Here is a 68167-nt window from a genome sequence, read left to right on the forward strand (position 1 = left end):
CATCTGGCCACATGGCCGGCCTGCTCTTGACCAATTCCTCGACCACATCAATTCTATACACCCAGCCATCAAATTTACCATGGAAGTCGAAAAAGATGGCAAGCTACGCTTTTTGGTTGTCCTAATAAAAAAGAGACCTGATGGTTCAATGAGCCACTCTGTCTACAGGAACGCTACCCATACGGATGCTTACCTAAAACCGGATTCCCACCACCATCCATCCCAGAAGAATTCAAGACTCTACACCATAGAGCCCAATGCATTTCCAACCAGGAACACATTGCCAGTGAACTCAAGCACGTACACCAAGCTCTCAAGGCTAATGATTACTCTGACTACACAATCCGTAAAGCCATCACTCCAACCATGAAGAAGGATCCTCTTGAGGAGCCATTCAAAACCATCACCTTACCCTACATTGCGGGGATCACAAAAAAGATCTCCAAAATCCTGAATAAACACAAGATCCAGGTCTGATTGAACACAGTACATAAAATCCGTGATCTGGTCCCGTCTGTAAAAGATGTGGTTCCAGACATACAGTACCCTGGCGTCTACAAACTAAGTTTCCTCTGTGGTAGCAGTTACATTGGAGAAACCAAACGACATGTCTCGGACCGCATCCGTGAACATAAAGCAGACCTGAAACACGGTAGGACGAACACCTCAGCCGTGGCAGACCATTGTTATAATTCAGTGGGCTCACATGACATTGACTTCTCCAAGACGGAGGTTCTCTGCAAGCCATCCGGCTACCATGAGAGTTTCGTTCATGAGGCCATCCACATATACAAACACAGAGACAATTTCAACCGAGAAGATGTAATCTGGCTCAGCAATCATTGGAAGGACGTGATAAACCATTTCGGGTCTTTATTGATTGTGTTCACGTTTACGGTGACTTTCAGACCGCAGTCCATTCGCTGCAAGTTTCCTGCTACCACTCTCTCATTACATATGTCTTTGCTTCCTCTTAGTACCTTTCATGCGTCGGTCAATGGTATGGTGTACAGCAGATTGTATAATAAATAGCATAATAGTGTAATGTTTAATATGATGTATAAGGTAATATATAGTATCGTAATTGTATAGTGAATATACAGCATTGTGGTATACAGTAGGGTTTGTAGAATAATACATAGTGTAATATTACAATTTATAGTCTAAGGTATAGGGTAGTGTATAGTAACGCAGTGTATTATTCAATGTTGGGGTTTGTCTATGGCAGTGTATAGTCGTGTGATGTAGAAAAAAGTTTAATTGGAGGCATATGAGATTTTTTGCGACATAGAAGTGTAATGTATAATGACTTATTGTTATCTTCCTGGTTCTTTCGGTAAAGTCACGTAGAAGGGAAGTAATAAAATAATACAAATAAAACATAATAAAATATTCTTTGCAGGGAATGGATTCTTTGCTCCGCTGCAAGTTTCCCCTCACTACTCTCCCATTGACATATTTCGTTGCTTCCTCTTAGTATCTTTCACACGACGGTCAATGGTACAGTGTATAATAACAAATAGTATAACATTTATATTCTTAATACAATGTACAAAGTAATATATAGTATCGTAATTGTATAGTGAATATACAGCAGTGTGATATACATTAGGGTGGGTAGAATAATACATAGTGTAATATTACAATGTATAAGGTTTAGGGTGGTTTATAGCAATACAGTATATAATTTAATGTTGGGTTTGTCTATGGCAGTATATAGTACGGTGTAGACTCGTGTGATGTAAGATAATAAAGTTTAGATGGAAGCATATTATATTTTTTACGACGTAGAATTGTAATTTATTACTTACTGTTAGTAACTCAGCTTATTGTAGAGTATATTTAGTATACTGATGATACTATGTAGTTTATACTTTAGTTGTTTACGTGGTGGTTTTAGTTACTGCAGCTACATACTATTAACACTCCTTCCCTTTATTAATGCTACCCCTATCCCCTCCCTTTGATGCTGCTAATCCTACATAATGTACGGGCAAAAGTAGTATTAATCACATACCTGCATTTCCCATATCCCCTCCTTTTGATGCTGCTAATCCTGCATAATGCACGGGCATAAGTAGTACTAATCACATACCTGCATTTCCCATATCCCCTCCCTTTCAGGGGCGGTTTCTTCATTAGGGCGATTGGGCGACGCACCACCAATGTCATTCAACCACAGAGTCACGCTAGCCGTCACTGTCAGCCTCTGGATATAGTCCAATCAGCGTCATGTCACGTTCTGTGGAGTACCGCCTCTTTTTGGGCGATTTCCCTCCAGCTGAGAATCGCCCCGAGTGGCCCCATAGACTTACATTCAAAGATGTTTTTTTTCGAACGGGGGCGCTGCAATGCATTCTCTATGGCTTCCGGAAGGGCTCGCCCTAACGTGCTTACGTCATCATACGTGCTTACGTCATCATACGTGCTTACGTCATCATACTTAAGCACGTTTCATCCAACAATATAATTTGTTGCCACCTAGTGGAATATTTAATAAAATAAACTTGAGTGGTTTGTTTTAATAGTGAGTATAGAAACAAACAAGATGTATTGTAAGAGTCACTTTATTTTTCATTAATATTAAAGAAGTGAAGTTGCCTTTACATGCTTAAGCTGTTAATTTATCCATTGCATGGGTGGACCTTATCCTTATCAATCATCCAGACATTTGCCCCCCTTGAGAGATTTTGCAGGAGCCGCCACTGCTCCCTTTGATGCTGCTATTCCTGCATAATGCACGGGCATAAGTGGTACTGGTCGCATACCTGCATTTCCCATGGGTATGCTAGATTCCTCTTGATATGCGAATTCCTTTGTCGGGGCGCTCTTCCCCTTCCAACCCAGCTTAAATATACGCTGCCAATCCTGGTGGTTTTCATTCAGACGCTGTCTTTCTGACAGACCTGTTATTCACCTGAGGACGGCTGCTTGCGTTGTGGCCGAAACCTCGTGAGAATTATTTTATTATGTTTTATTTTTATTATTTTATTACTTCCCTTCTACGTGACTGTACCGAAAGAACCAAGAAGATGAATCCCTGCAGTCACGAAAGCTTTAAATCGAGACTTATTGTTAGTAGCTCAGCTTATTGGAGTGTATGTTGAGTATATTGATTATATTGATGTAGTTTATATTTTAGTTTTTTTCGGTTCACTATATGGTTGTCATTATATAGTGTAGTGTATACCCAGTTACTTAATGTTAATAGCTCAGCTTATTGGAGAGTATATTGAGTACATTGATTACATTGATGTAGTTTATACTTAGTTTTTTTACATCGGTTTATTGTATGGTAGTAGGGTAGAAGCAGTTCTTTAACCTCAATATGCTAAATTCCTCTGTTGATATGTCAACTCCTTTGCCAAGGCGCTCTGCTCCTCCTACCCAGCTTAAAATATGCTGCCAAGCTTAACAGTGTTCATTAGGACGCTGTCTTTCCGACAGCTATGTTCTTCACCTAAGGACGGCTGCTTGTGTTGTGGCCGAAACGTAGTGAGAATTTTATTACGTTTTATTTTTTTTATTTTATAATTTCCCTTCTATGTGACTTCACCGAAAGATCCAAGAATATGAATATATGCATTGTCCTTGAAACTCATTGGTTCACACCAGAGACAGATTTTCTTAGAGCCTCGTCTCATATGGTGTTCGACCTGATGGCGCCAAAAGGCGCACGTGTGGACCAATGAGTTTCAAGGACAATGCATACATTATCAGAGTATTATTTTATGTTTGCATTTTGACTGCAAGTATTGTGGTTAATGTAAACATGATTCCTTGCAAAAGGTGTCAGTTTTGTTTGCCAGAAAAAAGAGGTAAACCCTATTAGTCTTACTTTCTCCTTAAATTGGTCATTATAAATATACTAATTATTGTGCCACCTCACGTTGATATAAACCTACCTTTAAAATATTCACCTTGCAAACATGACATTAATTATGTTTGTGTGCAGAAAACTTTTGTTTTTATTACTTGCTTCTTTTGATAAACTCACGTACGTAAAAACCTCTGATTTTAATCATCGCCTTGGATATATTCAAATTGTTGTGTTTGTGTGCTTACAACTAAATTTTCTAATAAATATACTTAAATATTATTGTTTGTGTGCTCACAAATACTATTTATATATTTACTTGGTCACTATTAATATATTTTTTGTTGCGCCTAAGTCCTTGTGTGCGTGAGTCCATGTGCGTGTCTGCCATCATTTGTGTGTGCCTACATCCGTGTGCGTGTGTTGTATCAGTCTATGTGTGTGCGCGTCGATGCGTGTGTGCATGAGATGATATGTCTGTGTGCCAGTCGATGTGTGTGTTTGAGTCCATGTGTGTGTGTGTGAGTCCATGTGTGTGTGTGTGTGAGTCGCTGTCCGTGTGTGTAAGTCCATGGGTGTGTGTGACTTCATTAGTGTGTGTGTGTGAGTCGACATGTGTGCGTGTCAGTCGATGTGTGTGTGTGTTGGTCAATGTGTGTGCGTGGTGTGTGTGCGTAGACAACTAAGAAATTACAATTAGGTTAGTAAAATTTTAAAATATTTATGTGCGTGTCTAAGTCCATGTGTGCCTGCAATTTGATGTGCGTGTGCGTCGATGTGTGTGTGTTAGTCTATGTGTCTGTATGTGTGAGTCGATGTGTATGTGTGTGAGTCGATGTGTGTGTGTGTGAGAGTCAATATGTGTGTATCAGTCGATTTGTGTGTGTTAGCCAATGTGTGTGCGTGTTGTGTGTGTGCATACACAACTAAGATTTTAAAAATAAGTTAGCACATTTTTAAATATTTAGGTGCGTGTCTAAGTCCATGTTTGCGTGTGATTTGATGTGCGTGTCTGCGTCGATGTGTGTGTGTGAGTCGCTGTGTCTGTTAGTCGATGTGTGTGTGTGTGAGAATCCATGTGTGTGTGCGTGAGTCGATATGTGTGTGTTTCAGTCGATGTGTGTGCATGGCTCCATGTGAGTGTGTAAGTCCATTTCTTTGTGTGTGTGTAAGTCCATGTGTGTGTGTCAGTCAATGTACGTGCGTGTGTATGTGAAATTATAAAAAAATATTGTGCGCGTCTACATCTATGTGTGTGAGTCCATGTATGTGTGTGTGAAAGTCCATGTGTGTTTGCGAGTCGCTATGTGTGTGTGTAAGTAGATATGTCTGTGTGTACGTCGATTTGTGTGTTTGTGTCCATGTGGGTGTGTGTTAATTCATGTGTTCCTGTCAGACGATATGTGTGTGTGTGTCAGTCGATGTGTGCGTGTTAGTCAATGTGTGTGCGTGGTGTGTGTAGACAACTAATATTTCACAATTAAGTTAGTAAATTTCATAATAATAATGTGTCGACGTATATGCGTGCGTGTGATTCGATGTGCGTGTCTGCGTCGCTGTGTGTGTTTTTATGTCGATGTGTATGTGTGTGTGCGTCGATGTGTGTGTGTGCAGGTATACGTGTGTGTGTGCTGGTCTATGCGTGTGTGTCAGTCGATGTGTGTGTGCAAGTCAATGTGCGCGTGGGTCATTGTATGTGTTTGTGTAAGTCAATATATTTGTGTGTGTGAATCCACATGTGTGTGTAAGTCGCTGTGCGTGTGCTTCCATGTGTGTGTGGTGTAAGTTAATGTGTGTGTGTGTGTACGTCGCTGTGTGCGTGTAACTCCATGTGTGTGTATCTAAAGTCGATGTCTGTGTGTGTTAGTCCATATGTGTGTGTGTAAGTCGATGTCTTTGTGTGTGTGGATCAATTACTTTAAGTGTGTGTAGTTTGATGTGTGTGTCTATCTTTTTCGCCCGGGCAACGCCGGGTACTTCCCTCTAGTAAATTGTTATAACGTGTGATTTTATTAGTTTACGTTTGACGGAGGGGAAAAACAAATTGCGCATTTTCGTCCAGGGGCTTAGCGCGTTGCAAGGCGTGCGCAGACAGACAGAGACAGACAGACAAAAAAAATACTTTTATAGGTAAGATTATTATTGTTGTTAGTCAGAGACAAGTAGCTTCTAAACCATGACCACATACGGACTGAATTGTGTTTATATTCCTTGCATTAATCGACACGAACGCGTGTACACACCGAGTACCGCGTGTGCGACTTCTGTGCAGGGTCCATGCTGGGGCTAAGCCGCGTCGCGTGAGGCACGTGGTCACCTATTAAAGCGCTCGCCACAAATGAAGAACCACTAACTTGGTGATATCGTCTAGGAGCATAAACCACCATCACGCCAACTCCGGCCATCCTCGCAGCGGCCTTTGGCTGGCCATCGAACAAAGACGGTCACCGCATCGCGCGCTTTCAGATGCGCTTCTGCGGCTGTCTGGAACGCTCTTTCTTCCCATATTAGGAAGCACTTGGGGATATCTACTTTTAAATCTGGATTGAAAACTAATTTCTTTAGAACTACTTTTTTTAAGTTTGTTGTCCTTCCCCCTCACCTCGAATTATCACGGTTTGTTACGTACGGTGCGAAAGAAGTTCAACATACACACAAAGACAAAGATCCCTCGTATAGCCTGAACAGACTGTTGGGGCAAGTCCTGCTAGCGAGCACCTATGAAGGCCGGCCCAGTCCACGAGGGGGTGGGTGGCCAGCACCACGCCCGGCCGCCTTTGTCTCCCTAGTGGCGATGTTTACACACCGCACCAGGTACTCATTTTGAGCATGATTCGACCACACACAAATACGAGAGTGATCCCCACGAACTGGGTGACATTGGTTAACAGAGCTGAAGCACTGCCCGAGGAGGGGACACATTGTCCGTGTCGGTGTGCCCAGAGTCAAGCAGCAGGCGCGGCGTGACGTGAGTGGTGCAAGGAGGTTCCACAGAGAGGCGGCTGGGTGGCCGGGTGGCCTGCACCGCGGCAGGGCGCTGCTGGGACCCTGCTGGGCTCTCAGGCGACGCGAGCTGATCACCTCGTTCCAGTCAAACTCCCAGCTCATGACGCCAACAGCACGATTTGAATATGAGGTGGAACCGAAAAAGAATCGATTTAGCGTGAGAGATAATTACTTACTACAAATAATAGTTTCATGGAGGAAGTGAAGTGAGTGGATGAAGTAACATGATTATCGTGCTTATGATGGTCTCATTTGTATGGCGTTTCTTGAAAAACAATCACAATTGGATCATCAGGTAATCCACTCACGTCACGGTGGGTTTAGAAATCCACCAAACATCGCGAGCTATCGAGTTGGACGCGTGAATGCACAAGTGAACTATGTGAACCATTTTAATCGCACACCGACACATTTATGAACATGGCAGCCACATGAGGCAGCCCCGTGTACGGCGCATTTTCAGGCAATTGATGCGCTACCACACTTACCATTGAAACTCGTTAAGCACGTAATAGAGAATTCTAGAAAATTATAAAAAAAGAATTCGAATAGCATCTCCATAAAATATGTGTTGTAATTATTTAGTCAAATGGCCCATTGCGCTTCTATGCTCTATAGCAACATTTGCATCGGGATTTGTCTCCCAGGAATCTGTTTTCTACGCCTAATCTTGTCGGATCTCACAATCTAAGCAGGTAGGAGCCTGGTTAGCGCTCGGAATGGGTGACCCACAGCGTTTGCCTGCAGTTCTGAATTAAGGACTTCAAGGGTTGTGAAGTGGAGCACTAAGAAAACTCCAAATACAAACCTGATCCACGAACTGGATTGAGTCTGTGGATTGATCCATCTGTGCAGAGCTTTGAGATGTTCCCCTCATCTGCGTGGGGTTTCGCCATGTCACATGCAGTGCCCATGGGTACTTACCTGGGTAACTTCTTTATTGTCTGCCAGTACATTCCGCAGGGGGGCATTTATAATGCATGAAATGCGTTGAGTCACTGCAAGGAAACCAAACGCACAGGTAACGTTCGTTGCTTTGAGACAGTCGCGGTGTTTGCTCGTGGGTTCCGCACAAACCAAGCCCACACAGCCACCCTACAGTCTAACCAGACACAGAAGAATTCCTCATATTCGCGGCCCTATTACCCATGGCAACTGTAGGGTCCGCAAAATCTCCTCTTATCCGTTGCGCGATGTCTTACTGTTATCCATGGTTTCAGTGATTGTTCCCATAGTGTACTCATCATACATAGTATGTGGGTTGGTGCGGTTCGCACGCTGCACAACGAACCCGGCGACCCGAGCTAGATTTCTTCTCACGACGAATACCAGTGACAAAATGTGAACCGGTCATGGGCCTGCCAGAGGTTACGCACTACTCATTATCCACATTTTTTTCAAGGATAAGAGGATTAATGTGGAAAATCCGTCCTATTATCCAGGGGTTATTCCGCGAATTGTTACCCCGTGCATAAGAGAGGTAAAATCGCGGATAACCCCGCAGATAATAGAAACTGCAATATGCTTCTTCACATCACCGCGGATGAGAGGTGTTCTCCTGTACATAACAGGAAATAATCCTGTGGTCACCACCATTGATTCAATCCAGCCTACCTGCTGATAAGACACTTTGTCCAGAGTTTGCTTGCATTGGTCAATGTTGCTGAAATTATGTATTCTTAGAAGTCCGTGGGGCCAATGGTTTATGTAAAAATGTTTGTTTTTTTGGAGAGAGGGATCAATCTGAAACAAACAAAAATTTGGATCGACCAACATTTTGTATCGCGGTCAAATTTTCTGATTTTTTTGGATGCATCCAAAATCAGGAACACATCTCTGGGGCGTATGGATAAACGGTGTAGCTGCATGATCTCCCTTATGTACCTGTGTACAGGTGTGTGGGTACAGACACATTGTGCAGCTGCTGATAAGAGGCTACAAACAATTGGGAGCGACGCTCTGATCAGGCCAACATGACTGATTTATTTAATAAAATATTGGTGGGAGTTTGCCAACGCAGGACGTGAACCTATTCAACACGAGGCCGGAGTGCCCACGAGTTTGTGTTCTTTACAACACCACGACTGGGTCTGAGGGTCAAAGTCAGGCGTTACAAACAGTCCTCTTATCGGGAAGCCGGTGCGCAGGTAAGTTAGGGGCTTTCCGACAGTCGCAGTGTTGCTACCTCGCCTGTTCCTGAGAAGCCCGGCCCACACAACCGCCCCGCCAGTCCGAGCAGGTACAGCACAGTTCGTGTGGGCATGGCCACCCCCTTATTAATCTGACTAAACGTGTGTGCAGTAGAGACACACAGCATCGCTCTTTGAACTTCCGTATGTACCTGCATATACTGTAGGTGTATGGGTACTAGAGGGTACAGGAACATAGTGTAGCTCTGTGTACTCTCTAATGGACAAGTTGTTTGTATTTATGACTGCAGGTATTGCGGTCTATGCAAACATGACTCCTTGCAAAAAGGTGTCAGTTTTGTTGCCAGATAGAAGGGTAAAGAACCAATTATCATATTTTTACTGGCAAATGAGGTCCCCATAGTGTAGATGCTTGCCCCGAGCTCTCATACTCTGATGGTGCATTGTCCTTGAGTTGTGCGCCTTTTGGCGTCATCTGGTCCAACCCATATGAGACTAGGCTCGAAGGAAAGCTGTCTCGGGTGTGGACCAATCAACTTCAAGGACAGTGCACATTATCAGAGTTATGTCTTTTGTTTGTATTTATGACTGCAGGTATTGCGGTCTATGCAAACATGACTCCTTGCAAAAAGGTGTCAGTTTTGTTGCCAGATAGAAGGGTAAAGAACCAATTATCATATTTTTACTGGCAAATGAGGTCCCCATAGTGTAGATGCTTGCCCCGAGCTCTCATACTCTGATGGTGCATTGTCCTTGAGTTGTGCGCCTTTTGGCGTCATCTGGTCCAACCCATATGAGACTAGGCTCGAAGGAAAGCTGTCTCGGGTGTGGACCAATCAACTTCAAGGACAGTGCACATTATCAGAGTTATGTCTTTTGTTTGTATTTATGACTGCAGGTATTGCGGTCTATGCAAACATGACTCCTTGCAAAAAGGTGTCAGTTTTGTTGCCAGATAGAAGGGTAAAGAACCAATTATCATATTTTTACTGGCAAATGAGGTCCCCATAGTGTAGATGCTTGCCCCGAGCTCTCATACTCTGATGGTGCATTGTCCTTGAGTTGTGCGCCTTTTGGCGTCATCTGGTCCAACCCATATGAGACTAGGCTCGAAGGAAAGCTGTCTCGGGTGTGGACCAATCAACTTCAAGGACAGTGCACATTATCAGAGTTATGTCTTTTGTTTGTATTTATGACTGCAGGTATTGCGGTCTATGCAAACATGACTCCTTGCAAAAAGGTGTCAGTTTTGTTGCCAGATAGAAGGGTAAAGAACCAATTATCATATTTTTACTGGCAAATGAGGTCCCCATAGTGTAGATGCTTGCCCCGAGCTCTCATACTCTGATGGTGCATTGTCCTTGAGTTGTGCGCCTTTTGGCGTCATCTGGTCCAACCCATATGAGACTAGGCTCGAAGGAAAGCTGTCTCGGGTGTGGACCAATCAACTTCAAGGACAGTGCACATTATCAGAGTTATGTCTTTTGTTTGTATTTATGACTGCAGGTATTGCGGTCTATGCAAACATGACTCCTTGCAAAAAGGTGTCAGTTTTGTTGCCAGATAGAAGGGTAAAGAACCAATTATCATATTTTTACTGGCAAATGAGGTCCCCATAGTGTAGATGCTTGCCCCGAGCTCTCATACTCTGATGGTGCATTGTCCTTGAGTTGTGCGCCTTTTGGCGTCATCTGGTCCAACCCATATGAGACTAGGCTCGAAGGAAAGCTGTCTCGGGTGTGGACCAATCAACTTCAAGGACAGTGCACATTATCAGAGTTATGTCTTTTGTTTGTATTTATGACTGCAGGTATTGCGGTCTATGCAAACATGACTCCTTGCAAAAAGGTGTCAGTTTTGTTGCCAGATAGAAGGGTAAAGAACCAATTATCAAGTGTATGGGTATTAGAACCCAGGCACAGAGGTGAGTTATACACCCTATGCAAATGCATTTTGCCACTGCTGACAGGATTCGTCTTAAAGGTTTTAGGAAAGAAATTCTGCAGTATCTGTCACGGCGAGTCTAACGTTACCTGGTTGTCGACCTCATACCTACGCATGTAATTGCAACTATATCCGTCTAACCTGTGGCGGAGGTGTTTTAAATATTAGAAACATAAAAAAGAGTGAACGTGTCATGTAGCCTGTACATTATGCATGGTGGAAAATTATTTGTTTATTCCCAAAGAATGTTGTGCCGCTCCCCACCCACCCTCCACCCAAGCCACGTATTTCGCGCAAGGCGATAGCAGAGGGAGGTGCGGGAGGGAAATAGAGGAAGAAGAGATGGAGAGGAATGGAGAGGAGTGGGGAGATAGTGAAAGGGCGTGAAACGGAGAGGAGAAAGAGGCAAAGCGACAAGCAGTGGGAGTGAGGATTAGGGAGAGGCAAGAGACATTGAGATGGGAACGGGAGAGGTGGGAAAGACAAGAGCGAGGGTGAGAGGTGAGGAAGAGGGAGAAAGGTAGAGTAGATAGAGAGCGGGGAGGGAAGTGGGTGTAACAGTGGTGGGAGGAAAATTATTTAGGAGAGGTAGAAGAGGGGCAGGAGAAGAGAGAATCTGATTGATGCAGTGACATGAGAAATCTATATACATTGTGAATTACAGTACAGAGAAGGCACGTGAACGGTGGAGAGAGATATGGTTCTATGTAAAAATCTAAGTTTTGCTGGCTAGCTGGCTAGGAGGGACGTACAGATGGTCACCTCCAAAAGACATTGGGGTTGCTATAGGTAAATATGGTTTCTGGGGCCCATGAAGTGAGGACATGTTCTATAATTAATAGGGTAAGTACCAGGTACCGTGTGGACATAGTCATGGATTCATCAGGAAGGAAGCCTTGGTAAGAGAAGTGGCAAGGCTTTTGGAGGGGAAGAGAGAGGCTTGGGATTCTACTTGAGGTTCTTTACGGTGCTCAATTGATCCGGCGGCACAGGGAGAGTTTTGACCTTTGGTGATTGAACAAATATTTGCCATTTTGCGTCTGGATCATAGTCTGGAAGAACATTGTAGAAAAAGATTGTGCTTCTGCGCATTTTATTTACCAATAACATTTTTAATAAATAAAATTTCACCCAATTATTATAATTTGCAATGTTCATTGTCTTATGGATGACAATCCATTTTATATTTTTTTACAATTTGAGCATTTTATAGTAAAAATTAATGGAGTTATGGGAAATGACTATTCTACGATATGGTCTCAACATTAATTGACAACCAGGTAACTTTGAATGTGCTGTGAGAGATATGTTGAGAATTTTTAATATAAGGTCTCTCAGGTTATATCTCCATAATGTGCAAATAGTCAGTCGTGCACTTGCTGCTGGAACACAACTCATTTTCTCAGAACACATCCCTGTTCAGCATATGGTTTATTATAGATACACGTGAGGGGTGAGGATAGGAGCTCACCACAGTCCACATACAACACCAAGGAGACCACTGACATTTCTTCACCCCGTGATGTCGCGTTATTATCTATCCACCTAATGTCCTTGTGACAAATGTGGACTTTGTCAAGTGGGTTTAGTATAATTGAGTTGTTAAATGTTTTACGCGTTTAGGGTATGTGGCAAGTGCACTTTTCACATGAACGTTGTAAAATTTGAGTGGGCATACCGTGCTAAAGAGAATGTATTCATTGCTGTGATGTTGCCGTCTCGAGTTAATCCCTCACGAGGTTTATCTGAAAATCCTTAGGCATCCGCCTTTATGCATTGATGATAGCGTGCCTGTTCAATATGTAATTGGTTATTTTCGATATTCATTTGACTAGAGTTCAATTTTCATAATTTATTTGATTATAAGTAGTCTGTCCCAGAATCTAATTAATAGTATGTATGTGGTCGATGAGAGAGAAACCTTTCCTGAACACAGTTTGTACAATTTAGGTAAACAAAGGAATACATCTGGACAACACATTCGAGTTTGAATACCTAGGGCAGTGATTGAAAATTTGATCTCATGCTGAAAATTGAGAAAGCATGGAGATAGGCATTAAAACAATAAATGAATGAAGAGACAGGAAAAGGGCCATGTATATTAGAGAAAATAAGCACATTGCATGGATTGGGCAGGCCAAATCAAGGGAAGTGATGCTGGCTGGAAAATGCATGGGAAAACGTCCATCGTGGAGATGGAGCAAGGATGTTGGATTGTGTGCAGGACCTAATTGGATTGTTGCATTGGAAGACCATGAGAGATGGTCACGGATTAGGGAGGCCTTTATCCAGCAGTGATCATGCATTACTGATGACCCATCTTGAAATCATAATAATCACTTTAGCTTGGTGACTGTCTCACACGCTACAGCTCTGGTGCTCTAGTTTTGCCTTGTAGCTCTGTTTCCTGTATCCTACCATTGCTTTGTCGTGATACAGGAGCAGGCTAAGACTGTAAAGGTTTATGTGAATAAATAATTGTATATACATTGAGTCATGAAAGCATTCATCACGCAAGCCATCAATCATGTGGCTGTAAAGGACAATGCTGCCACCTGCAGTCTGTTGCCCTAAGTCTGGTCGTACAAGGTGAGAGATCGGATATGGAAGCCGGTAGCATGGACTGAAAAAACGTACTGCAAAGGAAAATAAATCACACAATTAGACATGGTAAATGTGTAATGTGAACCTTGCCACTGGTTTAAACATCTCAAAAGGTCCGCATTACAGCAATGCCCTTTACTCAGTCAATTTTAGCTGGGCAAAGACAGAAATTGATCTGTCTACTGTATCCAAGCTCACTCCGTGGCAAGTGACCTCATATCGCTAAGTTGTGCGGTCACTTGAAATTATTGTTTGGGTCCAACTGAAGCTTCTGTGATAATGCAATAACACGAAAGCACAAATTGATACGAAATAGTCGGGGTCTTCTTGCTGAATCTCAGTGCTGCTCCTCTGCACCAGCAACTGTGAGTAGCAGCAGCGGGAATCCCACATCATTGCCATGGCCAGTCTATCCAAAGACGACCCCTGTTGGCTTTCTACCACGTGATAGCGATTTTATCGACCTTGGAGGGTGATGAGGCAACACCTTGACCCGGATGAGGACTCTCAACCGCCCATTGGTGAGTTGAGGGCTCTAGAAAAAAATCCACCCTGCCAAGCACCACGATGATCACACCCATTACATGTGTTGCACCGTATGCATGCAATCTTATTATTTAATGATAATAATGACACGGGGATTAACCAGGAGTAGACAGCTCGTAAGTAGCAAAGGAGCAAACGCATCTACATAGAAACTCCACAGGGATTAACAAGGCGTACACAGCGATAATCATGCGCGTATACGTAACTACTCAGACACTACACAGCTACAGTATTTAAAAGTACACAGTGACTAGCAAGGAGACACATTCGTCTATATAGACAATACACAGGGATTCTCAACGCGTAGACAGTGACTAGCAAGGGAGTACCCGTGGAGTGGCATGGCGTTGGAAGAAGAGATGGGCCTGTATATGTTTAGCCACTTGTAACGAGTTAATGTCCGCTTAATCGATGGTATGTATGGTAGATCGGAGGTCCATTGCCATCTTCTCCATGACGAGGGTATCAATTCGCTCCTCCCCCATCTTGGGGTACGCTGCCTTCGCCAACTTTAGCAGGGAGCTCTGGTAGGCGAGGGGAGTTTCGTGCTCCCTGCGCCGTCTATCCACGAAGCGGTGGCGGATGGTCGCTGCTGAAGCGCTTGCTGCAGGGTGGCGCGATCTGCAGGCGCCGCAGTGAGGAAGGCCGCCAGCGCTTCGTCGTCGAGTGCCGATGGTAGAGCTTGAAGCGCCACCTCTTCTGACCACCCCGACATTTTAGCGCTTGTGGTGAACCTGCGCTGGAAGGCGGCCCAGTCGCCTTCTGAAGCGGAACACTCCTTGAGTGCCGGCAGCCTCTGCTGTAAAGACTGTGGCTTCGTGGACGAGCCGTAGACGAGCCGCAGTCGGTGTGGTGGGAGCAGCCAGTGCAGTGGCAGTGGCGGCCGCTTGTGGCTGCCGCGCAGGCAATGACGCGGAAATTGACGCCGATTGGCGAGTCGTAACAGCAGCCAATTTTGAATCGTCCGCGGGCGTTGCTGATGGTGAGGCCGTGATGGCGATTTCAGCTGCTGGTCCGCCGAGATGCAGGTTGTTTAAAAAAGATGCTGCAGCCTGCAGGAGGTCGGCGACACGCGCGTGTGTCGTGCGTAACGTCTCCTGCGACGGCGGCGGGGTGTTCGATGGACGGCCGGCGTACTGCGCTGGGGGAGGCATGCCCTCGGTCCTCCCCCGTGAGCTGTCAGAAGGCAGCAGCGCGTCTTCGGCATAATCCTCCTGCGTCCCGGTACGTTGGACTCTGCTTCTTGTTTCCATTTTAAAAAAAGATTATTATTTATTTATGTATTCTTCTTCCAGTTACTTTTTGTAGCACGAATTCGTGGGCACTTCTGACACCAATGTAGTGAATTCCGGAGACACTTGTAGACGCCGCGTTCTTTATTACTTGCAACACACTAACTACTGTAAGCTAACTACTCGTGCAGCCTATCTCACGTATCTCCTCCACACAGCCTATCATACGCCGCCTACGTAGTGTGTCTACCCCGGCTACGCTCCAGGTCCTCCGGCTATAATACCCTACGGGAGGCTGTCTGACCTGACCCAGCCAAGGTACAGATCCAACCACTGGCTCCTCAGACCCGGCCCTTACAAGGATATCAGGTAAGAGAGTCCCAGGGTCCACCACTGGCCTCACAGAGCCCCGGCCCTTAAAAGGATAGCGGAGCTAGGGGTCCAGGGTCATACACCAGCAGGTCTTCAGGCTTCGGTCTTCAACTTCAACTGCCACGAACCTCTCCAGATGTCCGCTTTATACACACTTCTCAGCCGAGGGGCGGGGCTCTGTGGGATCGTAGAACACCCCGCATCCCCCACCCGTTGGGACGGGCTGCCGGGGATCCTAGAACCCCCCACAGTCCCCAACCGCTCCTGGGCTGTCTGCCGTTGCAGGCAACTGCAGCCGCAGCCCCCAGTCGTTGGGAGGGGCTGCGGGGGATCCTAGAACCCCCAAATCATAATTAAATTAAGTTACTGTGCGGTCTTTAGTGTAGGACATGAAACCCCTGTGGTGAGTTTCTGTTTGAAGAGTGCGATGTTCGTGCGTCAACGTCCTCATGTCAAATTCACAAACCATTTGGGGACGTGACCATTTCAAACAAGCAAATAAGAAAACAGCCGTGGGAGAGAGAGAGCTAATTTAGCGTCTAGAGAACGCCCAGTTGCCCACACGCAGTATCGCCTGCTTCGCTTATTCACGAGTGGTAGAGGGCTCAGATATGGGCCACGGTCAGAGGACGTCACTCACAAGTGGAAGCTTGCCAGCTCAAGTCCCAGCTGGGCGGGTCAACACAGTTCAGTTCAGTACCCATAGAATGACCACCACGTTGCGGGAATTGAACAGCAGTAAACGCATTGAGGGGCTGATCCCCCGCTATAGTCAATGTGCTCCATGTGCCGGCTGCCCAGTGGCACCGCTCAGGGCCAACCCGGCGTGATCCTCGCTCCCTCGCAGGGGAGACGCCACTGCTGTCCATAGCCACAGGCACAGCACGTAGTCGTAGCCGTAGCGGTGATCGGCGCACCACCGCGATGTGAACTCTGCAGCCCGAGGTCCATTCCCACGCCACGGCCAACGTCGGCGGCGAGTGGCATCTCAACCGGTCCTGGCACCTTCACGAACCTACAATGACCAGGGTGGTGAAGTATGGTCAAACAACACCCATGACCGACACGGCGTGGGGAGGCCTTTGTTCACAAATTGACTGTAAATTGTTTTGCATTCACTTCAGCTCCCCCTTAATTACAGAGCCTTCCACTGTGAATGTCACAAAATGATGCCCAGTAATGCCTGAATTGTGTCTCCCATAAAATAAAGTCGTTAACTCGCACAGCTACGTAGGGGTCGTCATTAGTACAGTCTTGAAGTTCATTATATAAAGTACTTTAGGAATAAGAAAAGTCTATACAATATGGTGGTTGATAAAATGTGTTTCTTCGCCATTGTGAGATTCAACAAAAAGTGCCACTCCATCTGCTGCTGTGAAATGTAAAACACCACACGGGTTGCATTCATATTCAGTAGCTCCTGTGAACACAATGTGTGTGCTGCGTGAGCTCTGGCGAGGCTTGCAAGGAACTGAGGGGTTTTGAACAATTCCCATACGGCCTGAAGCACCGCTCCCCATGCGTTTCAGGCAAATTGTCAGGCACCGTGCAGTAGAGCGGCACGCACTCCCGGTGTGTGTTCCACTGCCCAAGGAGACACTCGTGTATCGTACTGCATCGCGCTGTGATAGCCTGAGCTGTGTGGGTCAGTGTGAGGAGGGGAGCCCCACCGGACGTGGAAGTGGAGATGGGGTCACAGCGGGGTATGGGTGAGACCGGGGGTGCCTGGCTGTTTGGATGAGTGATAGTGCAGTGGTTAGCGCACCGTGCTCTGAACCTGGTGACCTGAGACTGATGCTCGACCACGGTAGCAATCGGTGGGGAGTAATCTCTGAACCAGTTCTGGGCCTCCGTTGTTCAATGTGTAAACATCAGCACTGGGTAGCCACACGACCCACTCATATGACACGTCAGCCTTCATAGGCGGCTGTACTAGCGGTGCGTGGCTTGTGGTTCTCCCTTCCTCCCAATGCAGCTGAAGCCCTGCTGAAGCGGCCGCACGCCTCCGACGACCTTGTGAGTGAGTATCTCTCCTCCAATCCCACCACGGCTGACCAACCCTCACCCACCCATCCACACCTCCTCTGTCGTGTCTCCAGCGTGACCCATCCGTTGGTGTTCCCATGCCATCTCAACTGCCCAGGCCCGACTTCCACCATAATAAAAAAGCCTTGAGAGGCAACTGGCTCTTGCCACAACTTGGTAAAGGCCACCACTGGCCAACTCGAGTGTATTTTACAGGAGCCAAGAGGACAGTTGGTCTCTTACTGGTAGGAACGAAGTGAACCAGCCTAAAATAGATTATATCGTCCGTCCGTCCGATGTCCGCTTAGGTATAGCAACATCGCCCCCTACTGCAAACACTTGGCAGGACCCTACAAAAACCTTTAGACTCAGTGACGCTTTCCTGGCTAAACAAGTGTAACATTCCCTTATAATTCCCTGAGATAGCTTTTAATTAAAACATTTTTTCTGGCTAAACAAGTGTAACATTCCCTTATAATTCCCTGACATAGCTTTTAATTAAAAAATTTAAATTAAAAATTAACTCACAGCGGCCTAAAGCCTACAGCTAGGCCTAAAGCCTAGAACTAGGCCTCAAACTCTCCCTTCGTATCGTACCCCCGCGTGTGTGAAAGGGAGTTAATGTTTAACAATGTTACATTCCCTGATGTTTTTAAATAGAAACATTTACATTTAAAGCTTTTACATTAATAATTAAAACATTTAAATTAAAAATTAACTCACAGCGGCCTAAAGCCTACAGCTAGGCCTAAAGCCTAGAACTAGGCCTCAAACTCTCCCTTCGTATCGTCCGATTAGGTGTAGCAACATCGCCCCCTACTGCAAACACTTGGCAGGACCCTACAAAAACCTTTAGACTCAGTGAGGCTTTCCTGGCTAAACAAGTGTAATAATACATTATGTTTATATTCTTTGGTTATTCGTTCCTACCAGCCCACCCCGCAGGGACCTGTTTATTTAACCTGAACAAACTCACCACCATCGCCAAAACCATCAAAGCACTTCCCAAACTTCACCTGACCAATAACAACCCCCGTGCTTCAGAGTCACGGACATTTATGTCTGTGAGATATTGTACACAGATATTGGATTATTGTTTTGAAATTAGCTAACATCACAAAGCAGGACCGTCCTAAAGAATAAGCGCCAGACTGAGCAAGGTTTACCTGGGTTGAATAATTGTCACTGTTCTTCGAGAGCGCGCTATCATTGCTGTGAGTGCCTCTGTGTGTGAGCGTTTTTCAGTCGCGTCTCTGTGCGTCCACTGTGCAGAATGCGCGCTCAGCAGCTGCTTCAACAACACGGAGTGCTTCCACAACTACCACCACGAGCTCGCTCAGAACCCCGGTGAGCAGGGAGGGTCCTTCCTTCCCCCCGCTACCCCCCACCCACCCCTCCACAGCTCCCATTCCCCCCACCTACTCCCCCGTGAGCCGAGGCTGGGCCGTGTTGTGAGCGCCCTGGAGACTGAGAGCGCGATTCCCGTGTAGGGCAGGGGGACTGATTAGGGCTGTAGATACACCGCGTCTATCCATCGATTCATTCCGACTCTTAATGCTCACGATACATGCATCGACATGCTTGCATAACAATTCGTGTTTTTATATATTAATATGTCTGTGTGTGGATATATCTCACTGGGTGCCCTGTGTGTGTGTGTGCCTCGTGTGTAGCGTCTCACCGGGTGTTCAACCTCACGCTGTGCGCGTTCGTCTCCACCGACTACCCACTCGGTGAGTCCCGCACCGCGAGCCCCACGCGGGACACACAGACAACACCCAAGTATTTGTTTTTAAAAACTTAAGCCACGTTCCTAAGCATAGCACCCGGGCCAGGATGAAAGCCTGGAGTGAGTGGCTGAGCGGTGGTCGTGCCTCACCGCGTGCTCGTGCTGTCTCCTTCTTGGTGTCGTTGTCCATCGGTGCAGAGTGCGACCATCGCAACTGCACCCTGGACATCGCCGCCTGCAAGCACCTGGACACGGCGAGCATGCCGGGTACGAGTGCGCACACACGCACACGCGACTTGGAGCGCACGCAAGCACGAGTACACACAACACGCGCCGTCAATGCTCTCTGCACACACGTGGAAGCGGTCGCGTGGGAATCGTTGAAGTGTCATATAGCCAAATTATGTGCGTATAGAGGTGGAGTGGCGGTGCAGTGGTTAGCGCACTGCGCGACGTAACCCGGCAAGTTCGATTTCCAGCCACGGCTAACATCGGTGGCGAGCGGCATCTGACCCGTCACTGGGTTTCCCGTCAATTCAACCAGCAGTGGCCAGCGTGGTGAAGTATGGCTAAACAACCCCCGTGACCGACGGCGCAGGGGTCATTTCATCCAACAGTGGACGGACAAAGCGCTGTTCACTGCCATGGTTGATGTGCCACTCCTCGCTTGCATGGAACGGTTTCCCCTGCAGTGGAGAGTGCAGGGCGAGTGTCCCTGCACGGCGCTGAGTGGGGACCGCGCGTGGGGCGGGGCTCACGCCGGGCCCCTCCCCCTTTAAAACGACTCTGGCCGCGACGGTGGTGCGCTCGTGTGAATGCGTGTGTGTTGACACTCTGTGTGTGTGTTGACACTCTGTGTGTGTGTGAATGTACGTGTGTGGGTTGACACTCTGTGTGTGTTGACACTCTGTGTGTGTGTGTTGACACTGTGTGGGTGTTGACACTGTGTGTGTTGACACTCTGTGTGTGTGTGTTGACACTCTGTGTGTGTGAATGTATGTGTGTGTGTTGACACTCTGTGGGTGTTGACACTCTGTGTGTGTGTTGACACTCTGTGTGTGTGTTCGTTCTGGTGGTTCCGGTGGTACTGGTTCTGCTCATCCTCTACTTGCGAAGACGTGAGAACCAGCGCTTCAGATGTATTCACACAAAAAACATAGATTCCCCGTATAGCCTTAACAGACTGTTGGAGCAAGTGCTGTTAGCGAACACCTATGAAGGCTGGGATGGCACACGAATGATGGGTGGGTGGCCAGCACCACACCTTTGTCTCCATAGTGGTGATGTTTACACACCGCACCAGGTACTTCTTTGAGGCTGAGTCGACATAGGGGAGGCCCAGAACCGGTTCAGATCATCACTGGTGTTGGCCGTGAGCAGGAATCGAACTTGAGTCACCTGGTTTGTAGCGCAGATGTTGCTCTGTGTCTTTGTCACAAAGATACACACACTCACACACACGTGCATGTGCACACACACACGTGCATGTGCACACACGAACAGGACAGGCTGTACTGCTCTGAGAGCAGCTCGGGACATTCGGTGCTTCCCCTGCACTTCCAGTGACAACATCACCGAGAAACATGGCTTCAGGAGCAACCTCGCCGAGCGCAGCACCTTCAGAAGCAACCTCACCGAGCACCGCACCTCCAAGAGGAGACAAGAGCTTGGATAAGTTCCCATGGTGGTGATGTCTATCTGAGTCACCGTCCCAGCCACTCGCCTCGGCTGGCAGCACGCTGTGCCTCCTCCCACTGCGGTTTAATGTTGGTGTTGCTTAAATTTAACTTATTTTCAAAGTTTTGTTATGATTCAGTCTTTAGTTTTAGGCTCGAGTTTAACTATTTTATTTGTTAACTTTAGGTTAAGGCACCGGCGTATGTTGTATTTATTGTCGTAAAATTTTACATTTTCATATTATTCGGTCAGCGTTCCCCAAATTTACTAATTTTTATTTTATAAGAAGTCTGAGTTAGAATGTTGCCATCCTCACACAACAGCACTCATTGCTGTTGGTATTCCTGAGCCAGTGTTGTAAATTCCACAGTAACAGGTCAGGGAGCACTTTCTCAATATCACAACCGCGACTGACTTCCTACAAACCAATTTTACAAACTCCAATGGGAATATAGATTCGTTCAGTTCCTGCCCGAACAGGATTTCAACTTGCGGCCTGTCATGGTGAGTTGAGCTCTCAAACCACGATGCCATCGGATGCCTCCATGTCGGATATCGGCACCATCATCGCCACCGGTCCCTTAACCGTGGCACTGTGGGGGCTCCAGTGATGCTTTGGCGTTCAACTCTTTCCACCTCTCGCAGTCAACGTCTGTGACTGACCCCCTAATGGTCATGTCACCTCCACGCGAAGTTATTCACCCGAACAATGGGCGGTGCGTGGCAGTCGTTGGAAGCACCGCATCTCTAAAGATGATTCCAAGACTCACAGCTATAGAATGTAAATTACTACTGTTCATGCAATCGACAACAGTAATATATAAATCATTATATCAACAGCATTATGTTTCAAAAAATATTACAAGCAAACTGAGGCCGTTATGGTAATGTGAGCCGGCACAGGAAGCAGCAGGATCTGATCGTAAAATGAGATCTCAATTCACCACACGTGGCATCTCGTGGCACAAGGCTAATTGTCTCAGACCGTTACAGTTCTGATTAAATACTTCTCGTCCTGCGATTATTGCGGTTGGCTGTGTACGGTGCGAAAAAAGTTAAGCATACGTACGTAGAGAATGCAGCATTAATTGTCGTGAATTAACAGGATTTCTCCAAGTGGAGTTGACTTCAATAACTCTGCCACCTAGCGACCCAACATCCCCTATCAGTTGTCAACCATCGCTCCCTGTGCCCTCTCATCTCGCCCCAACCTCTCTACTCCTCCCCTCTCTCTCACGGGCAGCCGTTTCCCTCCACAAGCACAAATCGTGAGGATGTTGCGAGTTCGACAGCGACATCCCACATGTCACCAAAGCTGTTACACATTACCTGGCACGTGTCACTTTGAGGACATTCATATTGGTCAGCCAATGTCAGATTATTAGTTTGTAATATTTAAGAAAAGTGTGTTTTGCAATGGATATATGAAGTTACATATTTTCTTGGTGGGGGTGTTAATCCCCAGAATAGCACGCGCCGTTCATTGCGTATTAGCAGATGCGTTCATGACGTCTGACCATAAATCATAAAACCGTGAACACTCAGACTGTGGGCTTGCAGAGTCGGTGTTCGGTGCTGCAGTGCGTCCTGTGTAGGGTACCCTGTTTTTCTCCATTAAGGCCAAATGTGCTCATTATTAATTTAAAATGTTATTTATATAGTTTTTAATGTATATACAGTACAACCTTGCATATCTGACCGTCATCTATCCACTGCCCAATTAACCACCCAGCGCTGTGCTTGTGCACGGTGTAGCGGTCATCTTCGATTGATGCTCACATATCTGACCTTTACACAAATCTGACCTTCACACAAATCCACCTGTAGCTCAGTCTGACGCAAGTCAGATATGTGATGCACTAACAGAAAAGAAAACCACATCGGTGCGACCACCACAGCAAACACGAGCACGTTCTGCAGGGTGCGCAGTGGCAATTCAGTGGCTGACTGGGGCTGCCTGATGCATGGCTGCGCAGCGTGGAGATGCAACTCAAGGCGAGGCAGCGTCGTGCCCCGTGATATTTTTGAGCTGCTGGAGCGCCATTATTTCGCCTATTTGGTTCACTTTTAAGGGATCGCGAAACCCCTATTGTATGTGGGACACGGTACATCCACCACGCTATCTCAAGGATACCCTACAGTCACCACAATCACCTCTGGGCATGCATACAATGGTGGGAGCAAGCAAGGCCATGAGGGCTTTGGTCGACAACCCTCCCACGAATGTTAATTCAATGTCAGAATCTCTGTCTTCAAGCGGTGCTTATCTCTGTGGAAAACAAATTCCACGTTTTTGTGGTGGTGGTGGTGGTGGTGGTCAGTACCTCGCTATAACGACGACTGTTGACGTCCCACAATGCGGTACTCATTTTAACCACACTGGAGCAATGATGGGCTGATAGGCCTCGGCAAGGTAAGGTAATTTACCCTTTTTACCGGGTAAAATGGTAAAGATAAAGGTGTCGACACCTTTACCTTTAAGGTAAAGGGTAGGGTAAAGGTAGCGCGGAAGAATTACCCGGTAGGGTAAAGGTAGAGTGAAATATTACCCGGGAAATACCTTGTTTACCGCTCGCTAAAAGCTCTGGCGCAGTCCGTGGCCTCCATATAAAATTGGAATCATCGAGAGTATTCTATATGAATAAAGCGCTCTACCTAGCATTTACCTGTTATAAACCTTTTTAATGTGGAGTACCCCAGTAATTACCCTGTCATCGGGTAATTTGAATGGGGTAAGGGTAAAAGGTAGGGTAAAGGTAACTCGTTGCTTTTGACCTTTTACCTTAGCTTGCTAAAGGGTTAGAGGTAAGGGTAGAGTGATTGTATTGTGGTAAGGTAAAAGGTAGGGTAAGGGTAGGCTCGTTGTTTTTACCTCTTACCTTACCTTGCCGAGGCCTATGGGCTGAGTCAACCATCGGATTGTAGCTCGCGGCGTTCTGCTTGCATGTCGAGCTCTGTGCCACAGCATCACCCTTCCACAGAGCTCCGGTCTGGTGCGAGGCTTTTGAAGGATTTTGTGGCTTTGCTTTGTGTAAAAATCTTACTTAAAAATGCCACGACGTGAAAAGTGAGGCACACTGAACTCAGTGTTTTAGAATAAAACGCAACCTGTATTTGTATACGTGTGCATGTACAGCCACTTTGCCAATCCACGACTCGATGAGGGCCTCTCTACGCCGGTGCGGATTGTGGGGGGTTAGTTGACTCTGCCTAGCAGCATGTTAACGTTATAACCTTTCCCATAGTCATAACCCTAGCCCTGATCCCTAAGCCTCGTTATAACCCTCCATGTCATCTTGGCCTAATCTATAATAGGCTTAATGGTCTAATCACAATCCTGGCCTTAATCAGAATGCTAAACAATGTCCCTTTGTGACTCATCGCCAATGTTGATTCACAGAAAGGGCCTCCAGATTGAGCAGCATCACTTCCTCACGGTGCCACTTATCTACATTGTCGATCAAACGCGTCGGAGCGTGAGGAAGTTCACGCGCGGTGATACTGCAGGGTAATGGCACCGTTAGGAGACGGTGCCGCAGTTCTAGCGGCTGTGTGAGCTGGGGGATGCTCCCTCGCGCTGGGGGCCGCTCCCTCGCGCTGGGGGCCACTCCCTCGCGCTGGGGGCCACTCCCTCGCGCTGGGGCTGCTGGCGCTGGGTGTGGGGAGGGGTCAAGCAGCGCGACCCCAACCTGGCGGAGATTTCAGTGCAGAGCTCGATGAAAACAAACCGGTTTAGTGAGATCAATTTGATTAACAGTCACCTAAAGCCCACATATTCTATTTGTAAATGTGTAAGTCCATACGGTTGTGTTAGATTAACATTATGTCATGCAGCATTAGCTATACTTTAGTTATAATACGCGTTTAAGTAGAGATAATAAACCTTGCTTTACACGAAATGTTATATATGCAAGTCTCTGTGCAGGGTACACGTCGCTGTACATGGTAGGAATGTCACGATTAAAATATCAACATCGATTCTCGAAAATAATAATATCCAGCTCACAATATTTTTGTGCATATATAAAACTGAGCAAATGATATAAGCTGTGTATTTGGTCATGCGTGTGCTGGTGAAGGAAGAGCCTCCACTGGAGGGATCTCCAGAGAGCCCCCTAGAGGGCGCCAGGCCTCCTGCTCCACGTGTCTCGCAGTCAGATCGCACTCTCGCGGCACCAGGAGCCGTTCTCACGCTCGCCGCTTGCTTCACACTCAGAGCTTCGAATCTCACGGACGCGGCGATTCCGTCTCCCCCTCATTGCGGCTGTTCTCACGCTGCCACGAGTCGATCTCAGGAACCCCACAGTGGCCTCGATCGCGCATTTCAACTTGAGGGATCTGCCACAGGTGACATCATCGTGTGTTGTGGGGCTGCCCGGCACCAACAAGCTGACAAACCATGTGTACATCAATAGAGCTTCCACTCTGTTAGGGGCTGTATAATTGTATAAAAGCATTGGAGGTGGGGCTATAATACCTTTTGTTAATGTATTTTGCTGCCAATTTTTTTTACAAAATCTTTCCATCTGGCAAAGTTGGTAAAAGGTGCGTTCATGCTTTGTAGGGATTGCTTCAGGGATTTGTAATTTTGTGAAAATAAATGTCTCTGGACAGAGAGACATCCCCTTGTCTCTTGCCTTAGACATTGGGAAACCGTGATGTGTATTGCATCTGAGCTGCTCGCTATCCAATATAATGTTGCATTGACAAGAACCATGCCCATTCAAACGACCAGTCACAGTCCTGCTCAAGCAAGCATTGGGTGGTGCTCTACTCGGTTAATGGACCTGAGTTCGCAATGAAAATTCCACATCCCTATGACAGGGACCAGCCTATCCACTGGCCAGCATGCTGCTTGGGTTATTGTGACATCAAATCCGAAGCGGAGGCGGTCTCAGCTTGACCCAAACTGTGCACGGCGCTCCCCTTAACGACGGTGCTCAATGAAAGTGAACAATCACCAACGCGCATCACACTTCGTGATATAACAGTTTGTATGGCGCAGGACGAGAAAATGTGAGGCAGCGATTTCCAACGATGTTGATAATCGGGATTAATTGTTTGTGCTCTTTACAAAATGTATATTATATGTTCATTTAATCATTTTAGAACTCGTGAAGTAGACATTTTTTCGTAAGGAATAGCTGTGTTGCTACAGTAACGCAGCCTGCATCACGACCTCTTTGTTTATTTGTTGCAATGCTCGCGGTTTGTGTTTGGGGCCATGCCAGGCTGGCGGTCATTGGCTCAAATCGCCACGTGGCCACGTGCCCGCAGACAGAAACGCTGTCGGCTGTGCCCCAGGGTGCGGTGCGCGGAGTTAAATCCGCGGTGCTCTCGCACAAGCGGACTCCGAGTTGCCCGGCCTCTCGCAGTGTCGCTGCCCCCAGCAGGCACCCTGAAGCTGCGCAGTCTACCTATGCCTCAGCTCTGTCCTTTCACACGAACCCTTCTCTAGTAGCTTCTGCGACTTCTGTGGCTGGTGACACAACAATGAGTGACGTCATTCTTATTTATTTCACATTTGCTGTTGATCGTGACCGTGCCAAACACAGTCGTGTTGTTTGCTCGGAGGGGTGATCTAGAGACTGGTTGAACGCGCGATGAGTTGAGATTTACTGCAGCGATGAATGCGATGCTGTGTGTTGGCTTCCCAAAGCTGCTGCTGGTTAAACGGGTGAGCACCACGAAACCAAAGTGGAGCCGTGCTCACAAGTGTGTCGATCTATGTACAGACAACGCAATGTAATGAGACGGACACTGCCTGGTCTCAGTGGGCTGCGTGAACGCATGGGCTGGGGTCCACGTGCTGAGGGGAGGGGCTGTGATGCCTCCGCTTGGGGAGTCTCCGCATTGATTGCGTTGGAGACAGCGGCTCGCGGTCTCTGCAGAAAGCAGACTCTAATCCATGAGGCGCGCCTTGCTTTGTGCTTCTCAGAAGCCGTGGGGCTCCCTCGAACCCTCGTCGAGAGACTCCCAACAACTATTGAGTCTCAATGTTGATCCGGTGTCCCTCGACTTCGTTGTCGATTTTGAGTCAGTGTCTACTGGTACTAAAAGTATGTACTCCACGTACAGTCCGCGTCATGACAGGTGTTATAGGCAGCGAGGCCACTTTGATCATAAGAGGTCATAGTGTAGTGTATGTCGACTGAGGCGCACACACACCGTTGTAGGAGGCAATGCGTTTATTAAACAATTCAATGTACACCGGATTCTGTTGCTAAGTGGTGCTAACTTGTCAGGCTGCTCACTATGTGCGTGCATGTTAACTCGTGATCCCCGACACGAACCCCAAATCGCTCCCCCTTTAGGGGCCGTCCATAAATGACGTCACGCGATATTGAACGATTTTTGACCCCCCCCTCGTCACACTGCTTCACAAAAAGTCAGACCCCCTTCAAATATGACGTCACAAAGCTCTGCCTCCCCCAAAACCATATTTCCATTTTGAAAATAAAACATGCTTCAAATCGCTTTAAACTATTGTCATTGTAGTGCTAATTTAATGTGGCGCTGCACTCTGATGTAGTAGGAGAAAACACATTAAAAATTAGGCGTTTGGAAGATTAAATTTAGCATAAAATTCACTTGAAAATATTCAACGACTAACTAAAACTGCAGATGTTCAGAATATTATGTTGAAATTATCTTATAATTACAAAATATTAAAATGAATTATAACTGTAAAAAAAACTTGAAACTTTGAAGTAGAACGAAGCAAAGTGGAGAGTACAATTATAACAATCATATATTCATTCCACAGAATGAAAAGCCCTGGTAGAATCATTAGAATCAATATGTTGACTAACAATCATTTAAAAAAATGTTGAAAATGTATGCTTCTCCATTCTCCTATGGAGAAGCAAAATGCTCCTTCATGGAATAAATAAAAGGTGACCTTAGCAAATTTAAATAATCAAATAGTTAATAATGAAAATTAATCAAAATTAGTGTTATAACAATTCTGTTTATTTAAAGTTGCGCATTTTGATGTGACGTCACATTTATCAAACCCCCCCTCGTCGCACATCGTCACAAATGTCTGACCCCCCTCCCCTAGGTGCGTAACGTCATTTATGGACGGCCATTTATCGCTTTGCCCCCGCCCCTCCCTTTGCTGTATCAAGCCGGCGCTCCCCGCTTCCTGTCACGTGTCCTTAACTTCTCCAATCGAGGCACCGCTTCAGGTCACGTGGCTCTTGACTCCTCCAATCGAGGCCCACTTCTGGTCACGTGGCCTCAACTCCTCCAAGCGAGTCTCATTTCCGGTCACGTGCCCTTAGCTCGTCCAATCGAGGCACTGCTTTTGGCCACGTGTCCTTAACTCGTCCAATCGGGCACCACTTCCGGTCTAATGCCCTTAGCTCATCCAATCGAGGCCCTCTCCCGGTCACGTGCCCTTAGCGCGTCCAATTGGGGCACCCGGTGCCTCTCCAGCACTGCAGCTGGCGCGACCCATAGAGACATTTAACTGTCTACACTCACAGTAGAGGCTGTAGTCACGACACTACAAAAGTAACAATATCCCCTGTTGTACAGTACTTCTATCGCCACACGTTTGCACTTCCCACCCTCACCCCACCCACACTCACCAAGGTGAGGCGTGCTCTCGTTCCCCACATCTACACCCCCCACCCTCACCCCACCCTCACCCCACCCACACTCACCGAGGTGTCCAATTCACTTTTTAACTTGAATAACTGCTATTATTTTCGATAAATGTTGCTTAGGAAACCGCATTAACCAGCATGGTGAGGTATGGTCGAATAACTCCACTATTCGCACAGCATGGGAAGGCCCTCATCCAGAAGTGGACAGTTAAAAGGGCTTGAACACAGTAGACGGGGCAAGTCCGGGCCTTTGCCCAGTAACATCTGTGAGTGTTGTTTCAAAGGACATTGTCTGCAGTGATTGAGGACCTGCTGAGGCATTTAAACCAGCGGCAAGGTTCACATAATTTCTATTGCGGTACTTGTTGCCAATCCCTGCTGCGGGCTCCCATACTGGAGCCCTCATCCCACAATGCCGGGACATCTCTTTGGATCATGATGTTGACGACGCGTTCAGCTGTTGATGGCAACACACAGGTGGCAGCATGGCCCTTCGCAGTCGCATGACTGACGGCTTGCGAAATTACGACTGCTGCCCTGACTTGTGATGCGTGCACAATTATTTATCCATAATACACGAACGCGTACAGAGTTAGCCTGGCTCCTCTACCGCGACCAAGCGATGGTGCAGCACGCTGACGGAGTGGCAAACCTGGCAGGAGACAGCGCTACCGGCAGGAGTACAACACCCACGTCGTGCTGTGTGGGACTCTCTCCAAGCTCAAGGATTGTTGTATCAAGATGCACCATCAGCCATGACCTATCCCCTGCAACATACACACCTCCCCAATCCGTCACCATAAGTCATGCTCTTGTGATGCCACAATCTATACAGGTCCCGTACATGACCCAATTCATTGCTCTGTGGTCACGGTGGACATCTTCTCAGGCGTCATTTAGCTGCCATGCCATCATTAGTCTCATCCACTGGCCATAATCCCCTCCAGTAACGTGTCCTGCACAAGTCCACTTCTCTTAAGTCAATGGCTTTCTCTAATTGCCCAATATTGATCTGTTCTCGTGGTGGTCGCATGGAATGTCCTCCTGGTCCTCCGATTTTACCCTCCGCATTTAGAAACACGCATGTACATTATTTATAAACACTCGTGTACATTATTTTAAAAATCCGGCTATACATTATTTAGAAACACGTGTACCTTATGTAGAAACACGTGTACATTATAGAGAAACACGTATGTACAGTATGTAGAAATACGTGTACATTATGTAGAAACACGCATGTAGATTCAGTAGAAACACGTGACATATAGAAACACTCATGCACATTAAGAAGAAACACGTGTATATTATGTAGAAACACACGTGTACATTATGCAGAGACAAACATACATTATTTAGAAACACACGTGTTCATTGTTTAAAATATACGGGTATACATTATTTGGAAACACATGTACATTATGTAGAAACACGGGTACATTGTCGAAACACGCGTGTACATTATGTAGAAACACGTGTACATTATGTCGAAACACACGTGTACATTATTTAGACACGTGTACATTATGTAGAAACACACGTGTACATTATTTGGAAACACGTGTACATTATTTAGAATATACGGGTATACATTATTTGGAAACATGTACATTATGTAGAAACACTCGTGTACATTATGTAGAACCACATGTGTACATTATGTAGAAACACGCATGTACATTATTTTGAAACGTGTGTACATTATTTTGAAACACGTGTACATTATTTGGCAGCTATAGATTGCTATAAAGGGTTTTAAACCACTTCGATGAGCTATCATGTGTAAGGTGGTCGCCTCTAACACGTTCCTTCGGAGTGGGCAGGTAGGAACTTGGTTGGACAGCGCATTCGTGCACGACAGACAAATATGCACGACAGACAGACAAATAATCCCTGGTGGGCAGTGTGGAACCTGATGTTCCTACCTATATAAACAAGCTCCTAGCTCAGTTTAAATTACCTGTTGAATAATATAGATGAGTTGAGTCTCCTTCACAACCCACACTGACCAGTGCAATGAAGTATAGTCAAAATCCCAATGACAACATGGCATATGGGAGGCCTTCATCAAGCAGTGAATTGTATAACACGCGTGGAACACGACTGTGGCTTCTTTCTCACAAACTACACAATTTAGCATGACACCACAGAAGGCATCTCCAGTCCATGTTGATCATGGGGGTTGTTTGACTATACTGTACTTCACCTCGCTGGTCAACGTGGGTTGTTTAAGGAATGATGGAGGGCAGACCAGGGTTAGATATTACACGCTATGGCTACGCACCTGTACACAGGTACATGAGGAAGATCATAAAGCTACAGTGTGTTTGTACTCACACACACACACCTGTATGCAGGTAGATAAGGGAGATCATGCAGCTTCACTGTGTATCTGTACCCACACATCTGTACATAGGTACACAATGTCCCGTTGTGACTCATCGCCAATGTTGATTCACAGAAAGGGCGTCCGAGATTGAGCAGCATCACTTCCTCACGGTGCTACAACTCTACATTGCCGATCAAACGCGTCGGAGCGTGAGGAAGTTCACGCGCGGTGCTACTGCAGGGGTAATGGCACCGCTAGGTAGGAGACGGTGCCGCAGTCCTAGCGGCTGTGTGAGCTGGGGGCCGCTCCCTCGCGCTGGGGGCCGCTCCCTCGTGCTGGGGCTGCTGCTGGCGCTGGGTGAGGGGAGGGGTCAAGCAGCGGGACCCCAACCTGGCGGAGATTTCAGTGCAGAGCTCGAGGAGATTGTTGAGGCCGCTGGCCCCCGAGGTCTCTCCCTGCTGCGCGCCGACTGCAGGGGTCCCGCTGTTTCCCGACCCTTCGCTGTTATGCGAACAGCTGCTGCCGCCGCTGGGCTCATCGCTCGCGGAGTAAGGGCTGTCGCCCGACGGTTCCCCTCCCTGGGTCGCACCTCCGCGGGTTCACGAGAGAGGCATGGCTCGTCGCCGGCTCCCATACGCCTGTAAACACTGCGTTGCCTCTCCGCCAATCAAACGCGACGCCTCCCCTCACACAGCCCCGTGCAGCAATCACACGCTCTGAACGGGGGGTCAGGGGTCGGAGGGCGAATGACGTTGCTCGCACGCGCGGCCGCCGCGAGCGGGTGATAACGCTCGTTTAAAGGGGCCGTGGAACAGGTATTTACGGTGGATGTGAGCCCTCACACAGCACAAGTCTCCACGGTGACAGAACGGAGCGTACAACCTTGGAAACACCGAAAACCCCCATTACGAGCGCACACACACACACAGCACCACGCGCTTTCACCCGCTCGTCCAAACCACACGAGGCTGCGGTGGGTTATTAATGATTTATTCTCGGCCGACTGGGATTCACTGTTGGGTCAGTAGAGATCGGCAAGGCAGGCCTATACTATCGCCCAAGGGTCTGTACCCGATTTATCTAATTTGATAGGCTCTCAGCAGGTTTGGTTTTTCTAGCCTCAATCCCAATACTCTTTTACCTCTTACTCATGGTTAGATGCGCACGGCGCTCCGTTGGTCTCGTCCTCGCCGCTCACCTCGACGCGTCACACGGACGTTTGAGTGGCCGAGCTGGAGACCGTCCCGAGGGCTGACTTTTGGAGCAAGAGAACGCTTTACCCCTCTGTGCCCTCCCTTTATCCTTAACCTACATCAAAGAACTCCGACCCGAGGACCCTCTCGGCCAATCAGGTTGCCGCGTCCGTTCAGCCGCATTCCCAGTTTCCCTAACAATGGGTCCCCCGCCGATTGCGGCGCCGGCGGTGGTCCACGGGCACCTTTGCTATGCTAATCGAATGCGGTTTCCGCAACACAGGCTCGCCGCGGTCTGCTGCACGGCGGCAGTCGCCGCGCACACCTGCCACGCCAATCAGCCACCCCCCTTGGCTTCCACTTCGTTCGTGGCTGTGGACCCCTGCCTGCCTTGCCGATACGTGTGTGGGGGTGCGTTTCAACCGTGGTGGCTGGACAGCCCTCCGCCGTGACCATGCAATCTCAACCCAGGTCACAGCGCCGCGGTGCGAATTAGCATCGGGGGAGGTCACCCAATTCCCTGGCCGCAGGAAACCGTGAAGATTATCCCTTCGAGGGCTTTCGGGTGAAAACCTGCCGGCCAGGTGACTTCCCCTCGGAGCTCTATGGGGGGGGGAAATGTGTGAGGGTGTGTTTATGTGGGGGGCGGTGAGGGGTAAGCGGGGTCGGCCCTGTCGCTTGGTGGTGGCGAGGTCGTAGATGGGGCGCCCGCCGAGCGGCTTCGCGGCGGCGGCATCACACAGTCTCGCTGCATGGCTTACAAGCACCCGCCAGCTGCAGCACATGCTGTGAGCTCACGCTGCAATGTGGCATTAATTGTTGTTCAGTAACTCCTAAAATTAAATATACACGGATTTTGGAGTTTTTCGCCAGGTGACTAAACATGACTAACATCCGTTAAATTTTCACGGATTTTTGGAGTTGTATAGGTTTGGGAACCGTATAAGTTATTCCCACAGTACACCACAGATTCTAGGATGGGCGAAACCCGTCCACCATATCACCCCAGATTAATCATGTTTTATTGTATTTGCATACACATTGAATGGACATTTACATGTAACATCTGCATGTGTCATAATATATTGGAATATCTATTACATAAGTGGCTTCATTCAAATGAAAGCACAATCACGCGGTGGTGATGTTATTTCCCTCGGCTGGTATGCAGGAGCGCATGGATTCGATCCTGATCCTGACAGAAATTGTATGTAGTCCCTGCGGTCATGTGGATAATTATATGAGGACTACGGTATGGCCCTTCATATTTAGAAACGTGCATTGAGATTGTGGCTCCTACGATGCGTGGCTAGATCAACTCTGAAAAGAAGGCAATAGCTCCGCGGGCTTTACCTGGTAAATACAAGTTTAGTTTAAAAACTGAGAGAATTGTGCAAATAAAGCTACATAGCAATGCTTAAGTAATTAATATTAAGCAATGGCTGTTAAGTGATTAATATTAACTAGCCTTTTGCCCGTCAAAGGACGGGTGTATTGCAGTAAATCTGGAACTTGCAAGTGAAAAGCAGACCGCGACGTGATATTCATTCCATAAATTCGTGTGTATTTTGTACGGCCGCGGTGACACAGAATTATTTCATTTAAAGGTTATAAATCCTTGTTCATCATGACGCCCTTTTTACTTCTATGTCTCAACAGCGTTATGGAGATTGCGTGACGTGAGGGTTCTGCCTTTGGAGTGAGGGTTGTAAGTTAACGCTGAGGAGGGGGGAGGAGGTGCCTTGCCCCCCCATATGGAGAGACGTCACCCGCTAATTATTATTAATGGAGGGGTTGTGTCCATTTGGAGGACGTCACCTGTTCATGATTATTAATGAGGGGGGCTGTTCGATGTGGAGTGACGTTAACTGCTCATGATTATTAATGAGGGGGGCTGTTCGATGTGGAGTGACATTAACTGCTCATGATTATTAATGAGGGGGGCTGGTCCATGTGGAGTGACGTCACACGCGGGACACATTCTTGGCTCATTATAGGAGCAAATTGTTATTAAGCGTGGTCAACAAGAATTAGTTTCATTCACTCTTGAGTATGCGTTCCTCCGATAACGCCGTCTGTGCCCGTCCTTGAGGGTGCGCCGCGTTGCCTGTGTCGTAATAGTCTTGGCACTCGGCGGAGAATGTCTTTAAACACATGATGCCATTTCTGAGCTGAAAAACGGAGATATACTTGTTGTTAATGAATTACAGCACATCCAGACGTGTCGTGCATTTGAAGACTGGTTGGAGACAATGGTGTGCACTCGAATGTGTGTTGTGAGCAGGAAGTATCAGCCAAAATGTTTACATTTGATTTCCACTGCATAACTTCAAAATGCTATTATAATAAAAATGATGGCAGTTTTGTTTTGCAGCAAATAACTACAATGTCTTCTTGGTTCTTTCGGTAAAGTCACGTAGAAGGGAAGTAATAAAATAATAAAAAATAAAACATAATAAAACAATTCTCACGACGTTTCGGCCACAACGCAAGCAGCCGTCCTCAGGTGAAAACCAGGTCCGTCGAGGCGACAGAGTCTGAATGAAAGAGCACACGAGCTTGGAGCTGCAGTTACTGCTGCTGTAACTGCAGCTCCCTTTGATGCTGTTAATCCTGCATAATGCACATGCATATGCAGTACTAATCACATTCCTGCATTTCCCATAAATATGCTAAATTCCTTTTGATATGCAAATTCCTTTGTCAATGCGCCCAGCTTATATATATGCTCCAAGCTCGTGTGCTCTTTCATTCAGACTCTGTCGCCTCGACGGACCTGGTTTTCACCTGAGGACGGCTGCTTGCGTTGTGGCCGAAACGTCGTGAGAATTGTTTTATTATGTTTTATTTTTTATTATTTTATTACTTCCCTTCTACGTGACTTTACCGAAAGAACCAAGAAGATGAATCCCTGCAGTCACGAAAGCTTTAAATCGAAATTTAACTACAATGTCCTCCATGCACATAGGAAAAGCTGAGTATTAAGACGTTTTTAGAAAAGTCCTGCATTTGATGTTTAGCCAATTCTGTTAATGGCTGTTTAACATTTGGGAAGAAACCAGAATACCTGCAGATAACCCATACATACAGGGAAGTAATGCCTAAAGCTCTGCACAGATGGATTTAACTGTCTATTGATGTACTGCTATCTCCTAATCACCTTACAACCCAAGTCTACATCATCTGGCATATTTCCAGGTAGTCTCCCACCAGAATACTAACCAGGCTCAAGCCTGTTAAACGTCCGAGATCCGATGAGATTGGGTGCATTGAGGGTGACTTGATCGTAGACATTTAAATCAGATACGGCTGTTACTGCACATGCATGACTTGAAGAGCCTCTGCCACATCACACAGCAGCATTACTGCACGCGGCGTAGGTCAAGGATGCAATGTCGGTGCGGTAAATGCACGCTTAATAATTTGTGAAACGCACAATGTATGACTGCACCACGCTTGCACACCCATGGGAAAGTAAACAGTTACATATATCTACAATGCAGCAATAACTTTCCAGCATAGCCTATACCGTGTTACGTATTTCCACTGCTCTCAATAGGTAATGTGGGCATGCTCTCCAATGGGCACAGCTATCGCTAGCCATGCCTGTCTTGGAAATGGGGTTATACGGTCGCTCATATTCCTTTAGATTGGTGGTTGTCAAACTGTTGTACAGCATGAGTAATATGAGCTATGCACAATTATGCCAATGCTGTGAAAGTCATTATGAAGTACAAGCCATTAAAAAACTTAACCATTTGTTGGAATGAAACATAGAATTCCAGTTATTAAAATACATAATTGGGATGAAATGTGTTAATTTTACAAATGTGAAATTACACAAATGATCCCTTGCACTAGGAAGCTCAGCTGTACACCCTGTAGTCATGACTGATAACTCATTGCCAGAACACAGCAGGGCAGCCCTCATGCCAGCACCTCTGTTGAGAGTGCACTGCTGGTGTCAGCACGGTGCCTTGATGTATCTCATGCTTTGTTGTTCTGTGGGTGAGCGGGTTGCTGCTGCTGCTGCTGCTATAAGCGTACACGGTCACTAGAAGATGTCTACCACCGTTCTGGTGAAGTCTGAAACTCAAAAATGGTCACGCTTTGCACAAGCTGTTCGGGATAATCTGTTCTGAGCTGGCTTGGAAGGTATGCATTGTTTTAGCTCTGGTGTCATTCAGTAAAATATATCAGGATATATTTATAATAAACACCATTTTTTTAAACTAGATATGTTTTGCCAACCTACCTGTGGCCAGTGGCAGCAAAAATGTATGCTGGAGCCATGGCAGGTACCCCCCACAATGAGGCACTGCCCCTGTGAAAGAGCTGCCCCTTTATTAGGGTTCCTGTCCGGTAACCCGTTAAAAAGTCCCCAACAATAACTTATTCGAAATACGCACTTACGTCTTTCAATATCGTCATTATCAGCCACGATCAATCCACTGCTGGATGAAGACCTCCCTACGCCATTTATATATCACATTCCATCAATAAAACATTCACTTAACATCCACGCATGCTGATTTCATGTTCACTCCTGATAGCAATGAGACTGTGTATTTGAGGAGATAGCATGTTTGCAAAAAATAGTCCCTTTTGGTCAACCTGGATCAGTGGCTTTTGTCATACAGTTTTCTGGGCTAAACGTATTTGGAACATGCATTGCCATGTCATTCATACTAAGGATAGTTTTTTGGTAGATCTTTTGGACATTAAATACATAAAAATCTGCTCAAATGCATTTAGCTTAGACAAAATAGATAAGCAAACAGTACGCTTCATATCCGTCTCTCTACTTAAACAAAGTCTTACACAACACATAAGCCACGTGACATTCTGGGAGTACAGCACTGATTAAGTTAAAGCAAACGCTGGACTTGGTTTGACATAGTGTCTCGTCTATAAAGTGAGACTTGCTTCAATCAGTGCTTGTGAACTGCTACATTTTATAGGTAAGAAACCCCTCTTTAAGAAATTGATCCTATAGTTTGACACAATCATTTGCAGTGTGAAGAATACAAAGATAAAACTAGATGAAAAAAAGTATTTTTTAAGTGGAAACAGATATATGAAGGAGACATTATCTGCTCATCTATTTTCTACTTATATTATCCGCAACGATGTGAATGATTATGCTTGGAATAACACTGACACAGGAACACGTGGATCAGAGAACAAATACAAATTATAGACACTGGACGAGACTGGTGACAGAACAGCAGCCAAAGGAGATAACCTTGCTGAGAGTATTGAGTGGTATCAGGTCATATGCAGGAGCGTGGAAGATTGTGGCATCACGGGACCATGTGGGATGGTGACGGCGTGGAGAGTTATTCATCCAGCAGTGTAGAGATTATGGCTCTTGATGAAGGTGGTAATCTAATTATTAGGCCTCCCCACGCCATTGCCATTGGGAAGCAGCCTGTTTGGTGAAGTCCGATGACACCAGTGGGTCCAGCGCATGGCTGGTGGGCTGTGTTCTTGTCACTGAGCCAGTTCACAGAGTCATGCAGCTACATTATCAGAGCCGACTGAAGAATGATCTAAGTATAGACTACATCATATCATCAAGAATATTTTCTGGAGGTGTCATAGCTCTAATCACTTGCAACAACCTGATACCTAATTAACAATTGTTATCCAATTTCCCTTAGACAACATAGAGGCTGTTGGTACTGTGTTCCGTAACTGCAATAAAAATGGCTTAAAGGCTAGTGAACAGTGCAGCTAAAGCATGAAAAATACCTTTAATTTCTTCAGGTTCTGGAAACGTATCTTCATTTTCATGATGTGCTTGAACTGAAATGGCAAAACAAAATGAACTGAGTATTTCTCCCCGCCTGACATTATTTGTATTTTTACTGCTTTCTTCATGCATTTTTAAAGTAGCGAATTGTTAATAATAAATGGATTTGATAATTTCTATATATAGATGTATTAAGGCCTTATTATGTAAATGCATAAAGTCAGTCACTGTAAATGAATATTTTGCATAATTAGAGTAAGGTAGGAACAGGAATTGGGAAGTATTGACCATCTCAGATTGGCTAATGACATGTGAGGTTCATTCCACTCAGTGTGTGCGGTGAAATAAGAGAAACGCAATGTGCTTTGTGCCAAGTCAAGGTTGGGTCCCTGGTACCCACCACTGCGTATCCTCTCCCCGACTGAAACGCAGGCGGTGCACTCCAAAGAGGGAGGCACCGTGGCCTCCTCCACGTCAGTATGGCAGCTCGCACAGACGAGCGTGCGCAATGCTCTTTTGCTCCCTACAACATCGCAGCCCTCGCACACCCTGCTTACTAGCAGCATTCATTGCCATCTTGGTGTTGCCTAAGGTAAACTTATCCTTGAAAGGAGCTCACCATAAGGACACAGAGGACATGAAAGCAATATGATGAGGCCACTGAGAGACTTGGGCTGGGAGCTGCCAGCACGGAGCCTGGAAGCTACGCGACGGCTGGAAGTGATGCCTGTGTAGTGACATAGAATGGGTCGCTACGGCGCATAGTGCTGGTTACTGACAGAGAGGGGAATTGTGGGTGTAGCAGAGCATGCAATGCCATGGAATGGGTCACTAGGGTGAGCAGCGCTGGTTGCTGGCAGAGAGGAACATCTGAGGGCGTAACAGCCCGGTCGGCCAACAGGACACGTGATAGGCCGAGGTAAGGGATGTAGGGCAAAGGTGACAGAGGGGACACGTGGGGTATAGCCAATAACCTTCTGGTAGTTTCCAGAAGGGGGCGTGGCCGAGGGCGGAGCCAGGCCACGTTGGGGGGCATAAAAGGGAGGTCCCCGAGGCGGGATTGAGGCTGTCGTTTGGAATGGAACCCGCCGTGCTACGTCTTGGTCTCCTCGGCGTCGTGGGTCAGGCGTCATGGGTCAGGCAGCGTGCCGGCTGTCCTGACCCATCTGTAGTTATACCGTGTATGAACATAAGTGTTTAAGTGTATAATAAAAGTATGTGCCTCCTATTATTAGGGTCTCCGAAATGACTCACTACACATGAGTGGGGGCGGAGACTGCTTTGAAGGAGACCCACATGAGCAACTCATAGCTCAACTAGTTTGAACAACAACCATATATTACGTGGCATTATGACTGCACTTCAGTCATGATAACCAATTAAAATAAATACAGGACATTGTTGAATACAAAGAGTGAAGGCTGTAAAGGTAAACATGCATAAAATCAGAGTCATATACAACACGTTCACTCAAAAAAAGATAACTGTTGAAAAGGCAAGACTAAAAACTACAACCATGCATCTCTCGACTTTTTGCCAAGCAGTGCGCAGATGGTGATCTGGAAGTTAAATATCCCCTGACCTATGCCTAAATTGGCTAATATGGGAGCATGGTGGTGTGTATACATCCTTCCGGCAGAGATGACAACAGGCAGAACAAGTATCACTTACTCGATGTGAAAGTAAAATCCATCATCAGTGTATAAATGTCCATCATCACTTCCAAAAGTCCGTTTTCCACAGCGTCACTTTGTAGGCACTTTTGCATTTCCTTGAACAGTTCTGAAAATGGGAATAGAGCGTGGTTATGCAAGGTGCTCTTGGTAAAGGATAAAATATCTAATTGCCATTATAACATTTTTGGGTTAGGCCACAATGATGTGACCAAATCTGTTATATGAACCGTCCATCACCTGATACTGCCAAATAAATTACTCATCACTTGTACAAGTGTTTAACACATAAATCATAATTGTTTCAACTCACCGATAAGTTGAAAAAAAATACTTCCAACCAAATTTAGCGATTCGATATGATATTTTATTTTAAACTATGTCCAACATCATCAAGACAAGATCCAGGAAGTAACACACCAATCCAGGGAGTTAAGAGTAACTGTGCCACCTCATCTGGTTTCTTCAATAAGTGTTATGGCTTGATTGGAAGCTTTCGTGACTGCAGGAATCCATACTCTATTGTTCTTTCGGTAAAATCACGTAGGTATAAAATAAAATAAATCACGACGTTTCGGGCGCAACACAAGCGTCCGTCATCAGGTGGGAAAGCAAAGTCTGCTGCAGAGGAAGACTGTTTTAAAAGATTTGAATTGGGTGTAGCTCAAGGGTTATAAAGAAGTGGCTGTGGCTAGTGATGTTAATGTGAGAAATTAGCATGTAACTGTAAGACAGAAGAGCGGCCTCCTAAACAAGGGCACGGAAGTGGCTATGTTAATGTGAGGGATAAGCATGATCTTAAAGTGAGAAATTATGACTTCCTGGATTGTTATCTTGACTTCCTGCATCGTCAAGTTGATGTTTGAAGCAGTTTCAAATGAAACATTGTATCTAATTGCTAAATTTGGTTGTGAGGATTGTTGGTCAATTCACCAGTGAGTTGTAACAATAATAATTGAGACCTTAAAGCTTATACACGTGACAATGCAATTCCTTTGGCTGTGTTAGGAGGTGATGTGTCTTAACAACACACATTTCATAATATAGATTTTTGGGGCAGATCGCGTTATTTATAAATGTGTCATAACCCTCCACCACCCAACACATTTGTTCAGATCATTATATGGCCTAATTCAAAAATAGAGTATTAATCGTCGTGTTGCCTACACCAATTTAAGTATTAAGATAAAACATCTCGTTTAGTAATTCTACACTTGATATACTTACATTTAATGTAGATATTTGTAAGTGTAAAACGTGAATTGTATATTGAATTCCCCTGAGGAAACGTCTAAGTGCTCGAAAGAGCTAAGCATTGCACTGGCGAGTTAAGTATAACAACACCAAATAGAAAGGGGTTAGGGTGATTAAACAACCAATGGGCATCCTGTACTAATTTACTTGAGCAGCTTAGTGAACTGGTTTTCAAGGCATGGCTGTCACATGATGCCAGAGGCATCAACAGATACACTGGGGCCTGACGTTTGGCTGCAATGAAATCTAGAAAAATATTGATAAACAAAAATAATTCTACAGAGGCTGGATGCATTCCTGGAATGGTTTGTGGATGGCTTTTCTGTAACAGTTAACTACCCATCAGTATGCTTGCTGTACGTGCCACGCCCTGCTGGAGAGACCCTTTTAAGTTGATTCCAGTCTAGGAGCTGTCTTTCTAAAACGTCTAATTTGACAAATTGGTAAATATGAGAAATATTGGTACACACCTGGTCCCCCTGCACGAAGAAAAGCCGCTTTGGCAAGAAGTCTCTTCTCCACTGAAAGGACGGCATTCAACTTGTTCCATATAGTTTGCAGGGCCTTTACCGTAGAATGGTCAAAGCTGTAAATAAATGCCACCCCACAATGTTATTACCACCATGATGATTCCAAATAGCTTATTCTGCCTGACACACATGACCATTCCCATTAACACATATGAACAATACATGTTGGTTTAAATCAATACTGTAAATGCCAAAGCGAATGAAAATGATTCATGTTAAATAGAATGTGTTGCAATTCCTCTCTTGGAGATGATTTGCGCATTAGCTCAAGTTTACATGAAACGACTGCTTTAGGCGTGCATTCTAAGAAGCATAGTCAATGACTAAATGAAGCAACAATTAAACTTGCACCTATTGATGCACACAGCGTGCTGCGGATTGCCACTCAGGCTCTCTCAGTTTAGAGCTGCAGGAGTCGTGTGCACCATGCACAGGATGTCGCCTGCCTACACTTACCTCTACAATCATGCTTTTGAGCGACTCTGAGCTTGGCTCCGCGCCTCTGAGTTGCGGCCAATACGTCTGCAAATTTGCGCGCGTTACAAATTGAACTATTATTATTATTATTACACACCTCCCATGGGCACACATCTAATGCTGCTTCCTTCAAAAGGAATAAGCGATCTCATTACTAGTTACAAGGTCTCAGTTGCATCCAAATTGGAAAGACGATGGAAGAATCTGAATTTGTGCTGACAAGCTCTAGATTTGGATCACTGAGCACATTTGTAAATTATGGATGTCATAAGTCACATGATTCCAACGGATAGTGATGCCCTGGGGTTCACCACAATGAAGCAAAAACTATTTTAGACCCATACAGCTGTTGTACATTTTTTCCGTGAGTCATGTGGGGTGTTCAATCTGTGTGTCTGCCTGATGCCAAGCCAGACCCTGCCGGCATCCCTCGATGTCTGTGACGAACCCTGAGGTGGTCGACTCCTCACCTGGCAAAAGTCATCAGCGGAATTAAATCTGTGTAAATGTCTTCAATCTCTTTCTCTAGTTTTGCACCTGTGATAAACGAAACACACACTGTCATGTTTAACCACCAGCACAGACGGCAAAGTTCAATTATGAAGAAAATAACATCCCATGGAGTCATGTTATTTTATAAGAGAACTTATATATATTCCGTGCATAGTGACACATGCGACATCTTGATGATGTAGCTGTCAAGTGAAATAAGATGAAGTGCTAATGTTGCATTTCATATAAAGTACACCATCATGAACAATAATAAAACATTACAACATCAACACAAACAATGATTTGACATACCAAAAACCAATAATATCAACAATAATGACGTATGAACATCAACAACAATACGATTATTGTTCATATCAAGATCAACAATATATCAACATCAACAATTACCTATCAACAACAATATTAATGTCACTATCAACACCACAAATCTAATTCTTAGCACCAGCTATTAATCTATTTTACACAATAATATCCACAATATAACCACAATCTTAATAACTGCAACTACAACCACAATCATAATAGCCACATTAAAACTAAAACAACTATAACAGTCGCAGTATAAGCACAACCATATCAACATCTGCATGAAAACCACAAACAACATTCTAACCCAAGACAAAAACAAGGATTTCCCGTTTTAAGCCCACACAGACTGTTGGGGCAAGTGCAGGTAGCGAGCGCCTGTGAAGGTCATGAAGGCACACGAGGGAGTGAGATGACCAGCACCACGCCCTGCTACCTCTTTCTCCATAGTGGCCATGCTTACACATAGCACCAGGTACGTATTTGAGGCTGAGTCGACCTAGAAGAGGCCCAGGACTAATTTAAGATAATCATCATTGGTGTTTGATCATAAGTGGGAATCGAACTCAGGTGGTCAGGTTTAAAGCGCAGCATGCTAACCGCTACACTACTGCTCCCCGCACATTCTTATCGCAATCATAACCACAAGCATAACCGCAACATTACAACAGCCAGAATATAATCACAACCACAATTTAACCACGACAGGCACATTATAAACAGATCCACATTATATTCACAAAACCACAAAATAACCAAAATCAAAGCCATGACACACCCACAATATACCTACAACCATAACACATTAAAACCACAACCATAACTACCACATTATAACCACAATAGGCACAAACCACAACCCAACATAACCAAACCATAACCCTATTATAACCACAACCACATTACAACCACACCCATAATCACTTCATAACTGCAACCATAACCACAACCATTATAACGACAATAATCAACACATTATAATCACAACCACAAAATATTAAACTTGTTTTTCTGTCTCAGCAAGTTAATTCAAAGATAGCAAAATTGTATATATTTCTTATGTATATTCACACAACTTTTACACAATTTCCAGGGAATGTCCTCGGCAAGAGATTTTTTTTTCAGTTGTATGCCAGACAGATGGACGGACATGTGCGAACGAGATTTATAAATCATAACTTTGGATATTTTTAGGTTAAAATATAAGTATGAGGTAAGTAAGTGCAGATGTGCAAGTCTTGTTGGTGAGGAAAAATAAACAACATGAAAAACTACATTAAATAATCATAATTATGTAGTCTAGCATAGTTTGATACAAGACTGATTGGTCTGTTATAATGAATCATCATTGGCACTGCCAAAAATGACATTACCAGAACTCATGGTAACACGACTGGTGAGCTGCCCTGTCGAATGAAGGCCGTGTTTGTGCAGATCCACTTAGCAGAGTACATAATGTGTAGTCGTAGCACAGGTACTCACTAACGTCCACAGTGTAAGTCATCAGCATTTGGAACATGATCTCAGTGACGATTTGGAGAGGGATCTCAGAGTCATCTTGGGTGGGAGTGTCCTGGATCTTCTTGAGCAGCTCTAGGAAGCACATGTGGCTCTTGTAAGGCGGTGAACACTGCAACATGCTCGTATTACAGGCGCACAGCAGCAACGATAACTGAATGTGTTTGTATGAACGAGTATAATATACAGAAGGTATGTAGAAATTAATTTCCGTGGAATGTCAGGGTCATAATGTGATCCAATAATCGAACTGTCTAATTATTACAATCTTGTTTTATTTTCCTTGTTTTGCTTAACTTGTTGTATAAGTCGAAAGGCAGTTTAGTATATAATTTGCATGTCATTTACATACTATGTTTAAAATATTTTACGCATATTTTGCGAGCATGAGAAATAACATGTCCTCATGAACTGATGAAGCGATAGATGACGTGATAGATAAAGCGATAGATAAAGCGATTTATGAAGCGATAGATGAAGCAATAAATGAAGCGACAGCTGAAGTGAGAGCTGGGGGCGATATTCCAGATAAACTCTTGAGGACGGTGCACGTCCCTGCAGAGCTGTCTCAGTAACGCTCCCACACAGCGGACGCTGTCTACACACCTGCACCTCCCTGCCGCAGAAAGGCCTCCTTAACGTCCACTTTCTCCTTCTCGGTGTGCTCCACACTCAGCATGTTCAGAATGTTTATCAATGGCTTGACGACAGTGAAGTCAAATCTGTAAAAAATAACACACGCACAATTCAAATATAAACTTGGAAAGTGATCAATACTGGCGCATAATTGAAGACCCCACTGCATTAGTCATTGTTGTATTAGTAATTTATGGCTTTGGGAGAGCTTACCAATTTCAGATCAGCTGGGAAAGTTGTATATACAGTAAACCCTTAATGTTCGTGGGGTTTCGTTCCTGGGGAATGGCGCAAATACTAAATCAGTGAATATTAATACTTAAAGCTTATGAGGAAAACAGGGTTAAGAGCATAAACATATTACCTTTAAACATAAACATATAAACTACTAGCAGGAAGTACCTGGCGTTGCCCGGGGGGAAACTATATTTAAAAACTTGTCTTCTCTTAAAAACATAACATATACATACACAAATACTAAGCTATTGTGAAAGCCCGGCGTTCCGTTTGTCTGTCCATTTTCCCGTCAACAAAATTATAAGAGACCTGCAGAAGTCCTGAATAAAAAAGTAATAGAAAGTGGGGGTACATAGTTGATCTAAAAGGTTTCCAAAAAATGTCGACTCCCCCCTCCAAAAATCTTTTTACCCCCCCCCCCAGCCATTTTTTATTTTGGAGGCATAGATACCTACCCACCCTACATACAATAGTCAGTAGTATCTAGTGACTCTATGGTAGTACCTACTGACTCTAAAATAGCATCTAGTGATTCGAAAGTAGTATCTAGTGACTATACAGTAGTATCTATTGCCTCTAAAATAGTATCTGGCTCTACAGTAGTATCTACTGACTCTATGGTTGTATCCACTGACTCTACAGTAGTATCTGACTATAGTAGTATCCACTGACTATATAGTAGCATATACTGACCGTAGTAGTATATACTGACAGTAGTAGTATCTACTGACTCGAAAGTAGCATCTAGTGATTCTATAGTAGTAACTAGTGAGTCTACAGTAGTATCTACGGACTCTACAGTAGTATCTACTGACTCTACAGTAGTTTCTACTGACTATAGTAGTAGCTACTGACTGTATAGTAGTATATATTGACTGTAGTAGTATCTCAGTTTCAGTTTTATTAGGTATATCCCTGTGAGCCATGCAGCTCTTGAATCGGGTGCAACCGCAACAAACAAAAACATGAACAAGAAACATCTTAAAGTGACTACTCGCAACATAAAAATCCAGGAAAAAAAAGTCTTCCAGAAAAAGTACCGTATATCAACGCTGTGCGCAAAAATCCCAGTGGGATGCAAGTCAAACAATAACAACCATAAGACAATTTAAATTAAAGTTATCAGTCTAACTCTGTACTACAACAAACAAATATGGCTAAACCAAAACGCTTTCGAAATCAACAAAATAAAGCTATTAAAACAATGTAACAGTGTTCATAGGAACTGTTATTCAAATTTAAATAATAAACGATATACATAACATGTACGACCAAACTTTGCAGCCATAGCTGACAGCATCTACTGACCGTGGTAGTAGTAGTAGTATCTACTAACTGTAGTGGTATCTACTGAGTGTAGTAGTATCTAGTATCTACTTACCCCTATAGTAGTATCTACTGACTCTGTAGTAGTATCAACCGACTGTACAGTAGTATCTACCGATTATACTATAGTAATATACCGACTCTGCAGTTGTAACTACTGACTCTACAGTAGTATCTATTGACTCCATAGTAGTATCTACTGAGTCTGCAGTAGTATCTACTGACTGCAGTAATACCTACCGACTCTACAGTAGTATCTACCGTCCCTACAGTAGTATATATTGACTCTATAGTATTATCTACTGAGTCTACACTAGTATCTACTGACTGTAGTAGTATCCTACCGACTCTACAATAGTATCTACCGACTCTACAGTAATATATATTGACTCCACAGTAGTGTCTACCGACTCTACAGTAGTATCTACCGACTCTACAGTAGTATCTACCGTCCCTACAGGAGTATCTATTGACTCTATAGTAGTATCTACTGAGTCTACAGTAGTATCTATTGACTGTAGTAGTATCCTACCAACTCTACAATAGTATCTACTGACTCTACAGTAATATCTATTGCATCTACAGTAGTAGCTATCGACTCTACAGTAGTATCTACCGACTTGACAGTAGTAACTGCCGACTCTGCAGTAGTGTAGTGGGCTCAAACGGAGACTCAGACGTACTCTTGGAGGCAACACATTTATTAACACCAACACACTAACACAAAGGGGTAACTGCCCCTTTACCAGATAACATCCTAGGATGGTGATCCACCAGGTTATCTACACTAATTACACCAGAACTGGCTACAATGGACCGGACCCCAGGTCGGGTCCCAGTCCACGTGTTGGTGACTCTTCTCCGACGTCGAACGTAGAACGTAGACTCTTCAGGTTAACAACCGCCCCCGGTCCCACTGGGGGCCCAGCTTATATCCTGTGTGGTGGGGCTCGCTCTGCCCCAAGGCACGACCACCTTCTCGAATCCTCGAGGAGGATTTCCAACTAGACACGTGGTCCCCCATCCTCCCTTTGGGGGTCCCCGGGTAGACACAACCGGTCACGTGTCCTCTGGGCGTCCGGGGTCAACCAGAGTGCCATGGCCCCTTGCAACCCCGTTCCGTCGCCGTCACCCTCGCACCCTATCCTGTAGGGGCTGGCACTGCGTGCCGAGCATGGTGCTATCCAATGTTGTCGGTCAGTGCTCCCCGAGCCCCGCTTGGGACGGTACTGCATCCACCTTCAATGGTGTCCGCAATGTCAATACATCGCGTGCCGTGCCTCTCCCAGGCCGGCTTCACACCGTGACATCCAACGACGTCACTACAGTAGGAACTACCGACTCTGCAGTAGTATCTATTGACTCTATATTCGTATCTACTGAGTCTACAGTAGTATCTACCGACTATACAATAGTATCTACTAACTCTACAGTAGTATCCACTGACTCTACAGTAGTATTTATTTACTCTACAGTAGTGTCTAATGACTGTAGTAGTATCTACCGACTCTACAGTAGTTTCTCCCGACTTTATAGTAGTATCTACCTATATTATTTGGGTCTTTCAGTAAAGTCACGTAGATAGGTTCAAAGAAAATTACAAAAAACTCAAACTTTTCAATCGCAACACAAGCGGTCATCATCAGGAAAAGGGGGGTAGGCTCTAAAGGCAAACCGTAAATGGGCGTAGCCCAAGTGTCAGCAGCATGGGCGGGGTAGCTAATGTTAATGTAAGGGAAGTTTCTGCAAGAGGTGATGGTAGTGGTGGATAGTGATGGTCCTGGTAGTGGGCTTCCACCAATTAAAGGGCTGCCAGGTCTAAAATGGAAACATTACAGCCAGTTATTACTTAAATTGGTTAATAACGTCCTTCCAGTGATTGCTAAGTTTGTACCCATCGTCTCGGTTGATTCCGATTCCAAAGAACACAGGATGAGATGTTACTATCCTTTGTGCAAGCACGTCCAAGAGTTCATGAACAGTGAGCCTGGTGAAATTTGGGGAGCGCATCGTCAGTAGTGACCCTTGAAATTGTGTCTATGTCTTTATATATGGATGGCTTCATGAACAAATCTTTGTTGATAACCAGTGGGTTTGCAAAGTACCTTCGTCTTAGAGAAATGTATTTCGTGTGAGCCAACCGCATTAAAACAATGATCAGCCACGGCTGAGGTATTGGTCCTCCCGTGTTTCAGTTCACGAACATGGTCCAAGACATGTCGCTTAGTTTCCCCAATGTAACTACTGCAGCAGACACAGTTTAGTTTGTAGACGCCGGTATTACATCCTTCACAGATGGGATCAGATCTCGCATTTTATGTACTGTGTTCAATCGAACCTGGATCTTGTGTTTGCTCATGATTTTTTAAATATTTTTGGTGACCCCTGCTATGTATGACAGGGTGATGGTTTTGATTGGGTCCTCAAATGGTTCTTTCCCAACAGTTGGTGTGATAGCTTTACGGATTGTGTAGTCTGACCAGTGGCGGCTCCTGCAAAATCTCTCAGGGGGGGCAAATGTCTGGATGATTGATAAGGATAAGGTCCACCCATGCAATGGATAAATTAACAGCTTAAGCATGTAAAGGCAACTTCACTTCTTTAATATTAATGAAAAATAAAGTGACTCTTACAATACATCTTGTTTGTTTCTATACTCACTATTAAAACAAACCACTCAAGTTTATTTTATTAAAGATTCCACTAGATTTTGATTTAAAACTTTCGTGACTGCAGGGATTCATCTTCTTGGTTCTTTCGGTAAAGTCACGTAGAAGGGAAGTAATAAAATAATAAAAATAAAACATAATAAAATTATTCTCACGACGTTTCGGCCACAACGCAAGCAGCCGTCCTCAGGTGAAAACCAGGTCCGTCGAGGCGACAGAGTCTGAATGAAACAGCACACGAGCTTGGAGCATATATATAAGCTGGGCGCCTTGACAAAGGAATTTGCATATCAAGAGGAATTTAGCATATTTATGGGAAATGCAGGAATGTGATTAGTACTACATATGCATGTGCATTATGCAGGATGAACAGCATCAAAGGGAGCTGCAGTTGCTGCTGCTGCTGCTGCAGTTGCTGCTGCTGCTGCAGTTGCTGCTGCTGCAGTTGCTGCTGCTGCTGCAGTTGCTGCTGCTGCTGCAGTTGCTGCTGCTGCTGCATTTGCTGCCTTATCCATTTTAATATAACACTATGTATTATTCTACCCACCCTAATGTGTATCACACTGCTATATATTTACTATACAATTACGACACCATACATTACTCTGCACACTGCACCATGCCAGTGAGTGGAACGTTGTGGCCGAAACGTCGTGAGAATAACTTGCGTTGTGGCCGAAACGTCGTGAGAATAATTTTATTTAGTTTTATTTTTATTATTTTATTACTTCCCTTCTACGTGACTTTACCGAAAGAACCAAGAAGAAGATTCCACTAGGTGGCGATAAATGATATTGTTGGATGAAACGTGCTTACGTATGATGACGTTAGCACGTATGATGACGTAAGCACGTTAGGGCTTGCCCTCCCGGAGCCATAGAAAATGCATTGGAGCGCCCCCGTTCGAAAAAACCATCTTTCAATGTAAGTCTATGGGGCCACTCGGGGCGATTCTCAGCCCGAGTGAAATCGCCCAAAAAGAGGCGGTACTCCACAGAACGTGACATGACGCTGATTGGACTATATCCAGAGGCTGACAGTGACGGCTAGCGTGACTCTGTGGTTGAATGACATTGGTGGTGCGTCGCCCAATCGCCCTAATGAAGAAACCGCCCCTGAGTCTGACTCTATAGTAGTAATTGCACACATTGGGGTGGGGGGGGAGAAAAGGACATCACACTGTTCAGAATTTATCTCAGTGTTTCAGTGTGTGCTTCTGTGTTTCTTTCGCCTTTTTAATGCATCGAAGAACCTCTCCACTATCGCCGCTGAGCGAGGCCGTGTGTGTTGCTAGGGGGAACTGCGAGTCAGTGTTTTTGCGCATGCGCAGATGCGTGGTTTGGCGCCGCAATTAGCATAGTAATAATGCAAATTATTATAAAGTTATTTCATTAGTTTACATTTGACGGAGGGGAAAAACAAATAACGCTTTTTCGTCCGGGGGTTTAGCACATTGTATCTGTGTACTTGGTTGAAACGTAAACCCAACAGTTTGTCAGTTAAAAGCGTTACAAGGCGTGCGCAGACAGAGAGACAAAAAATACTTTTATAGGTAATATACATATGTAAAGACAGTACAGAGGACTAGCGGTCACGGGGGATAATGACAGGGGAATTAGCATGGCAAGGGACTAGGGGCCACGGGGGGTAATGTTAGGGTAATTAACGGATAGTGCGAACGATCTGGGGTCTACAGGAAGGATCGATAATAGGGGCGTGGCCAAGTGGCAGAAGGGAACAGGTGTGGATTGGGGATCGAGAACTAATGGGAAGGTTCCAGAAAGGGGACGTGGCCACGGGAGAAGGGGGAGCCACGGAAGAAGGATAAAGGGTCGAGGCGAGGGGCGAGGGGCTGCAGAAGCTGGGGTCTCTGGCTGTTTGTGTGTTCGTACCTTCTTCAATAAAGACCATCTAAAGAAATTATCAGCGTTTCTAAAAATATATTAAGGAAAACATTGTATTGTTATTTAACTTACCTTTAATGATGATGACCATAAAGATATTTAAGAGCGCAAATATGAAAAATGTATAAAATAGAATAATATTACACCGTAGGTAATTTCAGAATTTGTAAAGGCAAGCACTGGCGTGTAAATGGTGCGGCAGGCGAAGGCCGATTCAGAGGGGGAGAGCGTCGCATGGGGGGTAAAGCTCGTGCGCTCTCGCGATCCCCGCTGCTCTATGTGTCACTCCTTCTTGTTGGCTCATCAGGAGTTGTGGCTGCGAATATTTTTAACACGATTATAAAACCCGCGATTATTATGGGTTTACTATACTGTACACATCCAAAAAGATTCCGACCTGCTCTCAATTGCCTTTCATGTCATCACTTTGTCCCTGCTCCACCATTATTTATTACTGAGATAAACATTTTTTCACAATGGCATTAGAACGTATATTTAAAACTGTATTGGAGAAATAAAGGCATAAACATGAACGAGGAAAGATGAATCAACTCAGATTGGTTGATAACATCGTCACTAAAACATGAACCACCAACAGTAGAATTGAACGAAATGGTTGTAAAGTTGACCTCAAGACAAATATGAGCATAATAAAAGTCATGTAACAAGTTCCATGAATGGAATACCAAAATTTTTACTTAAAACTTTCGCGACAGCATGAATTTATATTCTTGGTTCTTTCGGTAAAGTCACGTAGATATAAAAAAATATATATAAAAAATATTAATTAAATAAAATATTAATTAAATAACAAAAAAAATTAGAAAATAATATAAAAAAAACCCACGACGTTTCAATCGCAACACAAGCGGTCTTCATCAGTCGGTTTTAAACTCAGCAATCATTGGAAAGATGTCATCAACTACTTTGGGTCATGACTTAATTTGTGTTTTCTTGTCAACCTCTACCGTCAGCAGTGTGTATGTGTGTAGCGAGGTACAATGTCCCCTCCCCCATCTCTACCCCCCCTTCCCCCCCTATCTCTGCCCCCCTCTCTCGCCCCCATTGTCTGCTCCTACATTAGCGCTGGCTGACTGGCTGCCCCACCCATGCTGTTTGCGCTGCACAAGCTCTCCTCCTCCAAACTCCCCCATTGTTCTGCTCCTGTATTAGCGTTTTGCATGCACAGCTCATGTTGCTTGCACAGGTCTTTCCCCCGCCCACTCACTTTGGAACCCTTATAAGCAGATTGCATTTGAAGGCTTTCCCCCTTTTTTCTATCTGCCTGATCGAAACGTCGTGGGTTTTTTTTGCTTTTATTATGTTCAATTTATTTTAATTTTTTATTAAACTGAATTAATATTGTATTTTATTATTTAGATTTTTGTATTGTTTTGGTTTTTATCAACGTGACTTTACCGAAAGAACCAAGAATAGGAATACCAAAAGTATATGAAGAGGGCAATTATTGAAGCCAGACCAAAAAAAAGATGATGCATTGAAGAGGTGTGTGACAATAGGACTAAGTGCTTGGGAAAACTGAATGATTAAAATCAACAAAGCAATGTGCCAAAATAAGTTAGTGTTCAATAAGCACACATGACCTGCCATGGTATATGGATCAGAGGACTCTAACAAATAAATGAAATAAAATGGTATGGAGAAATGCATGCTGCAGATTATACGACTGACGGAGTAATACGTGTATCACAGAACACACACAAATTAGAGACATTATACTGACTTAAGAAAAGTAAAGTAGGGTTGGGCAAGACATTGTGGGAAATGTTGTTTGACAAGACAGAATGGCAGCCAAAGGAGGGAGCATGCCGGAGAGGATGACCACGACTGGGATAGAGCAAAGAGATTATCTCAGTCAGTCACATAGGAAATATTCATCAAGACCGAGGTCTCAATCGAGGGTAACTCTCAAACCCTTCACAGATGATGATCAAATTATCTTACAAACTACTTTTTATAACCCCACTATTTATCTCAACCACTATCAACGGATATACACTTATATAAATGTTTTAAAGCGCCATGGATTAAGGTGCTATATTTCTCTATGTAAGATGAGATAATAATTGCTTTGAAACTTCCGTGACTGCAGGAATCCATACTCTTTGGTTCGGTCAAGCTACGTAGGTATAAAATAAAGCATGATCCGCTGCTGAGGCAGATTGTTTTAAAATGTTTGAATGGGTGTAGCCCAAGGGTCATAAAGAAGCCAGAGCCACACGTAAAAAAATTAGATGTTAACAAGATTGTCATCAATCATAGTGTTGACGTCAGGTCACACTCGCCTCGGGGGGAATGCCGTCAGGGAAAAGTGACGTGATGCCACCCGGGGTATTTGAGGGAAGACCCGTGACGTAGACGGGGTCTTCGCGGGGAGCCAAGAGAGTGCGTGGTAGGGGAGTAGGGGTCTCCGAGATAGAGGAATTGAGAGCCAGGCTAAAGGGCTGCTTTACCCGGCTGGCCGAGTTGGATGAACCCTCGGTCAGTGCTGTGGGAAGAGCCTGATAGCCTGGTAGGGTGTAGGGAACTCCCAGTACCCTTCCCTGGGAGATTAGTTAAATACACCGTGTTAACCCCTTCCCCCGAGTTAGGCGCAAGCCCTTAAATAAACAGTTCGGCGTCAGCCCCTACACGACTGGCTTCAGCGTCGTTCTTCCCACACAACAATAGTAACATCCCAATTTCCGACAGCCTAAAATCGGTGCTAGCTAAAGGGTTGAATTTCGCAGTCACCCCTAAACACATCCCAGTGGATGATATAATTACCCAGGTCTACGTATCCCTCAAAGGCTTGGGACACATCCCGGGAGACGCTACGAGATCTGAAATCGCTGCTATCCTCAAAAACGCTACGAACCCCATTAGCAACATCAGCAAGGACGAGCGTTTTGAACTCTGTGAATTAAAAAAACAGAGATGGCATTGTCATCCTCTCAACTGACAAGAGCAATGCCACTGTCATCATGGATAAACCACTTACACCAACAAAATTTAGGACCTTCATAATGATGGCAGCTATACCAAAAATCAACAGAGATTCCACCAACCGCCGAGCCACAAAAAACAACAATATCATCACTAAATCGACTTCTCTAATCGATCAGACCAAGCAGAGCTCCCGAAAACATTTGGCTGCTAGACCACCCAGATTGTATGGCCTTCCAAAAATCCACAAAGTAGGTACCCCGCTCCGTCCTATCGTCTCCACCATTAACTCACCCACCTACAAACTGGCCCGATTTCTGTCTGAGACCCTGCTTCCTTTCACGGGCAAGTCCACCTCAGCTGTACCTAACTCAGCTCACTTGGTTTCTCTAATAAAGGACATCTCACTGTCTCCAGATGATTTGCTTGTCAGTTTCGATGTAGTCTCTCTGTTCACCAATGTACCTGTACCTGACATCATTGCAATCATTGAAGACTTGGTCCAACAACGACTGAATCCAGATGTACCAACTTTGGTAAGACACTGCCTTACCAACACATACTTAACCTGGAATGGTACATTCTACAAAAAAAATGAGGGTACCCCAATGGGTTCTCCCTTATCGCTAGTGGTAGCGAATGTTTTCATGGAGAAATTTGAGACAGATCCCATCCAGACATCTATCCTACGTTCTTCTTTGTGGAAGAGATACGTAAATGACACGTTCGTCATCTGGCCTCATGGCCTGCCAGTACTGAACCAATTTCTCAACCACATCAATTCCATACACCCGTCTATCAAATTTACCATGGAAGTGGACAAGGATGTCAAGCTACCATTTATGGATGTTTTGATCGACAAGAGACCTGATGACTCGTTGGGACATTCGGTCTATAGGTGTAGTGCCGTAGATGGGCCACGCTTACCGGCAGTGGTAGACGAGGTCCATCTGTAAGGGTACCCGTACCGCCAAGGGGGGGGGCTGTGGGGGATCTACGATCCCACGCAACGCCTCCCCTCGATGGGCAAAGGGGCATAAAAGAAGACCTCCCCAGCCGATCGGGGCCAGTCGCAGCTCAAGACCCAAGACCAGCCAGCTTAGGACCCTGGATCCCCTCGCCCCGCTTGTCCTTGTAAGGGCCGGGATGCTGTGCGGGGCAGTGGTGGGACTCTGGGATTCCCGGCTCTACGTCCTTGTAAGGGCGAGTTCCGAGGAAGCCAGAGTCTAGATCCGCACCTTGGCTGGGTCGGGTCAGGTAGCCTTCCCTAGGGTAATTGTAGCCGGAGGACCCGAGAGCGTAGCCAGTGTCGGGCATGCTAGGAGTAGGTTGTGTCCCTAGGCTGTGTCCCTAGGCTGTGTCCCTAGGCTGTGTCCCTAGGCTGTGTCCCTAGGCTGTGTCCCTAGGCTGTGTCCCTAGGCTTAACAGAGTATCAGGACTGTTGGAGTGTTGTATCGTAATAAAGAAGTTACCTCTACAAGTGTCTCCGGAACCCATTACACAGGAAAGCCACCCACACGGATGCCTATCTAAAGCCTGACTCCCACCACCATCCAGCCCAGAAGAATTCCCTCATCAAAACACTACACAATAGGGCCCGTTGCATCTCTGACCAGCACCACCTAGCCAGTGAGTTGGAGCACGTACACCAAGCCCTCAGGATGAACGGACACTCGGACTGTACAATCTGCAAAGCTGTCAACCCAGCCATGCGGAGACAACCTTCTGAGGATCCAACCAAAACCATCACTTTACCGTACATAGCAGGGGTTACCAAATATATTTCCAAAATCTTAAACAAACACAAGATCCAGGTTTGTTTCAAAACAGTACACAAAATCCGTGATTTAATCCCATCTGTAAACGATGTTATTCCTGACATGCAATACCCTGGTGTCTACAAACTGAGTTGTGGTTGCGGTAGCAGTTACATTGGGGAAACGAAACGACATGTCTCAGACCGCGTTCCCGAACACAGGCAGATCTGAAACATGGTAGCACCAATACCTCTGCCGTTGCTGATCATTGTTTTAACACTGTGGGCTCACACGAAATTGTTTTTTTCCAAGATGGAGGTACTCTGCAAACATACTGGCTACCTTCACAGATTTGGTCATGAAGCCATCCAGATATATAAACACAGACACAACTTCAACCGAGAAGATGGGTACAAACTGAGCAATCATTGGAAGGACGTTATTAACCAGGTAAAGTCTTACCTAACTGTGATGTTTCCATCCTACCTGCCTATGTCAGCTGTTATTTCCGACTATCTGTCTGTCTGTGCCTCTCTCTTAGATCTATCACATGTCCTTTGGATTGCACTCTCATGCTCACATGTCCTTTGGATTGCACTCTCATGCTCATATGCCCTTGGATTGCACTCTCATGCTCACATGCCCTTTGGATTGCGCTCTCATGCCTTTGGATTGCACCACTATTCGTTCTTACATTAACATGCTAATCTCTCACATTAACATAGCCACTTCCGATAATTGTTTTTTTACCCTTTTATCTGGCAACAAAACTGACACCTTTTTTACAAGGAGTCATGTTTGCATTGACCACAATACCTGCAGTCGGAATGCAAACAAAAAACATAACTCTGATAATGTATGCACTGTCCTTGAAATTGATTGGTCCACACCCGAGACAGCTTTCTTTAGAGCCTAGTCTCACATGGTGTTGGACCAGATGACGCCAAAAGGCGCACAACTCAAGGACAATGCACCATCAGAGTATGAGAGCTCGGGGTAAGCATTGACACCATTGGAACCTCATTTTTACCCTTTTATCTGGCAATAAAACTGACACCATACATTATCAGAGTTATGTTTTTTGTTTGCATTCCGATTGCAGGTATTGTGGTCAATGCAAACATGACTCCTTGTAAAAAAGGTGTCAGTTTTTTTGCCAGATAAAAGGGTAAAAAAACAAATTATCATATTTTGTTACTGGCAAATGAGGTTCCAATGGTGTAAATAGCCACTTCCAATAGAATGGTTGGCTACGTACGGTGCAAATGAAGTTCAACATACATACTTCCCCACATTGGTCATCCTGATTTTGTGAAAAAGGTGGCTTGATAGCTACTTTCAGAAAAAATGGTAGATAAAAAGCCGTAAATTGGAAGATGATTGAAATAGTAGTAGGTTTTTACCCTTTAAACTGGTACAAAAACTGACACCTTTATACAAGGCATTATGTTTGCAATAACCACAACACAAGTAGTCAAAATGCAAACAAAAAGAAAACAACTCTGATAATGATATGCACTGTCCTTGAAGTTGATTGGTCCACACCCGAGACCACAGCTTACAGATGTACTGTGTGTGTGTGATAATTGAGTATTTCGTGAATGGATCCTTACGTAGAGAGCTTTTTTAGGCTGGTTATCTCCTTCAGTAGATATGTATTGTCCTTCACACCTGTTTCTGTTGAAACAGAGAGAGGGCATTGAGATAAGCACATGTTTAAGAAAGCTGATGCTACCATTTTCTTTTACTTGCATCATAAAACTTTATACAGGGACTCCTTTACTTACGAACACTCGACTTACGAACTTTCAGAGATAGGAACAAACCTGTCCGTATGTCCATTTATATGTTCGGACTGAGAGTCGTTAGTTCAACCGCTGCGCAATAGATGGTGGTGGTGGCATCTACATCTGAAGAACATGAATAACTAGTGGCATCTACATCTACAGGCGATTATACAACTTTTAAAGCCATTCCCCATGATTAGTGCACATGCCGTACACCATGTTTGGAATCGACAGGAGTTTAGTTGGACTTGCGAACAAATCGACTTACGAACAGACCTCTGGAACCTAACTCGCTCGTAAGTAGAGGAGTCCTTGCAAATGGCAATTTCCACAACATCAGGCAAGTTAGCAATAATTATGAATCCATTCTCCATTATTATTTCACAGTTGCACTAGCGTTAGGGCATGCTAGAAAGAAAACAATTAAATTTGCTAATATTAGGAGTCAGCTACACATTAATGTTTTATAGTAAACGTGTCAAGACTTAATATTGTGGTTTAAAGAACGCAGACACTTCCTGACACTGATGTGTAAGTCGTATAATCATGTACAGGTCTTAGTCAATCCACGTGTGGATTAAGCCCTCCCATTGCCTTTGAGTCACTAGAGGTTGTTTGACCATACTTCGCCACAATGGTCAGTGCAGGATGGTAAATGAAGGGTACCCAGGACCGCATCAGATATCACGAACTGCTGGTGCTTGCCATGGCATAAAATAGAGCTCAGGTGACTGGATTCATAGTGCAGTATGCAAACCACTATGCCACCACTATTTCACTTCTCCGTTGAGTTCCTTAACTTAGGAGAGATACCGGCAGCAGAGTAATAGGTTAACATGACAGCTAGTGGTGATATGCCTCTGAAACAGTGTCTCTGGCTCAATTTATGAAGGTGCTGTAGTGAATTGTGCATCAGTGCGAGGACTGTGCACACTTAGCCGTGACAGTCAAGAGTCTTCTTACGCTATTGTCCCACTTCTGCCATGTGTTAAGTTACCAAAACACGGGAGTGGCAGGACGTATCTGCGTTTTGATCTATGCTTATCTAGATGACAGTTTTGTGAATGTACCGGCCGCTAAACCTACACAGCTCCACTGCAAAACAGAGATGAGGACTTGCCACTGCATCTGCTCTCTTGCAGGAGGGGCAGGGGAGCGAGTGGGGAATGATATGAAAGCTGTCGGTGTGACCAGTGTTCATGTTTATTTATAACAGGGAGATCACCTCCTGGATTGCTCAGTAGCCCAAGTACACTGTGCCACAGATGCTTCTCTTCCCATAAATTTCACCAAGATGCTTAGGTAGTTTAACATAGCAGATACAATGAATATACTTATCTTGCATGCAATGTATTTGTAAATCAGTGGCCATGCACAGATAACGAAAGGAGAATTACAAATCCCCTTGTCTCATTGGAGCTGCCATAAACTGGTGCAGGGTTTCCCTATTTACACAAATGCCACTAGAAAATAATGGTCCAGAAAAAACGTAGTCTGACAGAGTGTGATATTACTCTCAAGAGACATACATAATTGACTATTGTATTACCCACAATCCTCAAGACAGGGCATATTAAGTTTGGTGCAGTGATGCCAACTGGAATAACAGGTCTACATGCTGCTTGTGCTGTGGCTATCGCTCAGTCGACTCTCATGGGAGCAAACTTATCTACAACTACCTGCAGATGTTTCTTATTGTGTTGCAGGGTGAGGCGTATTGCCTCAAGCGCAGACAGCTTGTTGTCACAGGTTTGAGTTCTCGAGCAATACATCCTGGCTGGTCTGGGTAAGCTGTGCCCTTTGTAAAAGTGAGAACGCTCTGCATAAGAAGCACTCACTATGCTCTGGCGTAAACGTCTTCATTACGTCCTCAATGAGCTCTGTCGTCTCTTGGAGCTGCACGCCTGAGCCCTCTCGGGAGGCAGACGTCCGGATCTTCTCAAACATCTCTGCACAGGGTACCAGACTTGTTATCAAAGGAGCACAAGATCAACACGTGTGTTCCATTTTATATGTTTGTTCCAATTGCATACACTCTCGATAGTTATCAGGAATATTTCATGTGGTAATGTTTTTTTATATATATAAAACAATTGATTATTGACGATAATGCAAACATAATGCAAATTATATGCATTTAGCCCAATTATAGTTGAACATTGTATGTTGCATGGTCTTGTCCTGAGAAAAATGTAACATTTTAAGTAAGCTTATAGTTTTTCATTGCAATACAAGTTTCCATGGGTAAATATTGAGCTTGAAACAAAATCTTCAAACATCCACACATATGCATACACTCATTTACATCAATGCAAAGTATCGACATTTCCTGAAAGATGGCATCAAGGGAAGTGGCACACCACAGCAGACTCTTACTCCACTAAACGGAATAAGAGGCAAGAGGCCTAAAAACACAGCGTGTGGGTAGAGTACTGAGCAGGCGGGCAGGCGGGGACTGCCCCTGTGACTTATATATTAGATATATGCTGGTCTAACGCGTGTAATGCAACTGCATAGATATATCGTACACACGGTACTCTTAATACAAACCTGGGCCACCATTCTTGACAAAAGCTGTTTTCAGGGCAAATTTCTCCTCCCACGTGGAATCAACAAAAGTCATAATTTTCTTTAGCCTTTCCAGGAGCTCAACCATGGCGTAGTTACAGCTGCAAAAGAGGTTGTAATTTAGAAATACGAGCATCAAAGACAGGAGATCCTACGTTTACCTTTCGTATGCTGGTGTTTTATCACTTTAAAACAAAAAGAGCACAGAAACAAAAATAAAATGACAGCTCAGGATGATTTTACCATTAACAGTTTTTATCATAGTGCAAGTTTTGTGACCTCGTTTTGTGGGTCGAATAATGATGATGTTGCAGCATGGTGTGGTTGAGGAGCTGAAGGTGCTGCTTTCAGTTGCACGGTGTTGGTGTTGCATGGGAGGTCATTCGTTCAATAAAATGCAAGACGAAAGGGGAAAGGTTACCGCACACGAGCTACAAAGTGCCGCAACGCACGAGTTGGCAGTTTGATTAATGGCAAGGATCCAAATGGTGTCCAATCAGGTAAAGCTGTGAGAATAAGAGAAAAGGAAACATAGCCATTTGTAAGGTAGGACAACCAATTGGGTGATGATATAGCAAGGCATGGGAGTATGCAAATGAGCGAATCGAAAGTGTTTTTTGGGCTCTGGGGCTATACAAGATGGGACTGAACACAGAACAGGAGTGTGCACAGAGCAATAGACTGCCGGAGAACCAGGAGCGAACAAGAGCAGCAAGATAAGCTCTCCCGCACTCGAGAAAGTACAGAAGAGTTAGCTCAATAAAGTTTGTGAAAATGATTGCTTAGCCAGGGCAGCGACTGTGATAGCTGCTGTGTTGGAAGTGATACAGAAAGTGTCTGCAGGGACAGCAGTAGTGATGATACAAGTGATCCAAACTGAGACGGAGGTCCTTGGAAGTTTATTGATAGGTTGAATAGCAGAGTTGCACCAATGCTATTCCACTGATGTATGTTATAGAGGCTAACAGTATTGTATAGAAATCCATCAGTGATAGCGCCGTTGAAAAGTTAGTTTGTTAAATATCGGCGGAAGAAGTGTGTGTGCCACTGATCTATTTACGTGGGATTACACTTATATTAAAGAAAGTTCAGTGAACGCGAACTACAACAAGAGATACAGGGCATGATTGACGAGGATGTTACTCTCTGGTGTGCTGGATTGGGGAAGATTGTAAGTCTAAATTGCATCGTTGCTATCCATTAGAGTTTACACAACATAATTTTTCATAATACGAAAGATTAAATGTCACGATGTGACGATTATCACGATATCAGTTTCGCTTAACTTTGTAAAACGATGTCACGTTTGTACAGCGTGACGTCACGAATCTATGGTGAGTTCCCTTCACCCGGCCTGTGAGTCTTGACCATGGAGGGGACTTGTTCTGCTGCACACTCTGCGGGCTGGGACGCCGCTCCGGCCTGCTCACAAATAGCGACGCGCCACTGCAGCCGACGATGTTCCCTGAATGAATTTTACGCCCTTGGAATATCTGCTTTCACATTTTGCAAAAAAGCGTGATATACATATGTATATGTAATGACCGGAAAATAACCCCAAGCCTATGTGCAGCCAAACGCTATTCGAAAATAAACCAAGGTTCCTGATTGGACCAAAGTGGTTCCACAGGGGTTGGTCGGGACGAAGGCTTTTAAAGTGATTGGAGAAAAGGGGTTAAAGGAGAATAGGCGGGAAACAAAGTGGAACCTAGAGGCGACAGTAGGGATCCGTTAGAGGGGAATGACAGGAATTGGCTGAGAGAAATACAGAGACAGAGGGAACATTCCAGAAAGGGGACTAGAACAAGGGAAGGGGGCGTTTCAGGGAAGACAAGCTGAAGACAAGCTGAAGACAAGCTGAAGGTGTCACGGGGGTTGTGTCGGGCCGTGACACTCTGCGTGAACCCAACAGGACACGTGACCAGATAAAAGGGTGCCAGGGGCCCCAGGGAGTCACGTGGTTGGGGTTTGGGCCTCTCCGAAGGATCCGGAAGGGGGGCGTGGCCTGGGGCAGGGCCAGCCACGCCGGAAGTGGTTATAAGTGGGGTGTTGGCAGAGAGCTGGGCTGTTCTGTGCTGTTCTGCTGTTCAACTCTGTGATGAAGCCACTATCTACGATTCTCGGTCTCCGGTCCAGAAATGTAGTATCCCCATGTGTTAGCTAAGTTATGAATGGTGGTTACCACCCTATGTCGTTATCTTGTTAATGTTAAAAGTTGCCCGTCGTCTTTAGATAATACATATTTTTGCCTCCAAAGTACAGTGGGCCCCTGAATTTAACCCACCACACATAGTTTAGAATATTTAAGCATAACTATATGTATAGTAGAAGAGGTTTTTCTGGTTGGCTGGCGCAAGGGCAAGTGTGTGATGACGTCACCCACATCTCACGTTGTCCTTGTGTTGTGCAGATGCAACGCCTCCCCCACCCACCGCAGGTGTGTAACCCTTTGCAAATGCACGGGCGATGCGAGTGTGTTTATCACAAAACGGTATTGCATGTTAAAGAGAGCATTTCAACTATGGAATATGTACTTCACACTCACGACTCTGTCTGTGTCAAAACAGCATAAATAGGGTTACACTCGCATCGTGTATGTGCGTGACAGGGGGTTCGTCGTCTTTGATTGCTTCCCGCAGTCCACACTTGTCCCCAGCCTTCTCTGTTCGTTTCCTGCCCGTTCTCCCCCTTTTCCCCACCAGGTCTCCCTCTTATATCTCCTCGCCTGCTCCTCCCCCTTCCACTGTCACCGTCCCACTGTCCCCTTCTTTTGGTGGGAATCCTTCGCCTGATATCCCTTACAACAGTGTGAAACCCCTTCCCGTGGAGAAACCAACATGTCTATATTAACAGCACCATCTTACCTGGGCAGATTTTCAATTCCTTTACAATGTTCAAAACTTCATCTACTTTCTTTTTCAATTCTGGTCCTATTAACACAAGACAAATATGAGCAAGACAACAAGAACCCAGATGAAACGGCCTTAGTTGTCATAATTAGGGTCATAAAGGAGACACATGGGCTTTGGGGGTGGAGATGGGGGGACGAGGGCAAATGTAGCCATATCACAGAGCGTGTGGCTGATGTTTGTTATCACAGTTCATTGTTTGAGAGTGGCAGCTTTGTGGCGATTTAAAGGTTGTTGCTCTCTTGCTTGGTCTGCAGACTGGATACACAAAGTACTGCTGTTTTCTCTCCAAATGGGATAGTCGTGTGAGAGATTCCTACTACATCAAGATAGATTGGCCACTCCGACAGTCATTTGAGCCTGTGAGAAAAAGTGTTCAGCATCCACAACTCGTTGAATCAAGGAAGATTTTGTTACCACCCTTACACAGCAAGCTGGGTCTGATAAAGAACGTTGCCAAAGCTATGGACAAAACACAAGCGGCTTTCAAGTACCTCTGTGGAAAATTTCCATGGTTAAGTGAAGCTAAGATAATGGAAGGCCTCATATGCGTGAATTTTCTCGAGATGATGCATTTGACAGTGCCCTGCGTGGCAAGGAAAAGACGGCATGGAAAGCCTTCCAGTTCGTGGCCACAAATTTGCTCGGAAATGACAAGGCAGACCACTACAGGGAAGTTGGTGGAAAACCTCAAGGCACACAAAAGCCTTGGTTGCCACATGTCACTAAAGATATTTTTTTTGCACTCTCATCTAGATGTTTTCCCTCCGAATTGTGGAGCAATGAGCGGAGCATTGCGAGCGATTTCACCAGTACATTGCAACAATGGAGAAACGCTATCAGGGAAAATGGAGCCCATCAATGCTTGCAGACTATTGATGGACAGTGACAAGAGATGCTCAATTTAATGAATACAAGAGACAAGCCAAAAAGCGCCGCGTAGACACTAAGGACTAAACTATGCATTTATATATACACTAGCGGTAAGTACCCGGCGTTGCCTGGGTGAAAAATATATTTCAAAACTTCTCTTAAAAACCTTACATATACACACACAGATACTAAGGTATTGTGAAAGCCCGGTGGGCCGTTTGTACATTTCTCCACCAACAAAATTATAAGAAGCTTGCAAAAGTCCAAAAAGTTGTAGAAATTGTGGGGTAAATAGTTGATGTAAAAGGTTTCCGAAAATTGTGGACACCCCCCCTCAAAAAATTATCTTTACCCCCGTGTAGGTATATATACCTACACACCCTACATACAACAGAGGAAGTAGTATCTATTGACTCTGTAGTTGTATCTACTGACTGTACAGTAGTATCTACTGGGCCAGTAGTAGCTACTGACTGTTGGAGTATTATTTACTGATTGTAGTAACGACTGAACGTAGTACTATCTACTGGGCCTACAGTAGTATCTACCGACTCTATAGTAGTAACAACTAACTGTATAGTAGTATCCACTGACTATAGTAGTATCCACTGACTATAGTAGTAACTACTAACTCTATAGCATTATCTACTCACTCTATAGTGGTATCTACTGACTCTAGTAGCTACTCACCGTCGAAGTATGTACTGACTGTATAGTAGTATATACTGACTGTAGCAGTATTGACTGACTGTAGTGATATATACTGACTGTTTTAGTATCTACTAACTCTATATAGCAGTATCTACCAACTCGATAGCAGTATCTACTATCACTACAGCAGTGCATACCGACTGAGGTGGTACCTGCTATGATCACAGCAGTACATACTGGCTGTGGTGGTACATGCTATGATCACAGCAGTGCATACTGCTGTGGTGGTACCTGCTATTATTACAGCAGTGCATATTGTGGTCCTACCTGCTATTACAGCAGTGCATATTGTGGTGGTACCTGTTATGACTACAGCAGTACATACTGACAGTGGTGGCACCTGCTATGACTACAGCAGTACATACCGACTTTGGTGGTACCTGCTTTCACTACAGCTGTGCATACTGACTGTGGTGGTACCTGCTATGATTACAACAGTGCATACTGTGGTGGAACCTGCTTTCACGACAGCAGTACATACTGTGGTGGTACGTGCTATGGTTATAGCAGTGTATACTGACTAGTGTGCCTTTCTCTTAATTTTCAAGCTTGCGTACCGGACCACCTCGTCATCTTGCTTACCGCTGTCTGTTCTCTCTGCCTGGGTCCTATCTTTGGAATTTTTACACTTAAATTCTAACTTAGCAATCTTTGAAATACGTAATCAACCGGGCTATGTGTTAATTGTGTGTTGACCGACTCTCTGTGTTGCATTACATTACATTTCGATATTTTACTAGGTTATTTAATTTTAGTGTGTCTTTCTCCTGATTTTCAAGCTTGCGTGCCGTGCCGCGTCGTCATCTTACTTGCAGCATCACGTTGTCGTCCACTCATTGATATGCTAATTTTTTCTCTGCCCCCTCCCTCTCTCCGCCCCTGCCCCCTTCTCTATATTTAAGGCCCCGTCACAGAAACGACCTCTCTCTTTGTGCCGATATGTGTTCTCTCTCCGTGTGTCCTTGTGATGTCTGTCTGCTTGTATGTCTGTCTATAGTTTTCTAGTTAGATTTTTGTTGCTATTTCTTTTATGCCTGATGATGATTGCTTGTGTTGCAATCGAAACGTCATAATATGCTATTATTTTATCTTTAGACGTGACTTAACCGAAAGAACCAAAGAATAATTCCTGCAGTCACGAAAGCTCCAAAATTAAGATTGGTGGTACCTGCTATGATTACAGCAGTGGGATACTGACTGTGGTGGTACCTGCTATAACTACAGCAGTGCATACTGACTGTGGTGGTACCTGCTATGATTACAGCAGTGCATACTGCTGTGGTGGTACCTGTTATGATTACCGCAGTGCATATTGTGGTGGTACCTGCAAAGATTACAGCAGTGCAAACTGCTGTGGTGATATCTGCTACGATTACAGCAGTGCATACTGCTGTGGTGGTACCTGCTATGATTACAGCAGTGAATACTGCTGTGGTGGTACCTGCTATGATTACAGCAGTGCATACTGCTGTGGTGGTACCTGCTATTACAGCAGTGCATACTGCTGTGGTGGTACCTGCTATGATTACAGCATTACAGCAATAGTTTGTAGCCTTTTGTTTCATAATACATTGTATTTATATAACCTTTTTGCTGATTTTTAAAGTGTTACATGAATAGGACAGGTGACATGTTATCATGTAAAGCAACCATAAACACATGCAAAGGCCTAGGTTTACAATTTATTAGTAAAACTCTACGATCTACACAATATACATAGAAGTAAAATGTAAAAACTTTGATATCTTTGGAACAGTAGCCAATCACTTGTTTTAATTGTCATATTTGAATTCAGCACCTCAAAATCCATAATAAACAGCACATTTCATCTCTGAAGCAGACGAAGTCTACAAAATTGTAGACGAATGAAATTAAACATTAATTGCAATATTTAAATAATAGTCTCCTTGCACATTTGCACAGAGGCTGCATCAAATCCATACCTCGCATGTCTTCTGCCAGAAACCGCAGAAGCTGAGGAGGAAATTAAGATTCAGCGATAACACCGAGCATAAACATAATCCAGCTGTGAAGCCGTGCGTGCTGAATGCAACACACAGAAAACCCCCTGGTGAACATGTTTAATTATTTAAGTCCAATGTTATCATGCAACTGTTATACATTAGCAATATAATGTAGAATACAGACAAGTTATACTCCCCTTGTCACTCAATTTATACACTGTATGCTTCATTGTGTATATTATCTGCTATACAGAAGAGTGCATCAGCTGTGAAAATAGCACTAATTCAATGTCACCCACGACATGTACACTATTTACAAGACAATCACATTACTGCTGTAACAGTCTGACAGTTTAGTGTTAACACACTTGACCTGTTCACCGACTACACATCAACTGCTTTTTAATAGTTTATCACGAAACCAATTGTAATATACCTCAGTTAAGTTTTAATTAAAGCACACACCTCTGAAGGAGTTTCATCCATGGACTGCATAAGATCAACCGTCTAAAACAAAGACAATTACATGATTACCTCAGCACATTCACATTCGTTTCACAATACGGTGTCTCAATTGAAGCAAAAACCATCTCTGTTCTCACAATATAACATAAATGCTAGTTTAAGTTTTCAATTCAGTGTTATTACATTTTGTAATAGAAGAATACATTGATAGATATCTCATTTGATTAGCACATTGCTCATGACTTGTTGGACAACTTTGTAGTCTTGTGACTTTCTTCAATAATTTCCTGTCGTTCATTCCCATTGGGAGTGATAATGGCTATGTCGTCAATAACTTAGATATGGACAACAATTTTTTCATCTATGTTCATTCCTCGATTTTTCTTATAACATTTTCAGACAACATCTTCTAATGTCGCAGTGAGTAACTTTGGCAAGGTCTGTATATTGACTTAACATGCAATGTGTTTCATTATGCAACCTGAGTGTAGCTGTTACATTTTTGCAACCGGTCGAACTTAAACTATTTTCTTTTTACATGTATTTATTACGATCTTAACTTGCGAGAGGCTGAATGTGTGTCACACAGAAAGTAAATAGTATGAAAAAAGGACAGCATCAAAAAATCACAATCAGTCATTGGACCAACATCTGCAGATATGGTAACCACATTTTTACACGAAAATGTAAATCTCAATCTTTGAACTGTGCTTCAATTATTCTTCTATTCTAAAAGAGTGATCATTCATGTTCTACAAATTTCCGAAGCAATAACAGCATTCCTCATGGAGTTTACTCAGAAATTAGCTTCCCCCCCCCAAAAAACAGTGAAGTATCAATAAAACGAACTACATAGATTGTATATAATGAACTTCTTCCGTACCGTATGTAGCCAATCGTGCTAATCGGAGGTGTGGGGGAAGGACAACAAATTAAACATAAAAAGCAGTTCTAAAGAAATGAGTTTTCAATCTAGATTTAAAAGTGCATAGTTCCAGTCGCGTCCTTATATCAGAAGGAAGAGAGTTCCAGATGGCCGCAGAAGCACATCTGAAAGTGCGCGATGCAGTGACAGTATTTGTTCGATAGCTCGCCAAAAAGGCACTGCGAGGATGACCGGAGTTCACGTGATAGTTTATGCAGGCACCA

General features: G+C 44.8%; 1 protein-coding gene and 1 long non-coding RNA gene across 3 annotated transcripts; one reads left to right on the plus strand and one right to left on the minus strand.

The window, feature by feature from the left end:
* Window positions 1-18967: 18967 nt before the first annotated feature.
* LOC133359097 (uncharacterized) lies at window positions 18968-19693 on the plus strand. Its single transcript, XR_009757149.1, has 3 exons — window positions 18968-19043; window positions 19370-19429; window positions 19624-19693. It is a non-coding gene; the product is annotated as an uncharacterized LOC133359097 (long non-coding RNA).
* Window positions 19694-32023: 12330 nt separating this feature from the next.
* On the minus strand, window positions 32024-60193 carry LOC133359068 (uncharacterized). 2 transcript variants are annotated; one of them, XM_061577451.1, is made up of 10 exons: window positions 60079-60193; window positions 59367-59494; window positions 57355-57418; window positions 44873-44988; window positions 44231-44341; window positions 42397-42463; window positions 41390-41505; window positions 39664-39774; window positions 37992-38045; window positions 32024-34408 (listed from the first exon to the last, which is right to left on the minus strand). In XM_061577451.1, the coding sequence occupies exons 2-10, from the start codon at window positions 59473-59475 to the stop codon at window positions 34278-34280; spliced, it is 879 nt and encodes a 292-aa protein (XP_061433435.1). In that variant the 5' UTR covers window positions 59476-59494; window positions 60079-60193; the 3' UTR covers window positions 32024-34277. The 2 variants fall into 2 exon arrangements, with proteins under 2 accessions (XP_061433435.1, XP_061433434.1); XM_061577450.1 differs by having other exon boundaries at window positions 59367-59477; window positions 60079-60187.
* Window positions 60194-68167: the final 7974 nt, after the last annotated feature.

Source organism: Lethenteron reissneri, chromosome 64 (genome assembly GCF_015708825.2).
Source record: "Lethenteron reissneri isolate LAM-NWPU_2019-01 chromosome 64, ASM1570882v1, whole genome shotgun sequence".
Lineage (NCBI taxonomy): Eukaryota > Metazoa > Chordata > Hyperoartia > Petromyzontiformes > Petromyzontidae > Lethenteron > Lethenteron reissneri.

What these genes read in the sequence shown, in the direction of transcription:
- LOC133359068 (XM_061577450.1), bottom strand. Translation starts at nt 60,184, where the DNA reads ATGGTTGAGCTCCTGGAAAGGCTAAAGAAAATTATGACTTTTGTTGAT. An exon ending in TGTCAAGAATGGTGGCCCAG is followed by an intron (nt 59,478 to 60,078) that starts GTTTGTATTAAG and finishes TACCCTGTGCAG; the next exon opens with AGATGTTTGAGAAGATCCGG. An exon ending in CCGCTGATGACTTTTGCCAG is followed by an intron (nt 41,506 to 42,396) that starts GTGAGGAGTCGA and finishes ATTTATTTACAG; the next exon opens with CTTTGACCATTCTACGGTAA.